This window comes from Anopheles coustani, chromosome 2 (genome assembly GCF_943734705.1).
Source record: "Anopheles coustani chromosome 2, idAnoCousDA_361_x.2, whole genome shotgun sequence".
Lineage (NCBI taxonomy): Eukaryota > Metazoa > Arthropoda > Insecta > Diptera > Culicidae > Anopheles > Anopheles coustani.
In genome coordinates, this window is record NC_071289.1 from 20,228,418 (window position 1) to 20,296,388 (window position 67,971).

Genomic DNA, 67,971 nt, shown 5'->3' on the forward strand with positions numbered 1-67,971 from the left:
CGCGGCGTCAGAAGCACAAAAACTTTTCGCTGCCAGCCCACGTCACCTTTTCGTTCGAGGTGGGTCACTTTACCAGCGTTCGCTAAATCGTTTGAATGTTCTGCCAGAAGCACAGATGCTGCGTATGTCAGTCGTACATACCACGAAAGCAGTTTGATGCTGGAACATACAACCCATCGAAACACATGCCGTACAGCATTCCACTCTCGATATATTCCCCTCGCAGCGACCTGCACTCTTTTTCTCTGCACACGGAACCGCGATGTTCAGCAACGCTCCGCTGAGCGATTGTTTCACTTCCGGAGACTTTAGCGTTGTGATGGACTCTACAGCGAGGGAACGCTGACTGACTTTGCGAAGCTTACCAAATGCATTCATCCGCACACCAGACCTCCTGCCTGCAGTTGCCTTTTCTTCACACTGTACAATCCGAATGCTGATGTTTTGCTGCCACTACCACGGTTCATTCAAACTGTGCAGGCTCAACAGTGCGGATTTGACAGTTTATTTCAGGTAGTCTTTTTTGGTCGTTTGAACATGATCAAACATGATTTAAGCTTGATTTTGCTTAAACATTTTGAACCTACTTGATTTTGCTCAAACATGAATTTGCTCAAATATGATGCTAGTGGCAATTTATTTAGTCATTTTACTACATATTTTATAGCACAACACAAGTAGAAACTTTCATTTCTTTAGAAAAATTCAATGTTTAATCAAAATATAGATACAATCACTAAACATTACAATATTCTTTCTCTCAAAACTAAATTTTAAAGTTTCTGTCCTTGTGAGTTTTGGAATACTGTTATGAAACCAAAGATCCAACTGATAATGAATGTGTGGTTAAATATATTAGGCAAAGAGAAGAATAAGGCAATCAAAACCATGTAGCCGGTAGTACCTCATATGGGACCATGTAAATAAAGTGCTAACAATAGATTATTGAGTGTATTCATTCATTGAAAAAAGTCTTTCCAGGGGAAAAAGGTTACAAGTTAAATTATGTTCGAACTTGATCGAAGCATTCCGATGAGCATGGACCGACCAAAACAAAAATCGTAGCCTTAGTGTTTCGTTGCTTAATTTACGCATGCAAAAGTTACTCAGTGGTAGCGGTGAATATGATTTGATCTATGTTGGCCCTTCAGAATCCTCGACAAAAAGATGTTGTTCGCTCTAGCTTCTATTATATCGATTGCCTTCGCCTCGCCTATGTTCATCTTTGAACTCATCCTTTGCCCGCTGCCGGGCCAAATACTCCTCATCATCCTGTTCTTCAAGCTTTTCATTCGCTTCATCTTCCTTGTCCTGTTCGGCTGCGTTGTCTTGGAAAACCTTGTTCATTAGCGAGTTCTTGTTGACCTCCTTCATCTTTTCGGGATCCGGAAATATACCTTCTGCGACACGCTGCTCGTAAAACTCGGCCACCGTCATAGTAGGCAGGCTTGGATAACCTTTACCGTATACCGCCTTCTGTACCGCATCCCTTGTGATAATTATTGGCTTGAGCGGTATCGGATGGAATTTCTGTTTCGGCAGTGCAGGTTCCGCACCGTCGCCATTGTTATCCTTCCGTTGTTTCATGAATGCCAAAACTTGCCGCTCCTTAGCAATACTCTCGAGCTCTTCCTGTGCAGTTCCTATGGAAGATTTCAGCAGCTTCAGGTAAAACTCGCGCTTTGTTTCATCGTCCACTGTCTCGCCTCGCTGCTCCAAAAGCTTTCGAAGCTGTTCAATCGTATTTTCTAGCTCCTTTTTTTCTTGATATTTACGAATTTTTTCATTCCTCTCATGGCCCAAGCGATTTAGTTCTTGGAGTTGCGCACTTTGTGCTTGGGGAAATAGTGTGGATAGTTCCCGGGTGGAGTCAGATTCGGTATCCGCTTTCTCGTACAAGCGATAGTTTTCACAGCGCGACAGGAAATCTCTAAAAAAAAAAAAAATTACATGACAATACTAAAATTAGCCACTGATACCCTCGGTACATTAGTTTCTTGAAGGCGATTTCGATTAATACTCACTTGAAATAAACCTCGGCCACCTCAACTACTTGCTCTCGGTCAACGTTACACAGCTTTTGAGTCATTTGTCCGAGGTAAAATGGTAGCAGCAAGTAGCGCAAGTTTTCTGTAGGAATTTCCTCGACAGATTCATTGCTACTAAACATCCCCACCAAGCTGACAAGACGAGTAGCATCCTCGAATAATCCGATACATTTCTTCATCTTTACCTGAAAGTAAAGAATCAGTCAATCGGACCACCATCGATATCCTGTAAAACTGAATCCAGTATCGATACCTACTTGAAATTCCGTTGAAGCGCGTGGAGTGTTGTAATCCCCAGGGTCATTCATCATTTGGTAGCCTTCGTCGAAAATTTCTGTTAATTTGCGGTCCAGCGGTATTTCTGCCGGTATCGAACTCATTTTGTTGTTGTTTTATGAGTTTTTCACAAGCACAGATGTTATGCTAGAACGATGGTAGAAAAGAAACTGTGACGTCCGGGTAGACGAGATGCATGAAGATTTTTGGTTCAAGGTTGAGAGATACAAGCTGCTCACACATTCAGCGATATTTGACAGATCTCAGTTTACATGGTAAACATTTCGAACGAAGTTTAGTTGATTTCGCAAATATTCGTCCCAAATTCAATGTTATACGTGCTTTAAACATTGCTATCATAAAAATAAAATTGTGACTAGTAAATCCCCCGCAATGGATGAAACAACATTGACGATACTATTCGAAAACGGTAAGAATAAGCATTTGTGTGTTACTAGAAGAATACTCATTGCTGGCAATAACATTTTCTTATCGTATTACCAAATGGGAAGAAACAAATCAAAACGATATTTTTAACAACGCTGCGAAAGTTCATACAACAACTTTAAATGAAGATGGTAAATGTTGCAATATAGAATTCATGTGGAAAAAATGCAATCTGTGTTTCATCCGTAGATGGCTATCCTGCACTGTGTCCGATGGAGTCGTACCTCACCACCTCACACCAAGCTATTCTGCAACGCTTTTGCCGGTTATGCATGCGAGAATATCCCTTTCTGTTCCCGTTCAAAGCTATGCTGAGCGAGATTTCCATCGCCACAATGCTAGAAAGAATTTTAGGTTCATTCAAAATTAAGCAGACTCCTGACCTACCAAACGCAGTTTGTTCTCGCTGCCTGACGAAACTGGATTTTGCCTACCACGTCCAAAAAGAGTTTGTGCACAACGAACATCGGCTGAGGCATTACATGCAGCACGGAGAGCTTATCGAAAAGTTGTATGAGTTCCAGAAACAATCTACCATCGTGAGGAAAAGCACTTCCGATCAGGCTTTGGCAAAACATGGGGATGGCTTACTGCAAGAGGCGGTGCATATGGATCCCGCTCACGAAGTACCGGGCATGAACGATGCTGCAGCGGAAGCAGCAAAGATCTTCAAAACTATGACCCCCCCTGGTGGTTGGGCTGTAGTTGCTTGTGACTGTGGACAGAAGTCGGAAGCATCTTGCCAGGAGACTCACACAGCTAACGCGAAAGTAAAGCGAAAGCAAAGAAACCGTCAAATTCTTCGTCAAGCGATCGCAGCTGAAAATCCTACTGCAGCAAAAGCGCAGCCCATAAGCCAAACCAAATGTTACATCTGTGGTTGTGAAACGGAAAGTGAAACCGCTTTGAATGATCACACAGCTCAGCACGTGGATATGTTACCTTACAGTTGCCCAAATTGTTACAACGATAGCGCAGAGGAAACGAAAACAATCACGTCATTGGCAATGTTACAGCGACACTTTCGGATGCATACGTATCCTCTCAAGTGTCCACATTGTCCGCAACGGTTCCGAAAATATACTACCGTCTACGCGCACGTTCGCTATCGACACGAAATGTTCGATAATCCGGAGGGATACACTTGCGAAATTTGCGGGATCAGGATAAAGTATCGTCCTACGTTTTTATTTCATATGCAAAACCATCGCAACGAAGAAAAGGGTACGTACAAGTGCCAGTACTGCCATCGCGCCTTCGGTACACGGGCGCGCATGGAACGGCACGTGCGTTCCCACACTGGAGAGCGTCCCTTTGCATGTCGTCTCTGTCCGAAGACATTTGCCTACGCAGGCCAACTCAGTGCGCACATGTCCCGGCATAACAACGAACGTGGTCATCAGTGTGAACAGTGTGGGAAAGGATTCTTTAACAAAGCAATGCTAGGACAACACCTTGCCACCCACGAACCTACCGCTAATCGTAAAGTACCCCATGGGAAAGCGACACGACAACGTCCCTGTTCGTTTCCAGACTGTAAGTATGTTGCCCAAACGTATCAAGCATATTACATTCACCGATTGCGCCACCAAATGGCTCACTCATGTGACGAGTGTGGCCGACGTTTTGCTCGACAATCGGAAGTACGGCGACATCGGCGAATTTACCATACGACTGACCATCCCTTCAAGTGCGAGCCATGCAATAAGATATTTTTGAGCGCTCAGAGCTACCGTGAGCATATGGACGCGCACGCCAATGTACGCCGGTACGAATGCGATGTTTGTGATAAGAAGTTTGTGCGTCGTCGAAATCTCACCACCCATCGGCTTTCACACACAAACCATCGTGCCCATCGATGCGAGCTTTGCGAAAGTACATTCAAGTATAAAAGTGATTTCAATCGACACAAGAAAGACAAACATGGACAGACTGGGCACGATGAATGTACGACTGTGCAGGCCGAAGATGATGAAATCGTAAAGGAGATTGTCCTATTGCCTGAGGATCCGATGATGGAAGGAATATTAGTTGAGGAGGCAGTTCAGCAGGGTATCCTGGTAGAGGAGGACATTGAGCTCGATGGCACGTACGGAGAGATCATCGAAACGGTTGAAGAATCGAATTCGTTCAATATAGAGGAAGTTGTTAAGGAAGAGTACATACTACATTATGCCTAACTTGCTGCGGTTGTATGCATTCATACAACTTTTATTCGATTGCGTAAATGATCATACAATTATCTGTATTCCTTTGAATTGTGAATATAGTTTATGCGTTTTACTTTTGAATAAAAATAACGTTCAGCCGTTGTAAATTTCAAATTTGCAGTTGTAGAAAGTTTGGCAACCTTGCTCTTCGTTTGACGTTTCGTGCAGTTGAAACGTCACTATTGTTCCAAGATTGATATAATGCCTCCATTTGTGCTTGGGTAGAGTTAAATATCAACTAGCGCACACCTAAAAATTCGTATTTTCGCTAGATTGCTAAAAGTTTTCGAGAATATCTTACTTGTGTAGCAAGCATCGGCGATGAATACATCCAAAGAACGTAAAACGATGAAGCTTGAGAAGAGTCCACAGGCAGTGAAGTTGGAATCTCTGGTCGAGATGGCTGATGGCGAAGGTAGGTCAAATGATGCTGTACGATAATGGCGGCAAAAACCCACCTCTGTATCTACTGACCCTTTTCAACCCAACCGCAGTTACGTCGAACAGCTTCTGTCGGATATGTTTGCTGAAGCAACCAAAACTGTTGCCGCTGATGAATCGTATCGATGGAGTAATGATTCCGGAGATGCTCTACAAGCTATGCGGTCGGCAGATAGAGGTGCAGGACAGCTACCCAAAGAGCGTCTGCGAACGTTGCCTGTGTCTGCTAGACAGTGCGTTTAGTTTTTTGAACCTGTTCCACCAGCAGGACGAACAGTTACGTAGCTTCTACTGGAACGGATCCGTTGTGGAGCAACTGAAAACATACCAGCAGAGCGAGGATAATACTGTCGATAAACGCATCGAAGCATTGTTTCAACGCAATGGTAACATTTTTACTGAACCACCAAAGGACGTTTGCACCGCTGCTACCATGACCGACTCCCCCGAGGTAACTAGTGTTGGCGTAAATACCGAGCCGAAAAAGCAATCCGTGGAGGCAGATGAGATGGACTTTATCGAAATTGAGCCGGAGGATGGATATATTGCGTACAGTGATCTTGGCGAAACTGATTCGGAGGAACAGGTGCTTGAAATGAAGATAGATGTACTGAACTCTCGAGATCCTTCGGATGCGGAAGAAAGGGTACGAAAACGGCATGCAAGGATTGCGAATCTTCATTCGGCGCGTCGAACAGAGTTTCCAACGGTTCGTACAATGGAACGACCAAAAGAAAGTGCGGAGGACGATCCGTTTGAAGAAATGGACGAACAAGAGTTGGAGGAAATGGACCAAGGCGACACGGACGATCAGTCACAGAATGACCAGGAGTACGAAGACAGTGAATCGAGACAAGACCCCGAGGAGAGCCTTGAAGTGATCGATCCATTTCGCTGCTACATTTGTGATCACCTGGCAGAAGGTGACGAGCAGCTAGAGGAGCACCTTGAATCGCACACCCTAATGCTGCCTTACGATTGTAAGAAGTGTGCAGCTGAAGGTGCGAATCTTCCCCGTTTCAAGACAGTGTCGTCGTTGCAAAACCACTTTCGTTCGCATCACTTCCATCACCGGTGTGATGTGTGTGGAAAAAGGTTCCAGCGCAAATCGCTACTAATGACGCACCGTGAAAGCCACGAGGAGAATGAATACGAGTGCGATGAATGTGGACGCAAATTTTCACATCGCAAGACCTGGCACAATCATATTCAACGCCACATGGCAATGCGTGCCGAAGTTTTCAAGTGCGAAGTCTGTGAAAAGGTGTTCGGTAACAAATCACGTCTCGTACGACACCTGCAGGTGCATACCGGCGAGAAACCTCACACGTGTCGTTACTGTAACAAAGGCTTTTCCGATCGACACCAGCTGCAGTGCCACACGGAGAAACACATCAAGGACGAGGAATGTCAGTGCGAAGAGTGTGGAAACACGTTTCCGGATCACCGACGACTCGATGAACACAAAGTCAAAGAACATCTGCGAGGAGCGGAGCTGGAAGAGTTTCTCGCCCGAAAGAAGAAGCCACCGCGACGCTCGATCAAACTGCAAAACGACCGTTGCCAATACCCAGGCTGCGATTATACGGCCAAAACGTACGGTGCAATGTATGTCCACAAGCGCACAAAGCATTTGAGCAACATTCAGTGCGAATTGTGCAACAAGGCATTCGCCTTCATGAATCAGCTAAAGGTACACATGAAGCTGCACACAGGCGATAAACCGTTCGAGTGTGAGATTTGCAATCGCAAGTTCCGGCGCTCGTTCAGCTACCGCGAGCATATGGAAATGCACAAGTCGGACACCAGCTACGTTTGCATGATTTGTGAAAAGAGCTTTAAACGACCGCGTTATCTGCAGGCACACATGCTAACCCATACGTCGAATCGCAAATTTACCTGCCAGATCTGCGATTCAAGCTACAAGACGAACGGCGAACTAAAGAAGCACTGCCGAAACAAGCACGATATAGACATCTCAAGACAAAACACATTTCAAGACGGGGAAGAGACTAATGAGGTGTACGTAGTAGAATATGTTTGAAGAGAGCCAGAGGCTTGGTTTGGTCATTGTAAAAGATGAGAGGTGGTGATGTCATAATTACCGATATCTATAATTAGTGGTTCTATAATCTATTACTGATTTCTATCGATTTTGATATGTAAAAGGACATGTACGTCAAATAGCGTACTTTTTGCATAATACACTCATATGCATTGGTTCGATAACATTGTTTAGCAAAAATGCTCTACGATGTTGGTACAGAAGGAGCATTAAGAATACAACATGATAAACCTTAATTAACCTTAACCGAAATTTAGAAAATATGTGCTCTGTATCCGCGTAAAGGAGCATATGTGTTCCGTTTAATACACCATACAAATTACATTGAATATCTACCACTTCACAACTTGCAAACCATTTTGTAGAATCGTTGCACCAGGTTATTAAGATCTAGCAATTGATCATGAGCTACATTTGCTTTGAATTTAAGTTTTTAAATTTTACTATATAAGGCCCAACAAAAATTCGGTAGACGACACAAGCTTCTAGGAAGATTTTTTTGGTTCTTGTATCTTAATGCCCTGGTAATAAATAATTGTGCATACCTTATTCAAAACAAGGTGTTGAGATAGTATACCGCACTTGTGTAGATGAATTGATTTTGATCCTGAAAGCGGAAGCTTCAAACGATTTTCATCTGCGCTTATGCTTAAAATCGCTCATAATAAGTTTTTTGTAATCGAACTTGCTTTTATTTACTTGTGGAACGTCTTCATGCAAACATAATTTTCTTTATGGTATGGTATTATTTAAGTCTAACCTAAAGATAGCCATTTACTTTCGCTGCTTTGCCTAAATTTGTTCGTACATGATTGTAATACGCGACTTACTATAATTTGTAATTTAAATTCAAAAACTTCAATGTGGTGTGAAATGTTTAGCTATTTGTAATAAATCAGTACGTTGAAAAATAAACTTATACCTTTACTGCATGTATGTGGCAATATATTTATGTTTAAAATAAGTTTTAAGTTTCCCCTGTACGAGAGGACTGACTATCCACGTACGACAACAGGGAAACAAGTCTCGTAAGCCCTTAACGGGCAGGCATGACAAAGAGGTCGTTACGCCAAGAAGAAGAAGAAGTTTTAAGTTTGATCGTAAACTTGTTACATAATGCTACAGGTTGAGAACACAAACAAATTGCTTAACATGATTTATCTATATTTCTACAATCTCAAGTATAAGCATTTTTCATAATTGGAACACGTCTCCTTGCCTTTTTCCGTGTTTTCTGGACGCCGAAGATTTGCCTTTACTTGAGTCCACGGGTGCCTTGGCTTGAGATGCAGGGTGCTAAGTTTAAGTCCTTAATAACGTTACGTCTCCATAATCTTGTGCATCAATTTCCGGTTCGCTGCTCCATTTGTGTTGCAAGTCAGCCTTCTCTGCGAAACGTTATACCTGGCCATTGTCATTACGAAAGCTAGCTTAAACTTATGGTTCTACTATGATAACACGATTTTTAATTATAGAATTATGATGTGCTTAAAAAAATGTTTAACTAAACTTCTTCAATTCGTCAGAAAAATGAACAAATAAAATTGCGACAATTTTACAGCTCATCATACAAAGGAAATTTTAAGTTAGTGAGTTTGTACCTATAGAGTAAATATGTTAAGAGCCGTTTGGTCAGAAAGCAAAAGCATATTAATTACCCACTATCACCGTTGTTGAGACATTTTCTTCGTCATAAGAGTCTATTGCTTTAACAACTATTTCTTCAACATTTGTTCCATCAAAGTGTTTGCGTTGGGCATGTTTCTTGAGCTCGCCCTTTGTCTTGTAACTATTGCCACACATTTCGCACGCAAATCTTCTCACTGATGAGTGGGTCTGCATATGCGCCTGCAGATACTGGGGCAGCTTGAAACATTTTTGGCAGATCTCGCACGTGTAAGTGCAGTCCGACCGGTGCGTCAGCAAATGTCTGCGATAAATCTCTACTCGCCGGAAACTTCTATCGCATGTCTCGCACTTGTGCGGCTTTTCGCCCGTGTGCAACGTCATGTGATCCTTCAGCATATTGGCGAAAGCGAACGTCTTGCTGCATACCTCGCACTGGTACAAGGGCATATGCTTCGTACGCTTATGCATATACATTGCAGTGTACGTCGCGGCCGTGTAGTCGCAGCCGGCGTATGGGCAACGTCCGTCTTTGCTGGGGAGTAAAGCGGGTCCACGGATCTTGCGTGAGGTGGTCGTGGGTTTTGTGGTACTATTGCACGACTTTTGATGTGCCTTGAGCGTGGTACTTTGGGTGAATGTACGGTCACATTCGTCGCACTTGAACGGTCGCTCCCCAGTGTGAGTTCTTTGGTGAGCCAATCGGTTGTACGACGTACTGAACGATTTGTCGCAGTACATACATTTATACTTTTTCTCACCCTTATGAGATGCTTCGTGTCGTTGTAGGGAACTTTTTACCCCGAACGAACGATCACATATCGAGCATTTGAATTGGCCGCTCAATTCGTTCCGATGATGGGCAACGTGGGTCCTAAACACGGCTCTATGAAAATATTGTTTTCCGCAATACTCACACGTTAGTCCATTTTCTCCATAACCATGCGAGGCCCACAGGTGAGTTTTAAGTTTTGTTTTAGTGCTAAACCGACGGTAGCATTTGTCGCATTTGTGCGGCATGCGATGCATTCTGAAATGTAGATTTAACTGATTCATTGTATTCAGTACTATTGGTTGATCCCTCTCCGAATGTTCGATTCCTTCACTTTCGTTGCTTTCCACCGTGCATTCTTTGCAGTGGAAAGGCAACATATGGACATGCTCTCGCATGTGAAAATCTCGTTCAATTACTGTATCGTGGTGTTTGTCGCAAACGTAACATGTTGTGAATGGAAAGTTATTTAAAGCTTCTTCCTCCAGTTGTCGTGTTTTACTTTTAAGCGGTTTAGTTTGCTTACTTTTTAGCGCTCGTCGTATTTCAGCCTTAAGCTTTCGTTTCGCTGCCTTTTCTTTTTCGAAAATTTGTAGAAATTGTTCCCAGCTATCACCTTGTGCTCCATTAGGATCAGCATCACCTTGCTTTACACTAGGATCTGGCTTGATTTCCGGTAAATAACTATTAGTACTAGCAACGTCGATATCAACCGTACTTTCCTGTCCACCATCGTCTTCCACAATTTCTTCATATTCATCAACGACCTTAGTGTAGCTTGAATGGTCAATTAAATCGGACAATTCTTCTGAATGGTGACCATCAGCGTAGGGTTCATATTCAATATCCGCTGAATGCATAATTTCGATATCTTCATCCTTGACGGATTGGCAATCGCTGGAACCAGTGTTGTGTTCTTGATATACATCTTCCGAGCTGATCTCTTCTTTAGTAGTTTTGTATTCGGACGGTTCATAAACATCAGCCGAAACCTGAGTAAAGTAGTCAATAATGCTCTGTTCGGCTGCCATTTGTACAAGCATTTCTGACTGTGCGATGAACTCCTGGCGTATGTTAAACGCTTGTTCTAGCTTTATTCTACACTGCAAGCACATGACCGTTGGAAATGAATCGTTGTTTTCTGTCTGTGAAAATATAACAAAAAATAAGCATATACGAATAGGGGGAAAAATGCTCCTTTTTATACCTCAAATGCGGTAAGTTGTATCAGCATATCGAGCACCGTCATGTTCTGTATGTGAGCATCGATTGGTATAGCAGTTCCATCATTGCAGTACTTCAAGCATGCCCTACAGAATTCGTCACGATACTTCCGTATAGATGGGTTTGTTTGATCATCGTCGTGGACACTTTCCTGGGAGGTTCTTGATTCATCTTCAGCATTACTTTCATATTCCAACCTTGGGACAGGGCCAACGATTGTAGGCACAGCTGAAACACAGCATTGATGTTAGGAAAGTGTAGCGATTGAAGCAGGAAAAACTTACCGTTCGAGTGAAGTCTTCTTAATTCTATACGTTTTTCATGTAGTGGTAGTTTAGACAATTGATAATCTTCCGGTTGAAAATGCACTGAACAGATGATGCTTTGCTTGGTAGGAGCCCAGTTTTTGTTTTGTCGGCAAAATTGAACCCACTGGCGACAGATGTTCTTGTCCATGGGAAAGGTATGAAACGTGATGTTGGCATTTTGTTGTTTAACCTTATAGCGAGTATTTTCGCAGAAGGTTACAGCGCAACGCGTAGAAGCCATGCTTAATTCTGGAAGAAATTGGAAACATATAGCCTTAAAGGAACGCGGGCCGTGACTCTGGACGTAGTGTTCTTCTTCATACGTTTTTCTAGCTAGCTTGTGAAACCGCAAGCACACTTATTCACATTACTTTATGTGTGTTGTGTTGAAAAGAACTTTTTTCGCTATAAGAATAGTAGTTTTAGTAACCAATAATCACTTGTATGTAAACTAAACTATTTTACTCCGCTTTTGTGGGAACAACGCTCGTAAAGTAATATAAACATTGCTTGTGTCAAATACACTAACCGAGGTACAGATGTACAAGAAAGTCCTACAGATTTTTTTGATAATAAGAATACTACAGCTACCTTGGTTAGGAGTAACCTTGATAATAATCAAGGTGCATTTATTAGGCACGTTCATTTGTGTTCCAGCATCCAAGCAATCGCCATTTTGACAGTGCTAATCCAAACAAAATTTAAGCAGAAACCATTACCCGGGAATCGCGAACAGCATAAAGTTAAATCTACAAAATGGGATACAAATGTGCTGTGGTTGATTGCAAGAACAATCGCTACTATGTGACTAAACAACGAAAGCAAGTATACTTTCACTCGTTTCCTCCATTAAAAAATGATCTACGCAAGCGATGGATATCTTTCTGCAAAAGGGGTCCGGGATGGGTTGCGTCGAAACATGACGTGATTTGTTCGGCACATTTCACTCCAGAGGATTACCAAATGCAGAAATCACCTTTATTCCAGTTTCCTGAAAAGTCCTGCAATATTAGACTGTATCCTACCGGTAAGTTGATGTACTGTGAATAGTAAACAAGCACAGCGATCTACTTCAAGAGTGTTCTTATTATTGCAGCTGTTCCGAGAATACGTTCTGATGTTGACGAAGGGGATGCCTTCGTAAAAAACCGGTCTAGGAATGCTGAAGAGCCAGACGATATCGCAGATGAGAACGAAGGTAAAATAAATTATATATATCTTCTCACTATGAATTATGCACCCCAGAGATATTTTTGTAATTTTCACCGATCTAAAGAGCTGTTAGAAATCGTGTAAAATACGATAAAGCCCTTTCACCCTCCTAAATCCCATATAATGTTGATATCTTCTTATGCACCCGACCTGCAAGAGTATTTGAAGCAATCAAATTTAATAAGTCACATAAACACAACGTTTAAGTTGAGTCATTTGACGGGCAATTAAAGCCCTCTATATAAAGCCAAAAAATAGCATGGACATCCAATAGATAATTCAAAATTCATTGGATATTGATGGAGTTAAATATTCGATTATTCGTTTAGGTCATGTCGGCCCTTCAGTACTCATTAAAAAGCACAATAAGTGTATCAAATTGATTTCCGTGATGCGATGTGAAATTGCATAAACGAAACTGCAGAGCAATTATCGCATTTAATTTTTTATTTATTAATCATCAATAGTGAAGAGGGTCAAAGATTACAATTGAACTTACAAACTTAGTATATATACAAATTAGCTTGGAGCCTTGCTTTAGAAAGATGTCTAAGGCTTTATCGGTTCACAATCCTTTTTTGTTTTTTCGACTTTAAAAGAAATGGATAAAAAAATTATATTCATATTTGAGTTTACGTTTACGTAATACAAAAACGCGGATCGCGAACTGTCTGGTTCAAAACGATGACAAACAGCATTAAACTCGCGGCACATTACAAGAAACGCAAATTATGAAAGCACTTTTGCTTGCAATGGAGGGACTCGGGCAAAACTGCGAAATTATTAAACATCAAGTGTGAATTTATTTTCCTCCAAAATTGAGCTAGCAACATGTTCTTCCCCAAAAGCAACCTCAGATTTGATTATTATTTCGCGGATAATTTCCTCCGAATGTTTGTGTTGCGTATGCTTTTTGAGTTCGCCTTTTGTCTTGTAGCTGTTACCGCAAATGTCACACGAAAATTTACGCTCTGTTGAATGGGTCAGAATATGTGCCTGTAGATACCGTTGCAACTTGAAGCTCTTCTGGCATATTTTGCAGGCATAGCTCGTGTCCGAGTCGTGCGTTGCCAAGTGCCATCGATAATCTTTGATGAGTCGAAAACTGCGATTGCACAGCTCGCACTGGTACGGTTTTTCACCCGTGTGCAGTGTCATGTGAATTTTCAACTGGTTTGCAAAAGCAAATTGCTTATTGCAAACCTCGCACTGAACCATGGGTTCATGCTTCGAACGCTTGTGCATGTACATTGCACTGTAACTTGTAGCCGTATAGACACAGCCGGGATAAGGACATGTCCCACCATTGTCAGGAAGCAGTTCAGTTCTAGCGGTTTTGGTTTTAGGAGCCTTTGTGATGGAATCAGTTTTTTCTTTTGGTCGCACTTTGAGATGTGTCTGCTGATGATACCGGAGTGCGGATTTTTGCGAGAACAAACGATCACATTCCGAACACTTGTGAAATCCTTCTCCAGTGTGTATTCTATGGTGATTGAGTCGATTGTAGGACGTACTGAACGATTTTTCGCAATACAAGCACTTATACTTTTTCTCACCCTTATGGGATGCTTCGTGTCGTTGCAGAGAACTCTTTACACCAAATGTACGGTCACATATCGAGCATTTGAATTGGCCGCTCAATTCGTTCCGATGATGAGCAACATGTTTTCTAAAAGCAATTTTGTGGAAGTATTGCTTTCCACAATATTCACACGTTAGTCCTCCGCTTTCTGCATAACCGTGTGAGGCCCAAAAATGAGTTTTAAGTTTTGTTTTAGTACTGAAGCGATGATAGCATTTGACGCATTTGTGCGGCATTCGATGCATTCTGAAATGTAGATTCAACTTATGTGTTGTGTTAAGTACTATCGGCTCCGAATTTTCCGTTCCTTCGATTTTCACCGAGCATTCGTTGCATTCATACGGTAACATATGGATATGTTCTCGCATGTGATAATCTCGATCCATTAGAGTATTGTGTTTCCTATCGCATATGTAACACGTTGTAAATGGAAAGCGTTTTCGAGCTTCTTCATCCAATTTTCTTTGTTCAGTACTTAAACCTTTGTTTTGTTTTGCTCTACGAAGGCTCTGTATTTCAGATAAACGCTTTCGTTTCGCGGCCTTTTCTTGCTCACAGAAACGCTGAAAGCTTTCCCAAGAATCGCCATCATCTGGGGTTGTGTGTAGTGGCGGAAACTGCCTTCTTTTGCGTTTGGGCTGTATTTCTTCTCCGTTGCCTTCCTGGGTAGCGGATTCATCTCCAATTGTTTTATTTTCTGAGCCCGATCCTTCTCCCATATCAACACTGCCAGCTCCTAATTGATTTTCAATTTTCGTGTAGCATGAGTGATCGAATGAATCGGTTATTTGCGACTGGTCTTCATCATCCTCGTCACCACAGTCGTACGTCTCTTCATGCTCGACAGAAAGACAGTCGTTAGGATCACTGCGAGTTTCATCATTTATATCCTCTAAGATGCTATAATTTTTAGACTGTTCATCGTCTGTTGATCCATATGATTCAGCTGAAACCTTATCAAAGTAATCAATAAGGTTCTGCTCAGCGGCCATCTGTACGAGCAGTTCTGACTGTGCGATGAACTCTTGGCGAATGTTAAATGCTTGTTGCAGCTTTGTGCTACAAAGCAAGCATATGACTGTTGGAAATGCTTCGTTATCGTCCGTCTAGAAAAATAGAAGAGTATATATTTTAACTTACAATCATAGGAAGCAAATTTGATTTCTTAGACTTACTTCAAACGCGGTAAGTTGAATAAGCATATCGAGCACCGTCATGTTCTGTATTTCAGAATCAACCGGAATTGAACAATTCTGGCAGTGCTTCAAACAAGTTCTACAGAACTGATCGCGATACTTAAACGGCTTTGAGTCAGTTTGGGCATAATGGACGTTTCCTTCGTCCGTTGTCAATTCCTCCTTGTTCATGATTGAAGGAACCGCTAAAAGCAGTACTGGCGTTAGAAACAATTGGAGGTTAAACGAAGGAAAGCTTACCATCCGAATGAAGTCTTCGTAATCCTATTCGTTTTTCATGAAGCGGTTGTTTAGGTAATTGATAATCCTCTGGCTGAAAATGCGACGAGCAGATGACGCTTTGCTTGGTAGGTGTCCATTGTTCGTGTTGTTTGCAAAACTGAATCCACTCGCGGCAGACTGCTTTGTCCACAGGAAACGTATGGAAAGTGATGTTTTCTTTCCGCTGCTTCACGAGATACCGAGTATTGGTACAGAAGGATGCAGCACAACCGTACATAGTTGATTCTTGTGGTATGCGCGGTTATTTTAACAGCATCAACTTACAATACTGAGTCTGTGCAATCCTGACGACGCTACGTAAGCTTGTGCGCGTCAAACGGAACGTACTGCTGTTGATTGATATACCCTTATGCAGAACAACACTACACTTTGTTTTGTTCGCCCTTAATGTAGGACTTTTTGTAGATACGCGGCACTACACTGGTAGTAATGGAAACAAAATTAGTTAGATGCCACTTGTTTATCATGTGTTTTTTACCAAAGGTGTGTAGAAATTGCCAGGTAGCATTGTTGAGGACGTCTTTGGCTTTTCACACCTCAATGCCGTGCATGAACCTTGTGCGGTAATTAATGGTTTTTTAAAGAATAGTATACATTTTATATTTAACAATTGTGTATTTTTATGCCGTATCATCCAGTTTAACGGAAACGACAGATTTTTTTAATGCAGTGATGATACTTGCATGGCTGATGTAATCTAGGCAAGTTTGACGCTGCTAAGGTGGATCAACAGACGCTATCACCAAGATGGCGGACTTAAATGTGCTTGGTATGTACACCTTGCAATGTGAACCTTGGTTATATGAAGCGAAGCGAAGCATCAAACATTGAGAGGACAGTATCAACATAAACAAGAGTTTCTTGGTAAAGCGCCTGATACAATTATCCTTGCGAAGTTTAAAGTCCTCAAAACTTCTTCAAAAGCATGCCGATATCATGTGCAGCTTCGTTTTGTCCCTCTAGTGTAGCAAAAGCGAAAAAAAGCGGAGTGGATATATTTTTCCATCATTTTCCACCTGATGATGATGTGTGCCGTAAATGGGTTGCATTTTGTAATAACGATAGTGATTGGGAACCAAAAAAACACTCTGCACTCTGTTCGTTACATTTCAAAATGGAAGATTATCAACTTTACAACTCTTTATTTGTGAAGGGAAGCAAAAATCCGCGAAGATTGAAATTTGCAGGTAAGCGTTGAAGTCTGTGCAACATCGATATGATTGTATTTTGTGTAGGTTTAGTATTATGCAAGTTTGAAAAATTATTAAAGGCTTACCAACGACTTTTGCTTTATTCTACAGCAGTACCATCTATCAAGGAAGAAACTGATATATCTCGACCAGAGGCTGACCGTCATGAATCCTTCGCCGATGTAAATCATCCACAAGCAATCAATGCATCGCTTCCAAACTACCGCGAACAGTTCTGTCGAACATGTTTGAAGCACTGCCCAGACGATTCTTCAATTCCGGTTGCTTCTCAAATACAGAACATGGTAGTGCTCGATATGCTTGTACACCTCACGGGGTTCGAAGTAAGCAACACAAACCCATTGCTAACGTTTCTGCTACAGTATTCAAAAACCAAATTTTATTTTGACAATTTTCACAGACAGACGATAGTGATGAATTCCCAAGCGTTATATGTTTGGAATGTAAAAATAATTTAGTTCAGGCGTTCAACATACGCCAGGAGTTCATTGTCAAAGCAGAATTTTTGGTTCAACTTGTAGCCGAGGAAAAACTTGCTGATTACTTTCATACTATTGAAGATAAGGCTCAAAAATCGATGAAACCCAGAACTTCAAAGAGATTCATATTTACTGACATAAATCAAGCATACAGAAATCTCTCAATCGAACCCCTATTTCCGATCAATAATCCGGCATCGCGATGTAGTCCTGGAATATTGGACGAAAATAATGGGGAAACAATCAAACATGAGCTCGAGCAGCACGAGTCAGATATATCCGATATAAATGATCATTCATGCTACGCCAAGGTCGTCGATGGAAACGAAGATCCTGCTACAAATAGCGACTTGGAACAGCAAACTGGTCCAGATGAACGTACAGTAAAAATTGAGGACACTTGTACTCGCAGCAACACACCGGACATTCAGTCAGATGAAAATCTAGAACAAAGTGACGCTTGGAATGAATTCATGGTCAACTATGAAAAGGAAAAATCTATGAAACGAAAGCTTAAGTCTGAACAGCGACGAGCGCTTAAGTCTCAGCGAGGTAGACAAGTTAACGTTAAACTGCAACAGTTGGAAGAAGAAGCTCGCCTACTATTTCCACTTACCACATGTTACGTTTGCGACAAGCAGCACGATTCCATGATGGAATGCGATTTTCACATGCGAGAACATATTCCGATGCTCCCATACCAATGCAATGAATGTATGGTGGAAAATAACGAAACTGAGGCTACAGAGACTGGCGAAAGTTTTCAACCGCTGGAATTGAAAACTGTGAATAAGTTAAATTTTCATTTAAGAATGCATCGATTACCACACAAATGCGACAAATGCTATCGGCGGTTCGGCACCATTACAAGGCTCAAAGGCCACGTGAGCAATGCACATGCTTGCGAAGAGACTGGATTCACTTGCGAATATTGCGGAAAGCATTATACCCATAGAGTCTATTTTAGGTCTCATGTGGACAGTCATCGGAACGAACTAAGTGGTCAGTATAAATGCTCGATTTGCGACCGATCGTTTGGAGCAAAAAATTCTCTTCAAAGACATCTAGCATCCCACACTGGCGAGAAAAAGTATAAGTGTATGTACTGTGATAAATCGTTCAGCACATCGTATAATCGGCTCAATCACCATAGAATTCACACTGGAGAACGACCTCATAAGTGCCTTGAGTGTGGTCGAGCATTTGCTCAAAGTACCGCACTCTTAAAGCATACGTGCACACCTGGTCAGGTGAGACCTTCGAAATTACGAAATGATTCGGGCCCCCCCCTGCTTCCCAGCAAGGATGGTCGTTGTCCATACCCAGGGTGTGACTATACGGCTACCACATACGGTGCAATGTATGTGCACAAGCGCACGAAACATACCACTTTGTATCAATGCAAAATATGCAACAAGTCGTATGCTTTCGCGAATCAATTGAACGCACACTTGAGGCTGCACACGGGCGAAAAACCGTATCAATGCAATTTATGCGAACGAAGCTTTCGGGATTTGCAAATTTATCGGCGACATTTAAAAACGCACACCACCGATACCAGCTTTGCCTGCGAGATCTGCCAGAAGAGCTTCAAACTGCCGCAATATCTGCAGGCACATATGCAGACCCATTCATCGGAGCGCAAGTTTTCGTGCGAAATTTGTGGAAATTGCTACAAAACAAAAGGTGAACTAAAGAAACACATTCAACGCAAACATGGTGACGAGAATAATGATAGCAGAAATGAAGATGGCATAATCATTAAAGTAGAATTTTGCGAGGAAGTACCTACATCTAACGCGTAGATATAGCAAGTCCATAGATATAGCTAATTATTATATAGCCATAGATCGTATAGTCCATAGATATAGCTAATTATTTAAAGTTATTGTAATTTTTCATGCTTGTTTTTGTAGTTTCATATAAACTTGTAGTAGGTTTACACTCGTTTGACCTTCGACGGTATGCTTAATTGTACAGAAAAATAAGACATGCTATTATACTTCCAGGCTTAATCTTAAGATATCAAATTATGTCGAGGAAAAAGTCAATAAAGAACAAAATTATATGTTAGGAATGGCCTCGTTTCTTTACAGTTAATACATCGGTTTGAAATTATTAGTTTTTTACTTTCAAATTGCCATTGGCATATCAGTGTGAAGTGGTCGATTGCCATGTGAATTCTAACTGGGCCAACAAGCATAATAGAAAAATTAGATATTTGAACAAATATCTGTATACGAAGTGGGCAGCTTTTGCGAACGAGACGGCCAGCTGGAAACCATCGAAGAGATCTTGCCGACAAGAACTTAAATGATGGGCACTGGAACGAAGTTTTCTGTAATTTATATTACAACATGTTGAAGCTATAATGAAATTTGTTTCTGACAACCGTGCCTGAAAAAATAGATAAGCTCGATGTAAGCAGCATTCCGTTAGACATTTCCTATCGGTTTTGCTCAAAATTTCTCAGCGCGAAGAAAAAAAAACTCCTTATTTTTATATGAACCGAGGGCGACTGAAACAATTGTCCTAATTTTAAAATTTGGAGATTTTCAAGCACTCGAGCAATTCTTCGAGCACAATTGTTGTTCCGAACTCCTGATTTTGTATCAGCTCGCCTAGGCTCATACAAAAATGAGGGGTTTTTTCTTCACGCTGAGCAGTTTTAAGCAAAACGAAAGGAAATATCTTGCGAGATGTTCCTCACTACTGGAAATAACAACAACTTTTGAAAATAACAATATCCGACGAATTGAATACGTAGACAAAACAGAGAACGATTGTTAAAAATTTCCTTTATTTTTCCACCTGGATTTATCACCTTGGTTAGTATTGCACAGGTTTCTTGAAATATGTAGCGAAAAGTAAGGTTAACTTGGCCGCATAGGCGCAGTCCCTCACAGAAAATCAGAATAATCACAGAAAATCATGCCATATGGCCTTAGTAGGTAGCCCTTAACTAAATAGAGGCGTATGTCTGCAAGTTAGCTTGCGAAGGACCAGGAAGCTGGATTCAAAAGCCGTACTGGAGTAAATCCTCGCAAATCCTCCATTTCGTGCAAATCGGTTGAGATTTCAGTTTTTTAGTTTCAAAATGCCATTGGCATATCAGTGTGAAGTGGTCGATTGCCATGTGAATCGCAACTGGGCCAGCAAGCATAATAGAAAAATCCCGTATACAAACTCCGCTAACTGAGTGGTTCCATTAGACAGTACAATTGAGCGAAGCGAGCACGTAAGCGAGATGAAATTTCTACCTTGAGCTTAGATAGCAATAACGAAGGTGAACGAGCGAAGCGAGCGTGAAAGTGAGATGCACAATTTCGACAATTTCTACCTTGAGCTTAGATAGCAATAGCACCGTTGAACGAGCGAAGCGAGCGCCAAAGTGAGATGCACAATTTCGACGTTCCGGTTTTCCCACGCACTGTACGGTTTCCCCACTTGCTGTTATTTTGCTAAGGATACTATGGATGCAGCATGGTAGGGGAAATTTTTCTTGCGCTGGACGAGTTTTTGGTAGTCGATGGTTACTTTGCCGAAATGAAAACGGCAAAGCGTGAACGTGCTACACAGTTTCATTCAAAGTTTGCAGTATGAAGGAAATGAAACGTTTTCGAGATTTTAGGGACAATTTTTTCGAACATTGCATGTATTCTTGGAAAAAGTGGTGCTGCAACGTAATGGAAATAACCAATGCAGAATAAAATTAAGCAGTAAACTACATTCATAAGGTTAGGCCCTGTAAACGGGCCCTGTAACCGGGATCTGTCAACGGGCCGACTTACCGGGCCCTGTGAACTGAGTCCTGTAACCGGGCCGTGTAACCGGGCCCTGTAAATTGGCCGTGTTACCGGGCCCTTTAACTGGGAACATTCAACGTGTCCTGTAAACGGGCCCTGTAAACGGGCACTGTAACTGGGACCCGTGCAATGGGTACTGTAACTGGCCCGTGTAACCGGGCCGTTTTACCTAGTTAGATTTCACAAATTTCCCGTGAACAAATATCTGAATACGAAGTGGGCAGCTTTTGCGAACGAGACTGCCAGCTGGAAACAATCGAAGAGATCTGCAATATGCTTGATGCACTTCAGAGAGCAGGATTACATGGGGACTTCTGATGCAAATAAAGAAACCTGTGGAAGGCTGCGTGCCTGTGGTGAGTATAATAGTGTAATAATTCGAATCAAGAAGTAGCTAAGAATGTTTGATGCAAAGCATCTAGAGACTGAGTAAGGTAACCGAATCAAGAGCATTTTGACGTCTATGATACAAACTATCGTACAGTGAGTTTTGGCAGTAGCTAGCAAACCACCGCCTAGAGACAAAGCAAAATTTAGAAAAATGGCATACGCTTGTGCAGTTGCAGCGTGCCAAAATAATCGTTATAATGTGAAAAAGCATTTGACCAACATTTCCTTCCATTCGTTTCCGTCAGAAAATGACGAAATCCGGAACAATTGGGTCACTTTCTGCGACAGGGGTGCAAGTTGGGTGCCTTCAAAAAACGATGTTATTTGTTCGGCCCATTTTACTGCAGCAGATTATCAGCTGGATAAATCTCCTTTGATCAATCATCCTAAAGGATCAAAAAGATTATATCTATCAGGTAAGATACCGGATACATACGATCAATGTTGTTTATTTGATTGTTGTCCAAGGACGCCATCTAAAAAATTGTCACCTCGTTCAGTATGTACACACGTTGGTATGATAGCGTCGTTTTACCCGCGAGTGAAGTACGGCAAAGATAAGTGGAATGGACTATCTTCTTCACCGATTACATTTTAAATTCAATTTAACATTATAAATGTTATTATCCTTGCTAACGAAGGATAGCATTAAGGTGTTCAATATCGGGCAGTTTCTTTTTCTTTAAAGTTTTATAAATGTTTGCTTTCTTTTGCAGCGATACCATCGATCCAGCACAATATTTCAGTAACACAACAAGAAGCAGACTACCAAGAAACCTTTTCCGATGCATGCCATCAAGAAGCGATGAATCCAATGCTTTTGAAGTACCGTGATCAATTCTGCAGAACGTGTTTAAAGTACTGCAAAGACAATTCTGCAATGACGGATTCGATCAACTCTAAAATAAATAACATCACTGTTCTCGATATGCTTGTACATCTCACGGCGTTCGAAGTAAGTAAAACATGTGCATTACTTACATTTAGTCTACAGCGTAGTGACACTATTTTTCAATTTTATTATTTTCACAGACAGATGATAATGATGCATTCCCAAGCGTCATTTGTTTGGAATGTAAAACAAAATTAATAAAGGCGTTTAACATACGCCAAGCGTTCATCGCCAAAGCAGAATATTTGGTCCAAATGGTTGCCGAAGAAAAACTTGTGGACTACTTTAATACTGCTATAACTAAGGCTCAAACATTTAATAAGCCCAAATCACCAAAGCGATTCATTTTTACTGACATAAATCAAGCACATAAAAATCTTTCAATCGAACCTCCAGTTGCGATCCAAGGTCCGACCTCACAAAGCAACCCCGGAACATTGGACGAGAAAAATGTGGAAACAATCAAACAGTACATCGCACAGCAAGATAAATCCGATCTCAATGATCATTCATGTTACACCAAGATTGCCGAAAACGAAGATCCTGATAAAAACGATGATGTCGATCAGCAAATTGGTCCCGATGAAAGTAAAGCGGAAACGGAGGATATTTGTACACGCAGCAACACACCAGAAAGTCAATCTAATGAAAATCAGGAACAAAACGACGCTTGGCATAAATTTATGGCCGACTGTGAAAAGGAAAAATCTATTAAACGAAAGCTAAAGGCTGAACAGCGACGAGCGCTCAATTCCCAGCAAGGTAAACGGATCAACAAAGAAATACGACAGTTGGAAGAAGAAGCTCTCCGATTATTTCCACTTACCACATGTTACGTATGCGACAAACAACACAATTCAATAATGGAATGCGATTTTCACATGCGGGAACATATCCCTATGCTCCCTTACCAATGTAATGAATGTATGGTGGAAAACAACCAAAGCGATGCAACAGCGACTGGCGAAAAATTTCGCCCGTTGGTATTGAAAACAACGAATCTGTTAAACCTACATTTCAGGATGCATCGATTGCCGCACAAATGTGACAAATGTTATCGACAGTTTGAAACGATATCAAGGATGAAACGTCACCAGAACAACACTCATAATTGTGGTGAAAATGGGTTCACTTGCGAATATTGCGGAAAGCAATATTTCCATAAAATATTCTTCAGGAAACATGTGCGCACTCATCGATACGTTTTAGATGGTTTTTTCAAATGCTCGTTCTGCGATCGTACGTTTGGTGTGAAAAGTTCCCTCCAACGGCATGAAGCATCCCACACTGGCGAGAAAAAGTATAAGTGTATGTACTGCGAAAAATCTTTCAGCACGTCGTATAATCGGCTCAATCACCATAGAATTCACACTGGAGAACGACCTCATAAGTGCCTTGAGTGTGGTCGAGCATTTGCTCAAAGTACCGCACTCTTAAAGCATACGTGCACACCTGGTCAGGTGAGACCTTCGAAATTACGAAATGATTCGGGGCCCCCGCTGCTTCCCAGCAAGGATGGTCGTTGTCCATACCCAGGGTGTGACTATACGGCTACCACATACGGTGCAATGTATGTGCACAAGCGCACGAAACATACCACTTTGTATCAATGCAAGATATGCAACAAGTCGTATGGTTTCGCGAATCAATTGAACGCACACTTGAGGCTGCACACGGGCGAAAAACCGTATCAATGCAATTTATGCGAACGAAGCTTTCGGGATTTGCAAATTTATCGGCGACATTTAAAAACGCACACCACCGATACCAGCTTTGCCTGCGAGATCTGCCAGAAGAGCTTCAAACTGCCGCAATATCTGCAGGCACATATGCAGACCCATTCATCGGAGCGCAAGTTTTCGTGCGAAATTTGTGGAAATTGCTACAAAACAAAAGGTGAACTAAAGAAACACATTCAACGCAAACATGGTGACGAGAATAATGATAGCAGAAATGAAGATGACATAATCATTAAAGTAGAATTTTGCGAGGAAGTACCTACATCTAACGTGTAGATATAGCAAGTCCATAGATATAGCTAATTATTTTAAAGTTATTGTAATTTTTCATGCTTGTTTTTGTAGTTTCATATAAACTTGTAGTAGGTTTACACTCGTTTGACCTTCGACGGTATGCTTAATTGTACAGAAAAATAAGACATGCTATCATACTTCCAGGCTTAATCTTAAGATAGCAAATTGAGTTCCAGCAATGCATCAGAGCGGATCGTTAGCAGTGCCCGGGGTTAGCGAAACTAAGGTTATCTTACAGCACGACCGCGTGGTAACGGCGAGCTGGAGCTCAAGTCAGATAAATTCTAGCCGCCGCACATCTCGTACTGTTTGAGTAATCAAGAGGATTACGAGTTTCGTGCGATCTGACAAACGGAAGGAAATATTCCTTTCGTGACGGCGGGTGAACAGCCACAATTTGACTGCGCACTAGCGTGGTTGGTTAGCAGTGCTCCTGGCCGCATGGTGGCAGTCAAAATGTGACGCCTACAGTAAATCAGATTAATCACAGAAAATCAGGACATATGGCCTTAGTAGCCGATCCTTAACCATTAGAGGTCTATGTCTCCAGGTTAGCTTGCGAAGGCCCAGGAAGCTGGATTCAACAGCCGGCTGGAGTAAATCCTCGCTGAAGAAGAAGAATAAGAAGAAGATTGCAAATTATGTCGAGGAAAAAAGTCAATAAAGAGCGAAATTATATGTTAGGAATGGCATCGTCTCTTTACAGTGAATACTTGCCGACAAGTACTTTAATTATGGCCACGAAAAAAACGAAGGCTCTGTTTATATTACAACACGTTGAAGCTATATTGAAATTGACTTCTGACAACCGTTCCTGAAAAAAAGGAACACGATCTAAGCAGCATTCCACTAGACATTTCCTAATGGTTTCCCCTCAAAACTTCTCAGCGCGAACAACGTCTCATTTTTGTATGGGCCGAGGCTGACTGAAACAATTGTCCTAATTTTAAAATTAGGAGATTTTTCGAGCAATTCTTCGAGCTCAATTGCTTTTCTGAACTCCTAATTTTGTTTCAGATCGCCTGGGCCCATACAAAAATGAGGAGTTATTTTCTTCGCGCTGAACAGTTTTGAGCGAAACCGATAGGAAATATCTTGCCGGATGTTCCTGACTACTGGAAGTAACAGCGTTTGAAAATTAAAATATCCGACGAATTGAATACGTAAACAAAACAGAGAATGATTGTCAAAAATTTCCTTTATTTTTCCACCTGGATAGTAATCACCTTGGTTAGCAGTGCAGGGGTTTCCTGAAATATGTTAGCGAAAAGTAAGGTTAACTTGGCCGCATGGTCGCAAAGTCATTGTAATCATAAAAAATCAGGCCATATGGCCTTAGTAGCCGGTCCTTCACTAAATTTGTGCAAATCGGTTGAGATTTCAGTTTTTTAGTTTCAAAATGCCATTGGCATATCAGTGTGAAGTGGTCGATTGCCATGTGAATCGTAAGTGGGCCAGTGAGCATAATAGAAAAATTAGATTTCACAAATTTCCCGAGAACAAATATCTGAATACGAAGTGGGCAGCTTTTGCGAACGAGACTGCCAGCTGGAAACCTTCGAAAAGATCTGCAATATGCTCGATGCACTTTAGAGAGCAAGATTACATAGGGACCTCTGATGCAAATAAAGGACCCTGTGGAAGGCTGCGTGCCTGTGGTGAGTATAATAGTGTAATAATTCGAATCAAGAAGTAGCTAAGAATGTTTGATGCAAAGCAGGGATCTTTTGGGTGCCTTCAAAAAATGATGTTATTTGTTCGGCCCATTTTACTGCAGCAGATAATCAGCTGGATAAATCTCCTTTGATCTACCATCAATATATCGGATATATGCGAACAATGTTGTTTATTTGATTGTTGTCCAAGGACGCCATCTAAAAAAATATCACCTCGTTCAGCATGTACACACGTTGGTATGATAGCGTCGTTTTGCCCGCGAGTGAAGTACGGAAAGATAAGTGGAATGGACTATCTTCTTCACCGATTACCTTTTAAATTCAATTTAACATTATAAATGTTATTATTCTTGCTAACGAAGGATAGCATTAAGGTGTTCAAATATCGGGCAGTTTCTTTTTCTTTAAAGTTTTATACATGTTTGCTTTCTTTTGCAGCGATACCATCGATCAAGCACAATATTTCAGTAACACAACAAGAAGCAGCCTGCCGTCCAAATATATATAAAAAAAAAAAAAAACAAGAAGCAGCCCACCAAGAAACCTTTTCCGATGCATGCCATCAAGAAGCGATGAATCCAATGCTTTTGAAGTACCGTGATCAATTCTGCAGAACGTGTTTAAAGTACTGCAAAGACAATTCTGCAATGACGGATTCGATCAACTCTAAAATAAATAACTTCACTGTTCTCGATATGCTTGTACATCTCACGGCGTTCGAAGTAAGTAACAAATGTGCATTACTTACATTTAGTCTGCAGCTTAGTGACACTATTTTTCAATTTTATTATTTTCACAGACAGATGATAATAATGCGTTCCCAAGCGTCATTTGTTTGGAATGTAAAACAAAACTAGTAGAGGCGTTTAACATACGCCAGGCGTTCATCGTCAAAATAGAATTTTTGGTCCAAATGGTTGCCGAAGAAAAACTTGTGGACTACTATAATACTGCCATAACCAAGGCTCAAACATTTAATAAGCCCAAACCACCAAAGCAATACATTTTTACTGACATAAATCAAGCACATAAAAATCTTTCAATCGAACCTCCAGTTGCGATCCAAGGTCCGACCTCACAAAGCAACCCCGGAACATTGGACGAGAAAAATGTGGAAACAATCAAACAGTACATCGCACAGCAAGATAAATCCGATCTCAACGATCATTCATGTTACACCAAGATTGCCGAAAACGTAGATCCTGATAAAAACGATGAGGTCGATCAGCAAATTGGTCCCGATGAAAGTAAAGCGGAAACGGAGGATATTTGTACACGCAGCAACACACCAGAAAGTCGGTCGAATGAAAATCAAGACCAAATAGACGTTTGGGATGAATTTATGGACGACTGTGAAAAGGAAAAATCTATGAAACGAAAATCAAAGCAAGGAAAACGGATCAAAAAACTAGTACCACAGTTGGAAGAAGAGGCTCTCCGATTATTTCCACTTACCACATGTTACGTATGCGACAAACAACACGATTCAAAAATGGAATGCCATTTTCACATGCGGAAACATAGACCGATGCTCCCATACCAATGTAATTATTGTATGGTGGAAAACAACCAAAGCGATGCAACAGCGACTGGCGAAAAATTTCGCCCATTGGTATTCAGAACAACGAATCTGTTAAACCTACATTTCAGGATGCATCGATTGCCGCACAAATGCGACAAATGTTATCGACAGTTTGAAACGAAATCAAGGATGAAACGTCACCAGAACAACACTCATAATTATAAAAATGGGTTCACTTGCGAATATTGCGGAAAGCAATATTTCGATAAAATCTTCTTCAGGAAACATGTGCGCTCTCATCGATACCGTTTAGATGGTAAATTCAAATGTTCGGTCTGTGATTATTCGTTTGGTGCGAAAAGTGCCCTCCAACAGCATGAAGCATCTCACAACGGCGAGAAAAAGTATAAGTGTATGTATTGCGATAAATCGTTCTGCACGTCGTATTTTCGGCGCAATCACCATAGAATTCACATCGGAGAACAACCGTATAAGTGCCCAAAGTGTGGTAAAGGGTATGCCAAAAAATCGTCACTTTTAAAGCATAAATGTACACATGGCGTTGTGGCTTCAGACTTACTGTTGAAAGTGAAGCCTTCAAACTTACCGTTACCGCCCGAACTTCCGAACAAAGATGCACGTTGTCCATACCCGGATTGTGACTATACGGCTACCACACGCGATGCAATGTATAATCATAAACGCAGGAAGCATAGCATTTTGTTCCAATGCGATGTGTGCAACAAGTCGTATCGTTCCTCGAATGAATTGGAAACGCACTTGAGGGTGCACACGGGCGAAAAACCATATCGATGCAATTTATGCGGCAGAAGCTTTCATTCCCAACAAGTTTATTCGAAGCATTTGAAAACGCATACAACTGAAAAAACCTTTATTTGCGAGATCCCCGGATGCCACAAGAAGTTCAAATTTACGGAATATCTGCGGTCGCATCTACTGACCCATTCATCGGAGCGGAAGTTTTCGTGCGAAATCTGTGCAATAAGCTACAAAAGGAAAAAAGAACTAGATAGACACACTAAACGCAAGCACGCAGGAGACGAAAATAATGTTAGTATAAATGAAGATGACCTAATCATGAAAGTAGAATTTTGCGAGGAAGCTCCTACATCAGACAGATAGATATCTATTATATATAAGTTATGAATTTGTTCTTGGAGAATTTATAAAAAATATATTTTTATGTTATAACCGCTAAGCTCAGAGGTTAGTAACGAACTGAACACCTATTCTTAAAACTATCCCTAGCTTCCAAACCGTGGTCCGGTCACGTGCGGAGGTTCGCAGCGTCTGCATGTCTGCCCGGTGTCTTTCGATGGTCCGCGCGTGGTCTGCGTTGCCATTGGTTTCCACGCTGGACAGTGGTCGCTGGCTGCCGTAGTTCGTAAATTTTAACGATTTCCTCAAAAGTATTGATGCAATCGCTTCCAAATTTGGTATTTAACTAGAACAAATCGATATTAACACTATAAAATGGATAGGGCGGCTATTTTCAAGGTGTTCAGATCAGCGTCGCTTTGTCCTAGGTTACTTGAACGAAGGAATACTTTCCAAGCAAGTGGTGTGAGGCAAGTACTGCTTAGCTTCAGTAACCTTGGTGTCCGCCATTTTTCTAATTTGACAGATTCACTATGGTAAGTTTACGTTGGCATGCAAACAACCAATGATGGTAAACAAACGCAACCAATTGGCCAAAATAGTTCAACTTTTCATGAAAACCTGTTCAACGATTTAAGTGCGATAAATACATGAATTAACTTTTATCCGTGACGGCAGAGTTATAACATTTTGACTTTATTCAGTGTTCTTCGTTAGTAAAAATGCCCCGCAAGTGTTCAGCGTCATTCTGTAAAGTTAATTCAGACTATACGAAAAAACGCGGATTGGACGTAATTTTCCACCATTTCCCGCTGGAAAGTGATGTATGCTACAAATGGATTGAGTTTTGCCAACGTGATAACAATTGGAAGCCAACGAAAAATTCTGCACTGTGTTCTCTACATTTCAAACGGGAAGATTATCAACTAGCTTACGCTCCTTTGGTGAAGAGCAATTGCAATTTCAGAAGATTGACCTTTACAGGTAAATACACTTTTAGCTGGTTAATTTGATATTTCATGTAGAAAATTACAGAATGGTTAGATTCAGCTTATTGTCGTACAAATTCATGTAGATAATTCTCTTCTTTCAGCGTTTCCAACAATCATTAACAGAGATGAAATGGACGAATGTATGGAGAGTATCTGCGATACATCATACCAAATTGATCCTATGCTTCGAAAGTATCGTGATCAATTTTGCCGAACTTGCTTGAAACACTGCCCAGATGGTTCGGGTATTCCGGTGGATACGCAGATACAGAACACGACATTGCTCGATATGCTTATACAACTTACCCAGTTTGAGGTGAAATTAAAAAATTTATTACTTGAAGGAATTTGACTCTACAAAAAAATTCTTTTAATTTTATCTTATGTTGTAGGCTGAACATAATGATGCATTCCCCGTCATATTATGTTTGGAGTGTAAGAGCAGGTTGCAAGAAGCTTTTCATATACGTCGGGAGTTCATCGCACAGTCAGAATTGCTCGTTCAACTAGTTGCCGAAGAGAAAATTATGGAGTACTTCAATATAGATTTTGTTAAGCCGGATGAAACTGTTGAATCCAATGCGGATGAATATGTCAGTTTTATTGATACAAAGGAAGGATCAAGGCGATTCCCCACCAATTTATTGATAGCTGACGGTGAGTCCTATATTGGCCAACAACCAGACGATACCACTGTTCTGGAGTCTCATAATCATGTTGTTGAGGGCCTCTCGTCAGAAATATCCGATTTGAAAGATCATTCATGCTATAACAAGGCTTGGAACCAATATCATGATCTAGACATTGAACATGATGTCAAGCAGGATTTTTTTTTAGAAGACAGCATAGTCAAAAAGGAGCCCACCTATACCTATCGTAGTAGTGCTGCTGAAATCCTGTCGGAGGATAATGATGAACAAAGTAAAGATTGGGAAAGCTATCTTCAGCATTACGAGCAAGAAAAACTAGCTAAAAAAAAGCTGAAAGCTGAAATCCGACGGGCAACGAAAAGTAAACGAGAAAAGCCGGCAAAATCTAAAACACAAATGCTAGAGGAAGAAGCTTGGAAAAGCTTCCCTTTAACAACATGTTACATATGCGACATGAACCACGATACGTTGACGGAGCGAGATTTGCACATGCAAGCACACATTCCGATGCTGCCATACCAATGTGATGAATGTACACATGGAAAACAGGAAGCTGACATGAATAGCAGAACAGAGAATTTAGAAATGGTAGAACCGGTGATACTGAAAACTTTAAATAGATTAAACTTTCACCTGAGAATGCATCGATTGCCACACAAATGTGGAAATTGTTACAAGAGGTTTGGGACCGTAGCTAGATTTAAAAAGCATGTAGCGACCGAACATGAATGTGATCCAAACGGATTGACTTGCGAATACTGCGGCAAGCTGTATTCGCATGTGAATGCCTTCAGAAAGCATGTTTCTACACATCGAAATGAGCTTAGCGGGTTGTTCAAGTGCTCATTCTGCAATCGTACGTTTGGTGTGAAAAGTTCCTTACAGCGGCATGAAGCATCCCACAAGGGCGAGAAAAAATATAAATGTATGTATTGCGATAAATCGTTCAGCACATCGTACAACCGCTTGAATCATCATAGAATTCACACCGGAGAACGACCGCATAAGTGCTTAGAATGTGGTCGGACATTCTCTCAAAGTACGTCCTTGAAACTGCATCAGCAAAAGCACTTGCCTCTCAAAGCGAGAACCTCTAAACCTTTCCCTGTTCAACGTGCCGGCAATGGGGGATGTTGCCCATACCCAGGGTGTGACTATACGGCCGTATCGTACACCGCGATGTTCACGCATAAGCGCACAAAACATCTCCCACCTTCGTTTCATTGCGGGGTGTGCAGTAAGTCATTTGCCTTTGAAAAAAATCTACATGAACATATGAGATTGCATACGGGTGAAAAACCACACACGTGTAAGCTGTGCGATCAGAGCTATCGGCGGTATAGCTCGTATCAAAGACATTTGAAAACGCACTGTACGAACGGCAGCTACACTTGTGAGATTTGCCAGAAAAGCTTCAAACTACCACAGTATCTGAAGCAACACTTGCTAACCCATTCATCGGAACGGAAGTATTGCTGCGATATCTGCGGCACCAGCTACAAGTCAAAGGGAGATCTGAAGAAGCATACTCAGCAAAAACATAGTAAACATAGTACAGACATGATTGTATCGCCAGAAGAAGTGTGAGCAGAAGAAAAATGTGTAATAACGGTGCAAAATGGAGGGCAAACCTAACATGCTTTCAATTAAACAATAAATTTACAGAAAAGTGGACTTTGATTTCGGTGATGGTTTTGAGAACATACATTTATTCAATCAACAACTGTTCTACGTGCACTACGAATTAGGACAATGAATCAAGGTTAATTTAACCGAGCTTTGAGTCAGGAACGCACTGCTTTGTTCCAGTAACCTCGATTGTGTTTTGACTACTCATAAAAAAAAAAATAAATAAATAAACAACTGTTGGGTTGTTGTTTATTGTTAAAAAAAGGAATCTTTGGAAGAATTTGGACAATCTTTTAAATGTAGGAAAGCAATTTATTGTTCGTAAAGAAAGCCAGTACGGACCTCTACGTGAAAGAAGTAGTGCAAACTCTATAAGGTAAATAATCGTTTGTAGCAGACGCTGCTTTACGATGGAAGGATGCTGAACGAACTCATTCCATTTGTTTCAGGGAACGCTATGGAGAGGAATTTGTGTTCAGTATCGTCCTGCCGTATTTCGCGCAAAAAGGCGCAGAAACAAACGGCCGTTATCATATTTCACTCATTTCCCCTCGACGAGCCTGTGTGCAGTGAATGGGCAAAGTTTTGCGATCGTAGTGCAGAGTGGAAGCCGAATAAGAACAGCCGTATCTGTTCAAATCATTTTGCACCAGAAAGCTATCAGATGCATTTTACACCCGTGCAGGAATTACCGATACACCTCAGAAAACTTCGTGCGGATGGTAAGCTTGGCTGCATTTTATATAAACATGTAGCTCGATCTACTCAATTCCCATGAATATTATCATGCTTTTTAGATCCGAATATGATTTTATTTTGAATTTTTTTTAATGCCATTTATCTGTAGCGGTTCCATCTATCAAAAAGGGCGTTAATTCGAAACAAATTCAAGAAACGTCTGTTGGCGAAAGCAATTCATTCTACTCGGTTGTTCTGAAGTATCGTGATCAATTTTGTAGAACTTGTTTGAAACCCTGCCAAGATAATTCCGCAATTCCCATCGAGTCGAAAATACAGAACATAACCCTTCTCGATATGTTTGTACATCTAACGGCGTTCGAAGTAAGTCACACAAACGCATTGCTTACGTTTATTCCACAGTGCAGTGGAACTAATATCCTTTTTCTTTATTTCACAGACAGAAGATAATAATGCATTCCCAAGCGTTATATGTTTGGAGTGTAAAATATGTTTAGTGCAGGCGTTTAATATTCGCCAGGAATTTTTAGCAAAAGCAGAATTTTTGGTGCAACTGGTGGCCGAGAATAAATTGACTGAGTACTATCAAAGTGCTATAACAAAGGCTCAAACATCGATTAAGCCTATAGCACCTACGCGATTCATATTTGCTGATACAGATGAGACATGCGGATATCCTTCAACCAAACCGCTAGTTCCGATTCATAGTCCGACCTCGAACAATTTCATCACAAAATCGATCAAACTCAAAGCACCAAAACAATTCATATTTACTGACATAAATCAGGCATACAGAAATCTTTCGGCCAACCAGCTGGTGTCGAACGATAATGCAACCTTACAGTGTAGTGCAGGAACATTGAACGAAAATAATGCGGAAACAAACAAAAATGACGTCGAGCAGCACGAGGCAGATAAATCCGATCTAAATGATCATTCATGCTACACCAAGGTCGGCGATGGAATTGAAAATTCTGTTGAAAAGAATGATGATGAACAGCAAAATTGTTTGGTCGAAAGTAAAGCAGAAAAAGAAGACGCTTGTAATCGCAGCAGCACACTGGAAATATCATCGGACGAAAATCGAGAACAACGCGAGGCCTGGCATAAATTTATGGTCGAGTATGAAAAAGAAAAATCTATGAAACGAAAACTTAAGGCTGAACAGCGACGAGCACTTAAAGCTCAGCAAGGAAGAAAGGTTATCAAAAAAACAAACCGGTTGGAAGAAGAAGCTCGCAGAATGTTTCCATTTACCACGTGTTACGTTTGCGACAAGCAGCACGATTCAATGATGGAATGCAATTTTCACATGCGAGAACATATCCCAATGCTCCCTTACGAATGTTATGAATGTATGGTGGAAAACAACAAAGCTGAGGCTACAGAGGCTGACGAAAAGTATCAACCATTGGAATTGAAAACTTTAAATAAGTTGAATTTGCATTTTAGGATGCACCGATTGCCACACAAGTGCGACAAATGCTATCGGCGGTTTAGTACTACTACAAAACTTAACGCCCACGTGAGCAATGTGCATGCTTTCGTAGACACTGGATTCACTTGCGAATATTGTGGAAAGCAATATTTTGATAGAACCACTTTCCGGACCCATGTCGCCAATCACCGAAACGAACTAAGTGGTCAGTATAAATGCTTGATTTGTGACCGTACGTTTGGGGCAAAGAGTTCTCTCAAACGACATGAAGTTTCTCACAAGGGCGAGAAACAATATAAATGTATATACTGCGATAATTCGTACAGTAGATCAGATAGTCTGCTCATTCACCATAGAAGTCATACTGGGGATAGACCGCATAAGTGCCTAGAGTGTGATCGAGCATTTCCTCAAAGAAACGCACTGTTGAAGCATGTTTGTACGCCTGGCCACGTGAAGCCTCCGAAATACCGAAGCAGGTTGAAGTTCGCCCTGCTTCCCAGCAAGGATGGGCATTGTCCGTATCCGGGTTGCGACTATACGGCTAGCACCTACGGCGCAATGTATGTGCACAGGCGCGCGAAGCATAGACCTGTGTATCAATGTGAGGTGTGTAAAAAGTCGTTTGCTTTCGCGAATCAATTGAACGAACACTCAAGGCTGCACACGGGCGAAAAACCATATCAATGCAACATATGCGACAGAAGCTTTCGGACCTCGCAAATTCATCGTAACCATTTGAAGACGCACACCACGGACAGCAACTTTTCCTGCGAGATCTGCCAGAAGAGCTTCAGACTACCGGCGAGTCTGAGGCAACACATGCTAACCCATTCATCAGAGCGGAAGTTTTCTTGTGAAAGCTGTGGAAATAGCTACAAAACAAAAGGCGAACTAACGAAACATATTCAGCGCAAACATAGCGACGAAAATAATGAAATTAAAAATGAAGATGAAAACTTGCAATGAGGGTTAGGATTGTGGTGAAAACCAGTTTCCTTTTGATAAATGAAATAAATAATCCATTTTTTGTTCAAGCTTTTTTGGCGATGATAAGTCATCTGAAAATTTAATTTCGTTGAAATTTGGTTACAACTGTTCTATGAGTACAACGTATTTCCATTATAAATCAAGGTTGGTTTTAGTAAGCGTTGATTTTCAATCAACTATTGCTTTTCGACAAATCGACAAATTAAAACAAAAACAATTGTTATCTTATTGTTGGTAAATAAACCATATCAATGGTAACAGTGTAAGACAATTTGTCTTAGCTTCGCGAGCAGACAATTGTTCATAATAAGGTAATAGAGTAAGTACGGACTACAAACGCTGTAAGCGTAATGTAATTATATATTTCAGAAAACAGAATGCCTACAAATCGTTGTGTTGTATCTTCCTGCCGTATATCGCGCAACATGGTGAGAAAGCAAAATGCCGCTATCATATTTCACACATTTCCGCTCGATGCGGCTTCTTCTTCTTCTTGGCGTAAAGACCTCTTGGTCATGCCTGCCCGTTAAGGGCTTACGAGACTTGTTTCCCTGTTGTAGTACGTGGATAGTCAGTCCTCTCGTACAGGGGAGGGTCCGGTCTCGGTTGGGATTCGAACCCACGCCGTCGAGGTGTTGAGCCCCGGCGCTCATAACGCAAATAACGCGTAACGGTATTTGAATTGAATTGACATGTTAAATAAATCTTGACAATTCATGACAGATTCGAGATGAAGCCAGTCGGAGCTAGCGCTTTGTTTTGATGCTGCTCGGTTGGTAAGCGGTCAATAGATTTTATTCAGCATACTCTTTTTACACATTTCTCCCAGTTATAATTGTCTAGATTTTACAATGTCAAAGTGTGCAGTGCAGAACTGTAAAATCACCCGGTACCGTGCTAGCAAGACAAATGTGGATATTATAATCCATTCATTCCCCCAACAACAAGCTTTGTACCAAAAGTGGGTGAAGTTTTGTCGACAGGACAAAAATTGGGAGCCGTCCAAACATATTGGGATATGCTCTAACCATTTCCGAAATGAAGATTATCAAGTCTCCTCACTAGTAGAAAACAAAAAGCGATGGAGAATACTTTTTCCAAATGGTAAGTCAATTTCAATGGCTAGTCCATGTCCCCAACATCGTTAATTGGGATGGAAGTAATAGTTGTTGGGATTAGCTTGCGATACGTTTGACTAATAAGATGGTTTCTCTTAACTTTATTTTAGCAATTCCATCAATTTTTAAAAGCCTGCCTTTTTCGCAATGTGTAAAAAAAGAGCAGAATACAGGTGAAAGTCATGCCACAATCGTAAAGAGAGAAGCGAATATTGCAGGTATGGACTAACAATGCAAATACTTCACAAGCGACGAGAATAAGATACTTCAAACAACACTAGAATGTCTTGCGAACAGCCGGAACTGAAAACTGATTAGAGTTATTTAATCAAAACTGAACCACCCAAATCAGAGAACCATTTCAAATCAGTATGGTGTTTATCTAAGAAAGTCATATTTAATAGACTTTTATTTCATCTTGCAAACTGCAAGTTTTTTGAAATTGATGCTAAATGGTTCAAGTTGTTATTCTTCTAAGCTTCTAAAAATAGATTACTCACCAAATCTCCAAAAAGTATCATGCTTATGTCGTTTTCATTTTAGATGCTGTGGCGGTCCCATCTATCAAAAAGTGCGTTAATACGAAACAACTTCAAGAAGCGACTGTTGGCGAAAGCAATCCATTCGACTCGGTTGTTCTGAAGTATCGTGATCAATTTTGTAGAACTTGTTTGAAACCCTGCCAAGACAATTCCGCAATTTCGATCGAGTCGAAAATACAGAACACGACCCTTCTCGATATGTTTGTACATCTAACGGCCTTCGAAGTAAGTAACACAAACGCATCGCTTACATTTATTGTACAGTGAAGTGGAACTAATATCCTTTTTCTTTATTTCACAGACAGAATATAATAATGCATTCCCAAGCGTTATATGTTTGGAGTGTAAAATATGTTTAGTGCAGGCGTTTAATGTTCGCCAGGAATTCATAGCAAAAGCAGAATTTTTGGTGCAACTGGTGGCCGAGAATAAATTGGCTGAGTACTATCATAGTGCTGTAACTAAGGCTCAAACATCGATTAAGCCTATAGCACCTACGCGATTCATATTTGCTGATACAGATGAGACATGCGGATATCCTTCAACCAAAACGCTAGTTCCGATTCATAGTCCGACCTCGAACAATTTCATCACAAAATCGATCAAACTCAAAGCACCAAAACAATTCATATTTACTGACATAAATCAGGCATACAGAAATCTTTCGGCCAACCAGCTGGTGTCGAACGATAATGCAACCTTACAGCGTAGTGCAGGAACATTGAACGAACATAATACGGAAACAAACAAAAATGACGTCGAGCAGCACGAGTCGGATACATCCGATCCAAAAAATCATTCATGCTACACCAAGGTCGAAAATCCTGTTGAAAATAATGACGATAAACAGCAAAATTGTTTTGCTGAAAGTGAAGCAGAAATAGAAGACGCTTGTAATCGCAGCAGTACACCGGAAACTATGGTCGAGTATGAAAAAGAAAAACCAATGGAACGAAAACTTAAGGCTGAACAGCGACAAGCACTTAAAGCTCAGCAAGGAAGAAAGGTCATCAAAAAAACAAACCGGTTGGAAGAAGAAGCTCGCAGAATGTTTCCATTTACCACGTGTTACGTTTGCGACAAGCAGCACGATTCAATGATGGAATGCAATTTTCACATGCGAGAACATATCCCGATGCTCCCTTACGAATGTTATGAATGTATGGTGGAAAGCAACAAAACTGAGGCTACAGAGGCTGACGAAAAGTATCAACCATTGGAATTGAAAACTTTAAATAAGTTGAATTTGCATTTTAGGATGCACCGATTGCCACACAAGTGCGACAAATGCTATCGGCGGTTTATTACTACTACAAAACTTAACGCCCACGTGAGCAATGTGCATGCTTTCGTAGACACTGGATTCACTTGCGAATATTGTGGAAAGCAATATTTTGATAGAACCACTTTCCGGACCCATGTCGCCAATCACCGAAACGAACTAAGTGGTCAGTATAAATGCTTGATTTGTGACCGCACGTTTGGGACAAAGGATTGTCTCAAACGACATGAAGTAACTCACACGGGCGAGAAAAGATATAAATGTATGTACTGCGATAATTCGTACAGCAGGTCATATAATCTGCTCATTCACCATAGAAGTCATACTGGGGAAAGACCGCATAAGTGCCTAGAGTGTGGTCGAGCATTTTCTCAAAGAAACGCACTATTGAGGCACATATGTACCCCTGGCCACGTGAAGCCTCCGAAATACCGAAGCAGGTTGAAGGTCGCCCTGCTTCCCAGCAAGGATGGGCATTGTCCGTATCCGGGTTGTGACTATACGGCTAGTACCTACAGCGCAATGTATGTGCACAGGCGAGCGAAGCATAGACCTGTGTATCAATGTGAGGTGTGTAAAAAGTCGTTTGCTTTCGCGAATCAATTGAACGAACACTCAAGGCTGCACACGGGTGAGAAACCGTATCCATGCAGTATATGCGACCGAAGCTATCGGACCGCGCATATTCTTCGTAACCATTTGAAAACGCACTCCACGGACAGCAACTTTGCCTGCGAGATCTGCCAAAAGAGTTTCAGTCTACCGGCGAGACTGAGGCAACACATGCTTACCCATTCATCGGAACGGAAGTTTTCTTGTGAAAGCTGTGGAAATAGCTACAAAACAAAAGGCGAACTAACGAAACATATTCAGCGCAAACATAGCGACGAAAATAATGAAATTAAAAATGAAGATGAAAACTTGCAATGAGGGTTAGGATTGTGGTGAAAACCAGTTTGCTTTTGATAAATAAAATAAACAATCCATTTATCAATCAACGTAACATTTTTTGGCGATCATAAACCATTGGAAAATTTTGATTTTATTGAAATTTTGTTACAACAACTGTTCTACGATTATATATATATGGCTTCAAGAGAAAAGGTGACCTAAAGAAACACAAAAAGAACAAACATTTTGAAGTAGAAATGGTGATGAAAAACGGCGGACGAAATAAAAACGAAAAACGACATTTTAAGTTAACATTTAAATGTTTACTGGTATTTAATTTGAACTAAAATGTTATATAAATCTTGGCAATTCATGACAGATTCGAGAAGTAGGTTGTTGTCAGTCGGAGCCAGCGCTACGATAATTCGCTTAGCGCTTTGTTTTGATGCTGCTTGGTTGATAAATCGAGCGCGTTGTTATTTTATTCAACATACTCTTTTTACACGTTTCTCCCAGTTATAATTGTCTAGATTTTACGATGTCAAAGTGTGCAGTGCAGAACTGTAAAAGGAGCCGCTACCGTGCTGGCAAGACAAATGTGGAAGTTATTATTCATTCATTCCCCCAACAACAAGCTTTGTACCAACAGTGGGTGAGGTTTTGTCGCCAGGACGAAAACTGGAAGCCGTCCGCATATTTTGGAATATGCTCAAACCATTTCCGAAATGAGGATTATCAATTCTCCTCACTAGTAGAAAACAAAAAGCGATCGAGAATGCTTTTTCCAAATGGTAAGTATGGTGCGGCACATTTTATGGTAATTATTTTGAATGGGCTAGTTCATGCCCAGCATCGTTAAATGGGATGGTAGGAACATATTTGACTATTAAGATGTTTTCTTTCAACTTTCTTTTAGCTATTCCATCAATTTTTCAAAGCCCGCCTTATCCGGAATGTGTTAAGAGAGAGCCGAATACAGAAGAAAGCCATGCCACAATCGTAAAGAGAGAAGCGAATAGTGCAGGTATGGACTAACAATGCAAACACTTCGCACAAGCGAAACATTTCAACAGCCGGAACTGAAAGCTGATCAGAGTTATTTAATCAAAACTGAACCATCCAAATCAGAGAATCATTTTAAATCAGTATGGCGTTTATTTAACAAATTCAATACTTAATAGACTTATAATAATAGAGTAAAGATAAGGTTTCTTTCAGCTTGCCCACTGGCAATTTCTCGAATTTCAGCTTATTTGTCAATTTATGCTAAATGGTTCAATTTGTTGTTTCGTTTCAGATGCCGACGATTCTGTACAGATAGATTCCTTTTTGGAGCTCTTGAAGTACCGTGATCATTTTTGTAGAATTTGCCTAAATTGTTACGAATCTGAGTCGTTGATTTCAATCTACTCTCAGGTGCAGAACAACACAATCCTCGATATGCTCATACAACTAACTGCGTTCGAAGTAAGTTACGCGTTTAACATTCAAATCATTATTATTCAGTAATCGCATTTATTTTGCCAGACTGAAAACTATGATGAACTCCCGACGGTTATATGTGTGGAGTGTAAACATAAATTAGAACAAGCGTGTGATATTCGGCAACAGTTTATCGCACAATCGGAGCTTCTTGTTCGACTGGTAGCTGAAGAGAAAATAATGGACTACTTTCGTGAGGGTACGGTTGAATTCCTACCGAATGAGTCTTATGATACTGCTTCGAACGGCGAGCCATGCCATGAAGATGCTGAGGTTGATCATGAGGATGACGAGGAACATCGGTTGGAAAATGTCGATTCAAATGATCATTCGGTCTTCAAGTCGGACACTCAAGGTAAGGAAGCTGATAGGAGTGTAAAACTGGAAGATGGTGCAGAAGAAATTTTGGCAGAAGTAGAGAAGCCCTACGAAAAAAGCATAACGTCGGAATTTCAACCCCATGCTACGAGAACGTTAGATAAAAAGCGGAAGAAAAGAATATCTTGGAAACACCTTTCTCTAAGCGGTGAAGAGGCACGAAAACGTAAAGCAGAAATCTTACGTGAAAGGGCAAGAGCATACAGCCTAGCGTGTAATCGAAAAAGATACCGACTAGAGGCGGAAGCACAGAATTCCTTTCCATTAACAACGTGTTACGTATGTGACAAGAAGCACGATACCCTAATGGAACGAGATTTTCACCTGCGGGATCATATTCCGATGTTGCCGTACCATTGCGAGGAATGCAACGAAGGCAATGCAGCAGCAGATAACTCGGGGAAGGATAAGCCGGCTGTATTGAAAACCACCAATCAGCTGAACGCCCATTTTCGGATGCATAGTATGCCATACAAGTGCGACAAGTGCTATCGGCGATTTTGTACCGATCTGAAGTTGAAAACACACTACTGGTCCAGCCATGGGATTGCCGAAAAGGGATTGACTTGTGAGTACTGCGGTAAGCAATACTTCCAGCGAACGATGTTCAATCGGCACGTGGCCTATCATCGCAACGAACTAAGCGGTCAGTTCAAGTGCTCGATGTGCGATCGTGCGTTGGGGTCCAATAGTTCACTCCGACGGCACGAAGCATCCCACAAGGGTGAGAAAAAATATAAATGTTTGTACTGTGAAAAATTATTCAGCACATCGTACAATCGTTTAACCCACCAAAGAGTTGTGCATACCGGCGAACGGCCCCACAAGTGCGACGAATGTGGTCGTTCGTTTGTGGACAATTCCCGACTCAAGCTGCATCAGGAGACGCATCATGTGGAGGGACGTTCTTCGAAAGAAAGAATTCGAAAATCGGCCCTTCTTCCCGAAGACAAGCAGAGTTGCTCTTATCCAGGCTGCAACTATACGGCCGAAACGTACCGAACTATGTACATGCACAAGCGCACCAAGCATATGACGATGCACAAATGCGAGGTGTGCAAAAAAGAGTTCCCGTTCGTAGCTAATCTGCGGGAGCACATGACGGTGCACACAGGAGAGAAACCGTACCGCTGCGAGGTGTGCGACCGAAGCTTTCGGCACAGTGCCATGTATCGCCGACATTTGCTGACGCACAGTGACACGGGGAGCAGTTACAGCTGTGCACTGTGTAAGAAGAGCTTCAAAATGGCACGATATCTGCAGGCGCACATGCTGACCCACTCATCGGAGCGAAATTTCATATGCGGAATCTGTGGCAATACCTATAAGACGAAGGGCGAGCTGAAGAAACACACACAAAACAAGCATGCCAACGAATTCAACGGAGATTATGTGATTCTGTCTGGAGATTCTACCGTGGAGCAAAATCAATGGATTAAAACATACGTAATGGACTAGATAATTCTATAAAGGGCACGGTAAACGAAGCGTACCCGCTAGTGCAATCGCCAAGGGGCTGCCTCTGGGAGCTTTTGCGCCCAATTTTTTCCCTTACACCGAATTAGTGGGGTAATGGAGAAGTGTGTAAAAAAACGAAAAACTAAAAGATAATCAACAAATATACAAAACATCAACGTTGTCTCTAAACATCATAAATTCTTCAAATTTTTTTGAAGTTGTAGCGTTTTGGAAACGACTGGTGAAATTCTTGCAAAGGCATCAGAAAAATTTTACATAAATATTTGCTGATCTTATTTACAGCGTTTTACGATAGAACTCATAGCTTTTGCCATTGATCTCAACATTTTCGGTTTCGATGTCAACTCTTTAGCGGACTTACTCACACACACAGCCATATTCTCAACACCTTGTGTGTGGATGTCAACTCATGCCGCTTCATTCTGATAAACGTCAAACTCGTGTGCGTTTGTTTTGGTTTGTAAACAACCTCGGTGAAACAGTTCAATGCGGAGCTGCAACAGTATCGATAGAAGGAAGAAGTAGTTTGTATGAATTTTACATTTTATAAACATGTACACAAATGTAGATTTGTGTTTAGGGTGGCCGCATTGAACTGTTTCACCGAGGTTGTTTACAAACCAAAACAAACGCACACGAGTTTGACGTTTATCAGAATGAAGCGGCATGAGTTGACATCCACACACAAGGTGTTGAGAATATGGCTGTGTGTGTGAGTAAGTCCGCTAAAGAGTTGACATCGAAACCGAAAATGTTGAGATCAATGGCAAAAGCTATGAGTTCTATCGTAAAACGCTGTAAGATACAAAAATTCAATTGTTTAAAAAAATAAAGAAGGGTAATTAAAAAATAAAGAAGGGTAACAAAGAAAGATAATTATTTTATCAAAGGATAAATTTTAGTGTACAGCGTTGTTTCAATAACATTTATTTAGCCTTTTTATTGATTTCTACACGTTTAACCTATACTCACAATTATTTTAACACACTTTTTAGTTGTATACTCTCTTTTGTATTCACAAGGAACAGCATCTTATAAGCCGTAGAAAAAATAGCTGAATAAAGCAATGTGTATACAAAATTCCTGTTTGTTTTTTTATGATTTTCTCGAATGATAAGTTCCCTTCCCGTTGAAGTTCCCTTTTTCGATTTATTTTTCTATTTTCCAAATGATACACAAAGATGGCCGAATTGACAAAAGGGGGAAGTAGGCGTACTCGATTCAGTGAATGTTAAAGGTCGTGACCCGAAAGCGGCAAGAGCGAGAAAGGAGATATGAATGATAATTTTTCTTTTCCCAAGTTTAACAAGCGCCTAAATGATGCCATCGAACTTCAGAACAAACATGCCGATCCCAGCTTTGAAATTAAGTATGACTTTTTGATTTCAAGCTTTTAATTTGTTGCCTTTCTTATTGCTACAAAATGGTTTTGCTTTGAGAAAATTTGGAAAATATATGAACATAAGCTGTGGAGTTAAATATGAACACTCATGGACAGTAATTTTTCCATTCCTCCTCCCTCCTCTCATACTAGACAACACTTATGTTATGTTTAATCAAAAATTTTATATAGTCAAGTCAGCTAGTAAACCTCAACCACAATGTGGAAAGAATATTCGAATCCATTTTTTTTGTAATTCTAACACCCACAAAAGATGTATAACTGTAAAAATGGAAACTGTTAATACTACATGAAAAGTTATTACAGCTCAATTCTTCTGTTAAAACATAATTTTTGCATCGTCTTAGTTTTCAACAAATCCTAAGGAATGTTAATTTTGAACAATAAATAACTCAAAACAGCTCCAATGAGTGAATAATCTAAGTAAATGGAATGTGCTAGAGTAACGTATTCCTCGACGTTATGATCGTTGAGTAGTGGGGATATGGAAGAGAATGATGGTGAAGGGAGATGGACACATCGTGCTAGCCTATGTTGTTATGCGAACATGTCGTGCTAAAAAGAGAGAAAAACAACGATCACCACTGCACGATCGACTCATGCTTCCATCGTAAGCCCACTTACCTACGAGATCAATGTTGGGCTTTTAAGTAGCCAGTCGTGGCCTGCGCTTTGCTTGAGCTAGACCAACTTCCAGTAGCTTAAAAACTTCGGGTCCAAAACTTCTCCATCAAAAATGCAATTGGTAAGCAAATGGTAAGAACCTTCAGCTTTCTGCTTCTGCTAGTTACGGCTTCCTCTCTCCCTCCACGGCTCTAAGGTCCCAGGGGATGACCTTCCGCCACCACACTTGTCGGAATTGTACGCTGAAGGATGCTACTACTATATGTGCATTCGACGCACTGTCATCGAGCTGAACTTGCGAATCCAGATCCCACTGAAATTCCGTTGGGCATACTCCATTTGGTGTATGATTTCTAGGGTAGATGAATTGTACCGAATACTTCATCGCGAGCTTGTTAACTATCCGAACCGCCCCTCCTGGCTTACCCGTGCTTTGAATGCTGAGCCCAAATGGAAAGAGTACGGACAGTTTATGGAAGATTTTCTTTGGCCATACGAACTGGCGCTCCATCTGTACGGTGAAGGTCTATATGAGTATAATAATTGGTCAGAATGATAACATATGTAAAAGCAATAAATCTCATTTTTAAAACCAGCAGGAAGAAAGAAATATTTATAATCGATGACAAGACCGTGTTTCCATTCAAATTTTTCACATCCAAACCACCGTCACTTTGCTGTTCGAAAAGTTGAAACCGTGTACTCCTAATAAACAACAGTACCTCCGATTGTAACGGAACGAGAAAAATCTTACAAGCACGCAAGGGTGTCATGGCGAGAAAATTTTACGACTTTCACATCCGGGTTGGTTTGCGGCATCGGAATTTTCCCGACAATGCATATGCTTGTGACCCTCTGCATAATGTTTTCCATCTCCCTTCCATACACAAGCATGACACCATATGTCATGAATTCTCCAACGTTTGCATCTTGCACCAACTTGAACCGAGGCGATCTTTCACGCAACATCGAAGCGGTGATAGTGCTTGGTGATGGAATGCTTCTGTGAAAAGTGGTAAGAATAGAGTTGAGCTAGCATTAAGTCAAATGTTTCGTGTGTATTTTCATATCCATGTTCGTAAATGACAATTAGTCGAGCTTTCACGGAGCACTCGAGAGAGTGAGCGGATGCGAGACGACCATAAATCATTAATTTTTATGGCGCACCTACCGATCATGGAGTTAATCGTTCGGGAATGCATATTCGACGTGGACGATTGCTATCCGTGCTTGTTCGTTCTTCTTCGATGTCTGAAGCGAGCCAAACAAACGGGCTATCTTCGATCGTCTTTCCAGCGAACGCGAAGTTGAACGTGATCGTAAAATACCCTTTGTGGAAGTTGTGAAAGGGACGGCTGGTATTGCTGGAGCATTTTTCGACGTGAACAACGTTCAGCATTGTTTTTGGTAGTTTTTTTCTTAAGTTTTCCGTCTGCCCTTCAACTAGGTCATTTTACAGATGTCACGTATTCTCGAACGATTGCTTCATCACTGACACCGGTTTCCCTGGTGTGGAAGAACATATGAAGGCGTTAAATGTGCTGGTGTGGCACGATTATGGAGACACAAATCGCGAATTTTAGACGTAAACAGTCGCGTTAATAACATAAACCATAAAGCTGAAGGGGGTTCCAACTATTAGCTTATTCAATGCACTAACCCCCCCCCCCCCCCTCCCTCTACCCCTTCCCCCTTCCAGACAAACACACTCCTAGCAGCTATTCATACTCTTCTAGACATTTAATAATGGCCGTTAAATTATACCGTGACGAATCAATTTGCGTAGTAGGCGTGGCAAGTAATAAAACGATCTACCCTGAGTCTCAACAGTGAAGTTTTTATTTGGTGTACCTTATAAAAAAAAACTATAAAAATAGTGCGAATACATTCAAAAAGCAGTTTTCTTACCCCTTTTCTTGTTTTTTTACGATGACACAAAAACCAGCTCCAAGCCAAAAAAAAAGAAAACGTTTAAAGCTGAGAATGAGACCCCCCTTTTTTTAAAAACAGTGGTTCTCAAACTTAAGTTGTTGTATCCCTTCTTTTAAAATATTCCAGTTTTGGCACGGAGTTTGCTTATGCAAGTGGAGATAGCTCCCTTTGTTTAATGTTGGGATATTATAAAAGTGTAACAAAATGCTCTTGCTCCTGAAATTAAATATCAACACTCGCTGTGTTGTTTTCAAATGAAAATTTAACAAGCCACATTTTGTATGCTTATTTTTTCATAACTTCGATAAATTATTCATAATCCATATCCATAAGTAATCATTGAATCGCTAACGAATGCTTATGGATCAAAAATGCCTGAGGAACATACATATGTATACTTTATGAGACAAGAAATGGGGCGTAATAAATTAAGATGAAAATAGTACCATTTTTGACAAAATCATTTGCAAATCATCATATAGTTCTATAGATTTTTGCTAGCAATTACATTCTTCAAGTAATTCTTGCTTAATGTTAATCCAATCTTCTAAAAATATTCAAATCAGTTAAGAAAATTAAATATTAGATATGTCGTGTTTGGTGTTTGAAAATAAAACATTTGTGCAATTCATTTTGGTTTATTTGAAAACTACACGTGGCCAATGGACGGCTAAAACCCTTTTAAGAACCACTGGTTTTCTTGAAATACGGAGAAGCAGCGAGGCACTTGAAGGAAGGTTCCACTCGTCAGCAAAAGGCCCGAGACGCGACATCTGAGCACACTCACACAACCGTACAATTGGACGAGGGATACCATCGAAGGGTAACATACTTAACCAGAGTTCCTCGGAAAAGCAGCCATTGATTGAGCAACCGTGGTAGACGAAGCTACTAATATGCCGTCTTATGAGGTGAGTGTAGAGTGAGAATGTTTATCTTTTCTTTCTTAACATGTTGCTCGATTTCTGCTTCACAGGATTACTATCAGTATCATTTGCAGGTCGCGATTTGCCATCTTGTTAGCAGCATGCGACGAGCATACCTTCCTATTTTTGTGACGCTTGACGCGCTTAGGACTAGGGGAGGCCTTCCTCTGGTCAACAATTTTCCCTACATCTTAAGGGCCAGCATACATACAATCGACCAGCAGTATGCGGGAATTCAAAATTACTGGAGCATTGTTGACTTACCTTTTGGAATGGTAATGGCCATGCAGGAATGGCCTACACTTCGAACCTATTTACTACAAATACTCGAGCATTATGAGAATGCTTTGAATTGGATGGCCACGAATAATTTCTGATCAATAAAAATCAGTAACGAATTAGAAAAAGGAATTTGGAGTGTCTTTTTTCTTGGTTAGCCATCCGATATATCGACGACTAAATGTTAAAATCGGCCATGAACTCAGGGCCTTCGAGTTTTACACGTGAGTTAAAATGAGAAAATTTTACGATTCTCACTTCCAGATTGGTTGGTGGTAAAGGGATTGTCCCCATAAACCATGCATTTCCACTCGCGCCCCGCGAACATTTATTTACTTTCTGTCCTTGGGATTTGTCGATCATGATGTAAGAGTTGTCACAGATTCCACCATAATTCATTCCACCATGTATTTCAGCTTTTTTTATTGTTTGTAAATTTCCGCTTCGAGCGAGGTTAGTAACAAAGAGAAGAGAAAGCAATCGCAGCTGACTCGAAGAAAACATAACTGAACTCGGCGCTGTTGGAAGAAGACAGAATACAATGCGTTAGAAAGGCTCAAGAAGGATGTTCAGGGAGAGAAGAACGGAAGGAGGGGGCGGGATAAAGGGGAGAATGGAAAAACGATTGACTCACATGTTCGAGTACTCACACCACTATACGATCGGATGCGGCTTGCTACGACTTTGCGGTGCTAAAGAGCGGTAAGATGACTAAATAACAGCCATTCGTTGCTGAAACATCGCTTCGTTAAGTGTGCCTGCAAAATCTCTCAATTCAAGTAATTTTTTGTTCCCAAAGATGGACCTAGATTTTGATATGGTAAGAGTATACAGTTTGATGGATAATATTGCTGTCTAGACTAAATATAATGTTCTCCTTCGTTTGTGACAGGAACCTGAAAGCTTGCCATCGCAGTTAGAAAAAGCACTTGACGCGCTCCACAACATACAAGTTGTGGTCGCCCAAATGAATGGGGTTATTCTAATAGACCTCAACCAACCGTTAGCCTTTTGGCTAAGGATGAACATAGGCATAGTAAACTGTATGTTTGGTGAACTAAAAATTATTAGTCCACGATTTCGTGATCCCCCGCAGTGGTTGAGGGGCATTCTTCAGTACGAGCGGAAATGGAGAACACTGAGGGCGATTGTTGAAGATTTTCTGGTCCTCTACGAGCTGCTGGAGGAGGTTTACGCTGACGGAAACTAACTGCTTTGTTTGTACAATAAATGCTATTATATTATTGCTAACCATTCAACAATGATATTTTGAAAAACGAAAGAAAATCAATGTAAGTGAAATGCATCTGCGTCGTGGCACGAAATCTTTATTACTTTTCCATTCGTCTCAGACGGCTCTTACGATCGGCGGATTTGTGTCGGCGAACAATGGTGAGTATTGTTTTCAGTAGATTTTATTTTCTGACATTTTACATCTGCCTTTCAACTTGTTTTGTTGTTAAGCATTCTCCAACGATTGCATCAACACCGATCGACAAACGGTTTCTCTGGTGTGAAGATAAATCTTAGCAATGATTGTGTTGGTAGGCCAAGTCAGTGTCTAAGTCGATTAAACTTCGCCTTGCAGACGTAAACAGTAACAACAAGCGCATAAATCGTAAACTAAATAGTGTTCAACTTATTCGATGTTTATATTGCTCTTGAATGTGTGTTCTTGACTACTTAAAGATGCTGATTGATTGAAGGAATAGACGATTAAAATTGGTGGTACCAATAACTTTCGGGGATAGCATTTTTTGAAATTTTCTCCCAAATAATAACTTTGATGATAACTTTCTTATCATCAGAACATTTGTGTGTAGCATCAGAAGTTTCGATTTGATACAAGACGAGCGTCTTTTTTGCGTTCCCATCCAAGGCCATGGCGAATCAAATTACGCAGTAGGCGTGGTAAAGAACCCCAAAGCAAAGGCATGGAATGCGAAGAATAGCATCCGGTTAAAACATATCGTTTGAGGTTAAAAATAAACCACACGCAACATACGACCGGATGTTGTATCCGCTGAGCAAACATAAAAAAAACCATTTGCAGTTTCTTTTCGTATATTAGATAAAATATCCCCACTCTCCAGAAGCCATTAACACAGAAGAACATTTAAAGTTTAGTAAAACAAAGAAAACATTACTTCCCCATATGTATAAACCAGTCAATTCCTAAGTCATTCAAAGCTGATTTGAAGGGTGCAATGATCTTGTATAGTTTTTCATCTTCTCCATACCCGTACCATCAACTGTTTCGTTTGCTCTTCAACTCATCATGCACAGCATGCCCCCCAAGTGTAGCACCATGAAAAAATAACTTCAAAAGCTTAAAGTGAGTCACTGCGAAACAAATACACGATCTTTACATCCGAGACGATTAGCACTAACGGAATTGCCCCAACAATCTATGTGTTTGTGCTCCACTGCTACGATGTGTGTGTATGGTTTCTAAATGTTTTCCAACTCCTTTCCAAACACAACCATGACACGAGCTCTCCAATGTGTGCATCTGCTCCGACTTGCATCTTGCACCGATGTGCACCGAGGCGATCTTTTGCTTTTTTTTCGCGAAAGAGCACCAAAACGGCAGTTGTGCTTGATGATGGAACTTTACGTGGAACGATGCGAGGATCAAGCGGGAGCGCGATGACCATAAATCATCAATTTTTATGGCGCGCCGACCGATCGTTGAGTTATTCGTTCGATTTTGCACTGTCTTCGACGTGTGGGATTATTATCCGGTCTTATTCCATCTTCTTTGCGCCCTTTCCGTTGATTTTTATAGAGAATGCTTGAGACGAGTTAGGAAGACGAACTCGCCTTTCCAGAAAACGCGAAGTTTGATGTGATCGTGAAATATGTGTGAGATAAGGGTCAAGGTATACACAAATAAAGAAAATAATAATACAAATTTGTTTTTGATGGAATCTGCTGCTTTGACACGTTTTCGCTAATATGACTTTGTCAGGACTAAAATAATTTCTATATGTTGGGCCTGGGAACTGTTTAGCCCAGGGCTCGTCAAAGTTCGGCCCGAGGGCCGAATCCTGCCCCTAAGAAAATGGTAGTGCAACATTTTTACTGTTGATTGTTCTAAATGTTTTCACAGTTTAATGAATCTTGTCTAGAATCCAGGAACAAAGCATGTTTATTCAGATGGCATTGCCACACGGTAAATCTTGCTCAATCTTAGTTGAATATTGAATATTTAATATGTATTGATATTGAAAATAAATTTACTAAACAGTAAAACATCAAATAGCACTCTAAAATTTTGAACATGTAAGACTTTGAGGTAACTTTCTAATTACGCGGCATGATCCATTATTTGCCTTTCTATATTATGGATCTGAAACGTTCATATTTCGGATACATTAACGACGCCTCTATCAATCTATACATCATTCGACAAATACGATGATCTTAGCAATTGTATTAAAGTATATGTATAATTTATTGTTTAAGTTAGACAATATTTTGATTACATTTACTGAAAATCATGATAATATATTCCCTCGCCGTCGATTTCCAACATGTTGTGATAATTTGTTAAAATTATTTCCATCAAATTCTTTGGTATGATCCAATACTGTTCTGTGGCTAAGGCCACTTGTAGACACTGCGGGATGTCACGATAGCACTCAGCTTCATAGCGAAGTTTGACATACATATCATCTATGGCCTTCACGCTAGATCTTAAAAAATCTTCCAAAACATGGTTTAGAGGAATGTAGTTCTGTTGCATTAGCTCGTTCAGTGTCTGCCTCAGAAAAAAAATGGCACTGATTCCTGTCGCCAGTAATTGCTCCACGTACGGCGATGCAGCCTGATTCGGTGGTTGGTTTTCCTATCAAGGCAGAAAGTTAAGATTAAGTTTGGTAGAACAAACCTTGCCTTTCAGTCTTCAAACTTACCGAAAACGAATTCATCTTCGATGGGATAAACTGGCCTGTGAAGTGTTTCCTACGACGTTCCAAAGATGACTAGTTTCAGGGACGGTACTGGTGGTGTATATCAAGCTCAGTTGGAAGCACGTGTCGATCGTGCATGATGGTGTGCGTACTCGGTCAGGCTTCTCCAAATGTTCCACAGGCGAGACAGATTGATTCATGCACTCTACCGTGTTCTGTAAAAGCCCGCAATGTGGAAACGGGAGGGTAGGCCATAGAAAAAATCTTGTCAGATTTTGCTCGTTGTGTGGAATACGACTATTAAAAGTTAAAAATAAACCACACACAACAGACGGCCGGATGTTGTATCCGCTTTGCAAGAAATAAAAAGCGTTGCAAGCGTTTTCACAATGACTCATAGCCCACTGTCCTCCAGGAAACGTTCCACACAGAAAAACAGTTAAAGTTTACAAAACCAGAGCAAAAAACACCCCCCCCCCCCCCCCAACCCTCCCACCACCTTAACACATTTGCTAAAATCAGTGGTTCTCAAAACGTTGTTGGTTAACATCCACTTTTAAGTATTTTTTTATATATTCCTAACGACATTAACATACACCTTGCTTTGTTTGTATAAGTATTTTTTTCAATTTTTGCATTACTCATCCTTTATTCGAGAGCTTTTTGAATGAAACTTGTCGTAATGAATAACGCTTTTGCTATATATCTGCCGACATGCGTGTTATTAGGCCAAGTGTCCTGTTCACTCTGTCTATCTGAATGAATACGCCATGACGTAACATTTGGGGGAAAGAGCTCTGAATTTATCAAGGGATCTCTAAAAGGCAGGAAACAGGATGGAAAATCTTAAAATCGTCGGTATATAGCAGGAGCTCATCATCAGGAAGAGCACTTACGCCGTCGTTGATGAAAATGGAAAACAGGAGGAGACGCTTCCCTGAGGAACCCCGGAAGGGTCCACAAAGGAGGAGTGAAAAGTAATTCTCAACTTATACCTTATAGCAGCGACCTGAGAGGAAGGTCAAATGCAGACTTGAAATCTGTATTGATCACAACCACCTACCAATCAGAGATATTAGAAGGGACGTCATCAGGTGCTGGGTTTAAATTAAATGTCGTCTAATCGAATGATACAATTCTTCTGTAAGATTCGATGGGCGTACGAAATAGGGTTCATTTCATTATTTCCATCCTTAAACAGCTGTTAGATGTCAGTGTATTTTGATTGGTAATTCAAATCGCTTTAAGAATAACTGGTTAACTTCAACTTCGGAGAAGTGTCCCGACATTTGAAGCAAGATTAAAGTGTGTCACAACAAAAACGAATGTCGCAACGGAATTCCATTCGTTTGTGCTCCACATCTACGATGTGTGTGTGTGTGTGTGTGTGTGTGTGTGTGGTTTCCTCATGTTTCCAACTCCCTTGCAAACACAACCATGACGCGAGCTCCTCAACGTTTGCATCTGCTCCGACTTGCATCTTGCACCGATGTGCACCGAGGCGATCTTTTGCTTTTTTTTCGCGAAAGATCACCAAAGCGGCAGTTGTGCTTGATGATAGAACGCTTCGTCAGATGGGTTAAGAAAAATATTAAGCTAGCATTGAATTGAATTTTACGTACGTTAATACCCGTGTTCGTAAACCAGAATTAGCAGAGGTTTCACGGAGCACTTCTTGGAGCAAGCGAGCGAGAAGATCATAAATCATCAAATTTTTATGGCGCGCCTGCCGATCGTTGAATTGCACGTTCGATTTTGCATCTTCGACGTGAAGGATCCGTGCTTATTCTTTCGTCTATAGTAGATTTCGCTTCGAACGATGTTCGTCACTTATTGCAACGATATTAAAGACGAGATAGACATACGGTGTTCCACCGATCGTCTTTCCATCGCGAAGTTCAATGCGATCGTAAAATAACCTCTTGGGCATAGAGTCGCAGTTTTCTCGAAAAGAGGATTTTATCGGGAACCAGCATGTATTTCATACCATTTGCATAATCTTCCGTGTTCGTTCGAGGAGCAAGCATACATGATTCGAAAATGATGTTAACGAAATAAATTTCATTGCTCTATGGAATGCAATTTCTTTTACTAACTAGCATTCGTCTTATCAATAGATAGCATATACCATCGACAGCTTCCCAACCTATCTAATATAACTAGTTTATTACATTTATTTTGTGCAGGACAACATAGACAAATTAACAAACAATATTACTCTTTTCTATTTTTTTTTTACATAATTTCCTCGTTCAGAAGGCTAATTGAGAGGAAATTGAGTCCTTGGACTTGTATTCAAGTTTACATAAACGGAATTCTCGATACATTATATATTGGTATATTACTGCATGGTTTCGTAAGATCACTAAAGAAACAGAATGTTTGGAACAAAAACAAAACAAAACAACATATATGTATTTAACAATGCGGCCAAATAATTTAACACGAAGATGATGATGATGATCTTATTGATGGCTGCCCTCATTTTCCCTCACAGGATATATGCGAGAAATATGATTTGATATATGATCCACAAACAATCACAGTGACAATCAAATCCAGACGCTTATAAATATATTTAGTTAGTATACTAACAAAACCTCACAAAGTTAAAAAAATAGGATACATTTTATTTGAGAAAATAATGAGAAGTTGCTTTTTCAGACTCAAGTATCAGGTAGTCAGACAGCTTAAAAATAACAACATATTTGTTTGACTATTTGATAGTACTAGCGTATCAAACATCTTTTCATGCGAAAATTTGAAACAAAACAAAATGATTGATTTTTCAAATTCATGAAAAAAATAGTTAGAGAAATCCACTGTAAAGGTTTGTTTCAACTGTGTACCAACTGTGTACAACTGTAACATATCACATGCTTTTTTTATCTTGTGCAAAAATGACAGAAAAGGCGGCGTGCTACTGCGGGCGTTTGAAAGAATATCTTAAATAAGCTGATTGAAATGAACAGCGAGTATTAAACAAAATAAGTGGACATGCTTCTGAACGATGATCTCGTCTTTTTCCATGAATTGATTCGCCAAGAACCTCCCTCTGCGAGGGAGTCCATTTTACGAGCGCTTCAAACTGCGTTCACTATAAAAACGAACAAAATCCCTCTCTGTTTGTCTCAAACGTTAGCGCACAAACATACCGCGAATATCGCTCAAAGCGGAATCAACGGACGAAGAACGAAAAGTAGAAACTTCAATCACGTGCATTGAAGAAGGAGGATCGAGCTTCGTTCGGTTCAAGGATCGAGAAGTCGGTTCATGCCATAAACATTGATGATTTACGATCGTCTCGCTTCCGATTACTCCATCAAAAGGAATGTGCAACCGAAGCAAATTTTAGATAACGAAGGGATTAAATCGGAATAGAAAATTCAACTTGGAGCTTACTTAAATTTTGCTGCAATAACTTTACCCGTTTTATTCCAAAAAGTCCAGATTATTTTCGCAAACTTAATTGGCCATTGTGGAAAATAAATTTAGTAAATAGTAAAACATCAAATAGCATTTAGACATACTTCACATGCAAGGCTTTGAGGTATGTTTCTCAATATTCGTTATGATCAATTATAAGCCCCTTTTTATGTTTCGGATTTGAAACGTTCATATTTCGGATACGTTAACGTCGTCTCTATCAATCTATACACCATTCTACAAAAACTATCAACTTCTATGATATTAGTTTATTATTCAATGTTGGACAATATTTTGATTACATTTACTGGAAATTAAAGTAAAATATTCCCTCGCCGCAGCATCCCAGTATGTTCAGATAATGCATTAATAAGCCTTCCATGAAATTCTTCAGAATCGCCCAATCCTGTTGTGTTGCCAAGGCCATTTGTAGCCACTGCGGGATGTCACGATAGCACTCAGCTTCATAGAGAAGTTTGATGTACATTTCATTGATATTGTTCACACTGGACCGCAATAAATCTGCCAAAACACGGTTTAGGGGAATATAGTTCTTTTGCATTAGCTCGTTGAGAGTCTGCTTGATAATAAAAACTGCACTGATTCCTGTCGCCAGTAATTGCTGCACGTGCGGCGATGCAGCCTGATTCGGTGGTTGGTTTTCCTATCAAGGCAGAAAGTTAAGATTAAGTTTGGTAGAACAAACCTTGCCTTTCAGTCTTCGAACTTACCGAAAACGAATTCATCTTCGATGGGACCACGAAGGGGATAAACTGGCCTGCGAACTGTTTCCTACGACGTTCCAACGATGACTAGCTTCAGTGACGGTACTGGTGGTGTACGTCAAGCTCAGTTGGGAGTACGAGTCGATCGTGCGTGCGTGATAGTGTGCGTACTCGATCAGCTTTTCCAAGTGTTCCACAGGCGAGACAGAAAGATTTATTCATGCACTCTACCGTGTTCTGTAAAAGCCCGCAATGTGGAAACGGGAGGCAATGCAATAGGAGAAATCTTGTCAGATTTTGCTCGTTGTGTGAAATACGACCATTAAAAGTTAAAAATAAACCACACACAACAGACGACCGGATGTTGTATCCGCTATGCAAGAAATAAACAAACGTTGCAAGCGTTTTTTTGCAATTACTCATAACCTACTGTCCTCCAGAAACGTTCCGCGCAGAAGACATTTGCTAAAGCCAGTGGTTCTCAAAACGATGTTGGTTAATATTTTAAAGTATTTTTTTGTGTATTTCTCGGCACACATAAATACACCTTGTTTTATTTATTTTGGTATTTTATTCAATTTTACAACACTCATGCTTCATTCGAGACCCTTTTGAATGAAATTTGAAGTTATGAATAATGCTTCTGTTATATTTCTATCGACATGCGTGTTATTGGGCTATATGTCCTGTTCGCTTTGTTGATCTGAATTAATATGCTCACTGGTGAGGAGTCGATCCTTTACACTCGATCAAGGTACCCTCACAAATGGAGTGCCATAAAAGAGTAATCGAAACGGATCGGATCCAGCAGGCAGCCAAACGACACGACTTAATATAGCCCCAGACCGTTCGCCTTGCACTAAGCTGCGAAGAAAGGACGCACTTGCACGGATCGCTTTAAGAATGACTGGTTAACTTCAACTTCGGAGAAGTGTCGCGACATTTGAAAGAAGATGAATATGAAAGAAGAAGATGTGCGTGTGTATGTGTGTGTGTGTGTGGTTTCCACATGTTTTACAACTCCCTTGCAACAACAACCATGACACGAGCTCCCCAGCGTGTGCATCTGCTCCGACTTGCATTTTGGACCGATGTGCACCGAGGCGATCTTTTATTTTTATTGTGCTTGATGATGGAATTTTACGTCTAACGATGTTCGTAAATGGCAATTAATAGAGGTTTCACGGAGCACTACGTGGAGTAAGCGGTAGCGCGATGATCATAAATCATCATTTTTTATGACGCGCCGACCGATCGTTGAGTTATTCGTTCGATTTTGCATCTTCGACGTGGAGGATTATTATCAGATGTTCGTCACTGATTCCAGTGATATTAGAGACGTGCCAGACAGACAGGGTTCCATCTATCGTTTTCAGCGAACACGAGTTTGCTGAAATCGTAAAATAACCTCTTGGGCTTAGGGTCGTCGGCTCCATAAAAAAGGATTGCGAGGCGGATAGGAGGAGAGTACCAGTTAGTATTAACCAGGGGTCACCAAAGGCTGACCAGCAACACGTTTTCAGAAGTGATGCGTCCATCAAACGATATCTTCAGTTGAAACAAAACTCAACTTTACTCCGCATACTAAGACTCATTTTTACATTAAAAAAAATTTAAACAAGCTTAAAATAAGAAGCAACTAAACGATCAAACTAACATCATAAAATGGTATGAAATCTCCGATTTCTCTCATCCATGGACATGAGAACATGAAACTCGTCTCGAGCAATATAAAAAATTAAAAGGGATTGCCGACCCCTGGAATACTTGTTAACGCCTTTTCTACGTGCCTACGATGCTTGCAGCAAATAGCTGTATGGTAACGGCATAGACATACGGAAGGAGAAGGGTTGATAGGCAAACGGGTTGAAAGATGAAGGTTGTGAGGCATAGATCAAGCAAATAGCTAACGAATACGGTGGGTGATAGCTTTTAATGGACAACTTTGCAGCATATGTGTTCGTGAACATTCATTGAATTACGCTGGTTATTACGAACTTCAATTCAAACAGCAATTCATTTACTCCCTATAATGGCCTTGGTGTTCCGTAAATGAACAATTAATAAATCTATCAATCCTTTACAAATACCTTCTTCCACTTGGCACTTTTAACTTGTCATCGATTAAATTCAATCAATACAGAAAGCAAGTTATGTCCATTAAGCTTATATTAGTTTAATTTATTATATATTATTATAAAATTTGTTCACGTCGCTCCCGAAAACTTCCACTGTTATGTCATAGGAGGCGAGAAGCTCCTCGAAATAGGAGCACATATCTTGCCACTTCGGCTCATGCTCCATAACGGAACGAACTAGTTCAGACGTTTCTAATCCCATCGACTCGAAGTCTTCAGTAAATGGACGTAAAGAAGTATACATTTCGTGCACTTTCGCTATGTTGTCCCTTATGCTGGATGCCAGTTGTCGGTTGAATGTGATCGAATCGAAGCGTTTAAATTCATTCAGTAAAAAACAGAAATAATCAAACGTACGTTTGCCTTCTTCCAACTTCGGTAAGATCTTCTTTATATTTGAGGGTCGATATTCCTGTGGGGAATTTGAGGTTACGGTTGAGAATCAGGTTAATTGCAATGCAAAATTAGGATTTCTTACTCCGTGCTTACCATATTGTTATTCATCGCGCATCGACAAGTCGCGTCGAGTAAGAAGGAAAATTCAACTGAATCGTTTCACGCTCCCTATGTAACTGCCTTCCCACGAAGTGGTGGATTCATACGATCCCGACGAGATTCGATCGTTCATTGGTATGCGTGCTCGATCAAGCCTTCTCTCTTTGCCGTACTATATCTTTGGCGTTGAGTGTAAACATACTGCTGCACCACTGTTCATGTTCGTTCGATGTTCGAAGAGAAGCTTCAATGTGTTATTATTTTTGCAAGTTGCAAAAACATCTGCAAGACTTGTACTTTTCGACGAAGGGAAATCGGTTATTTGGAAAAGTGATAAAAAATGTTTGTACAGATACTTCCATAGAGAAAATAACTTCCAGTCGTCATATGTTCCATTTTAGACGATTTTAAATGATGACAGATAGTGAGTGAGAGTGAGAGAGAAAGCGAGAGGAAGGAGAAAGAAAGAGAGAAATAATCAAGTCTGTGCTTGTTCGTTGGTGAGATCACCACGCCTACTGAGAATTGATGGGACTTGATGACCTCATTTCGACGTCCGATGATTGTAAGAGTGAGTTAAGCATTGGTTTACATATCAAATAATTGTGTTTAATTTATTATTAACGAAAAACCTTTACTTTCGTTTTATATTTTTTCCATGAATTTTGCTATCATGGTGTAGGTATTCTTTGCGTTAACATATGGTGGTCAACCATGTTAATACCTCATACTACTCCACAGGATTGAGATGAGACAAAAAATCTTTTCTGAAAAAGGACAAAAATGTGTATGATTTTCTAAGGGAGTACGGTTTGAATAGTTGTTTTGTGTCTGTGTATTAATGTCAGAAAAACAGTATACTGCTACTGGAACGAAACTTTATCTAAACTTAGCTGTCTGCAACAAACATCGAGCAATAAATAAAATAAGTAGATTGATTGCTTATAAACGATGATCTCATCTTCGTCGCGGTGGCATCGAGCACCTCCCTCTTCGGGAGCGTCCATTTTACGATCGCTTCAAACTGCGTGCGCTATCAAGGCGGTCGACAAAAACCTTCTGTTTGTCTTAAACGTTAGCGCACAAACATCGCTGAAAGCAAAATCAAGCTGAAATAAGCAAGAATAAAATCCGTTGAAAATGAGGGTGAGGGGGGTGATGCCAAATGTTTATGATTCGGATGTGTGGATAATGGTGGCCCCCCTCTATCAATCTATACACCATTCGTTAACAAAAATTAACTAGATCTCTCTAGCGATAAACACATATTTGTTACGATACTTCATTGATTAATTTTGGACGATATTGTTTACATATTTATTGAAAAGGATCAGTGTATACTCCTTACCCATCTCCCATCCTCCCATCTAACAAGCGATCTCTCGTAGACCATGAGAATATTTTCTATTAAATCCCTCCAAAAATGCCAATTCCCCTCTTCGCGTAATATATGCCTTGCCCGCAGCCAGTACCTGTGAGTTGAATCAACTTCATGCCTTATTTTCGAAAACATGAAATTTAGTATCCGTATATTAAGCCGCATAGTATTAAAAAAATTACGGGATAGTGGAATACAGTTTCCCTGCTGTAGCTGGATTATTGTGCTCTGGATATCTAAAATTGCATGGCGGGCATCCTCTATCACCTCCATAATGTACGCATCCAGTTGCGGGTTTCTCTGTCATAGTAAAAAGTGAAGCTTAGATTCTTCTTGAACAAAGTTTCCGTTTGATGCTCGATTCTTACCGAAGACATCTTGGATGGGTCCTCGAAGTTGTAAAACTAGCCTGTAAACTGCTCTCTACGACGATTTAACGACAACTGGCTCATGGCACGGTTCAGGGCGAGCAAGTCAACTTCAGATTGCGTTGACGGTGTAGTGGTGATCATCCTCGATCCAGCAGCGAGAGACGAGAGAAGATCATTTGTTCTATTGCTCCAACTGATTCTGTTCTCTTCAAATTTTAACGAATTTCACTCAGCTACAGGAAGAAATGTACAGGGCGGCCTCGGTTTTCGTCACCAAATCAAGACTGCTGGAACTGCTTAAGAGTAACCTTGCACCAAATGGGACTTTGACGGTGACGTAATCCGGGAGTATCACCCAAAAGTTTATGCCAAATTTCCATGTTTTCTACGATTATAATTCTTACAAAAAACTTTACCGACACAGAACAAACGTTGCTTATGTACATTCACCTCATCTGAATTCTCAGTGGTAAATAGTGTTATTGTGTTTTACCATCAAATCAATGGTTACCAATCGTTGTGTACGCCGTTTTACTTCCTTGATTTGCCGTGTAGGTTTACAATAACACATTCAATGCTTTAATTGAAATACATTTCTAATTGACCAAAGTAGTCTGAAGCGAGAAACCTGCACCATTCGTTTATTAGTCCATGCTCAAATCTTCCGTCCAACCAGTTTCGAACGTTTTGTCAAACGAGGTCGACGGCCCGCTAGGCTTCGTGCTACAAAGTCCTACGCGCGGAACAAATGTACGTTCTACTTTTTAGTATGGGGGTAAAACAAAAGTAGGACGTTTTCGAGCAATCGTTCTACTTTTTCGAGCAATACCATACAAAACTGCTCGATATTTGTTTCACTTTAGGACGTTTTTAGGAAGATTGCTCGAAATCGTCAAGCGGGGAAAACTGGAGCCAACCTATACTGTCATTCAATTGAACTGACAATTTTCTAAAAATAACTGTTATTGGTAAAAACGTATGAATTGAGCTTTTTCAACACTTATCCGGAGGACGGCTGTTTACTATATTGGCAATTGGTTGAGTAAAAGTCTCTGGTAGTATTGTATGGCTATAGCATTAATACGTTCGGTAAATCAAGAGTATAATTCGGTAATATGTAAACAAACAATTCCCAAATTTCCCAATCAAGCATAATTAAAGTGTCATCAAAAAACATCCTCTTTTATGGTCATGAAGATTGGTGAAAGCGGGGATCATCGGATATGATAGGTTGTGTAGTAGGATTTAATTATAATAGGCGAAAGTAGTCGGTTCGGTAAAGCTAAAGATAAACTTTTCGGACGTTTCCATATTATTTTGGTTTGCTCGTATATGGTAATGGTACACCGTGTTTGATCAATATTGTGAATTTTTATTTAAAGGAAAAGAAATGCTTTTTAATAATTTTTTTTTGATGGTTGTAATAAAATGTTCAAACAGATCTGCATTTTTGTTTAGTGACCGTGGTACGGGAGTTGCGTTCCGGATCGATGTAGCATGTAGTTCCACATGCATTTACTATAAGATTTATGAACGCTGTTGTAAGTTCATATCGAATAATTTATTAGTATAATTAAAATTAATCATGCTTTGTTATATCATTTTAAACTAACATATAATTTGTTTATTAATCGTTTTGTTTATAACCCGTTCCCTCGAAACGACTCAAATCAGAACAGTTCCTTTATAAATGTAACATACCCAACACCACGTCACTGCGCATTCGACGACTTTTCCTTTTAGCGTGAGGTTACATTATACCAGCAGTGTTTCCGCAAACAATCCAACTTTTGCAGCATTTGTGTACGCAAGTTAAAGCATTGAGTACCGCTGTAGTTATCGTAAACATGATTCATCATGCTCGTATGCTCGTAAAAGTGAAGTGATTTCGACATACACAGAGTTATCGGTGTTTACTTGCGCTACTGCATCTTCGAAAGTTTTAGCTTCTCTGCTCTTCGCTTATTGTTTTCTTCGTAGCTGCGTCGTTGTGTTCATCGTTCGGATGACATTCGGTGAATGCGATTGCGATGTCAGATCTGGGTACGCCGTTCCTTTTACGCGAATGAGTGCGAGTCCGAAGAATGCATACGGAACTCTCGGTTTGTTCTCGCAGCTGCGTATGTCGTTTTTACGAGTGTTGTGAATAAAATCAGCGCGGTTTTTAAAAATTATTATGCAGCTTGGAACCCATTTGGAATAAGCAACTGCATTCAAACTCACTTTGCTGCAGCGCCGTTTCTAGAGTGGCAAAACGTATGCGAACCTACCGTACAGTTTTGCACAAAGTGTGCTGTCTTCACATAGCGCAGACTGCGTGAAGGTAAAACAACCAAAAAAGTGCAAACACCCGAAGCGACGTACCGAATTCGAGGTTTTGCTCCGTCTGGTATGGTTTGTTATAATTTCCGTGTTTCTCGATAGTGCGTATATCGTGCGTTTTCCCTGTTTTGGTGGCGTAAGTGTAGTGAAGGTCAGGAACATACAAATTGTTTACAAACAAATCCTACGGTCGCTTCGATAAAGCCTGCGGTAGGCTAGTGCGGCTGCTAGTGCGTTTTCCGATAACCTTGTAGATTGAACTGGACTGAGGGAAAAGCTTTTTCCCTGTTACTGCCGACGATGAGGTGATCTGAAGACAATTGAATTGAATTTGATGGTAAGTAATGCCTACCTTGATTTGCAGTGTCCCTTCACTCTTATCTTAAAATGTCTCTCGGCGAAATCTATCGGTTATGCTCGAGAATCAGAGAATCAGAGGCGCTCTGTGTTGTTTTTGCAAAGTGTTGTGACGCTGCCCTCCGCACGACAGCATGACCTTTCCGAGCGTTTTCGTCTCGTTATATTTACTCATTGTAGCCATTCGACCGTGATGGGGTTCACTGAAGTGCCGATGCTAAATCGATTTCCTTTCTCACCCAGTAAATGCTGCATTTTTCCAACCGACAGGTAGCATCAGCTGTCACAGGTTATTCCTAAACACACTGGCAATAAACCGAGCAAAATGCAACCCAATTCCGGTCCGGCAGGAAAGTTGGCTGCCGCGATTTGCTTTAATCCATGTAGTGATTATTTCGTTCGAGTTCGTTGCTTTAAACGATTATCTGATCACACAATGAGTCACTTGCAGCAGAGTATATTGCACCTTGGAATGACGAACAGGACATTTCAAAGGTGCCTTATTTGCTGTTTCCATTAATAAGTTAAGCATCCAATTCATGTTATTCTAGTGCATCTCATTCATGTCTGTCCATCTCAAGCAGATCAAAAAACTTTGATCAATCGATAAGCTAGAAAAATATGCTTATTCTCTCTCGCTCCGGTGTCTTATAAAAAGAAAACAATCATCAACGATCAGTCGTTCGCTTGGAACCTTCGCTGCACACCCGTGACTCTGTACTAGCTTTATCTCGCCCTTTTGGGTCATTTCTAGGGAGTCCGGGTTGGGTGATGGAAGAAGGTAGCAAACCACATTTTCGCAGACGCGCAGTTTGAACAACACGGCATCACTGGTTTCTCTCGGTTGCGGGAATCGTCTTGGTTGGGGATACATATATTCTTAAGGTGTTTGTGCTACGATGGATGGGGTCGGGTCGGGGGAGCCAATCGCTACCCCAAACACCGTCCCTACCATTGCGAGATGTCCTAAAACTGACCGACGCTCGTTCCAACGCGCTGGCGCTTTTTTCTTCTGTTGCTCGCTCTTGAACGAGTAGGAAGAGTCGGACACACGTTCGGGCGCATTTGTCACGGTGCACAGTGGTTCAGGTATAGACGTGAGACGGGTTTCAAGATTTTTCACAACATTTTCGTTTGATAAACTAACATGAAGGTCGCTGTAGCAAAGACAAACTAAAAACTTTTCATCATGATCGTTCTCTTTTCTCCGTTCTCCTTTTATTATGAAATAAAAAATGGATGCTTTCTTATTGATTAAGATAGTTTAGAATGAACGAAGGCCTTCTCAACATGCCCTAACACAATTAAACACAAAATCTCAAGACGAACTGAAAAGCGTGTCGCTAACATAACTTTAACACGTTTACTGCGTGTAGGTTTTTCAATTTCACGAATGCGTTTTATAAGAGATTTTTCATTACTAGATTTTTCTTGATGAGAAAACATGGTAAAAAATAACAGGTCAAAACATTAATCGCTTAGGCATAAGCAGGTAAATTGTATTGTTTTTTTATACATGAAGCATGGATTTGTGTCAATTGTCCAGCGCTTGTGCCACTGTGCGGTACAAGCAGCCGATCGATCGTTTGGTGGACACGGAAGGGAGCTGGCGCGGAGGAAGGGGCGTAAGGAGGAATGAAGCTGAAAGACGACACGGTGCGACGTACGGCGAAAGATGGAAAGGAAAAAAAATAAATCATTCATTTTCCACCACCAAACTACTCCCCGCACCACCCCTCGTGTGCCACTCGAAAGACCGCGAGGCGAGTCATCTCGCGGCCCCTTCTTCGCCCGGCACCCGGTACCCCCTTGCGCTGACTATGACTTTTAAGAGCTAACGTTCGCTCTCTCACCCGCGTCCTCTCGCCAGCAGCTCGCGGTTCTTGGCAAAACTCACTACTTTTCTTTCTTTTGACGTTCTTGTTTTGGTTTAAACGCGTTTTTTGTCTTTTCTTCCGACCCGGTCGGTTCTCAGTGCGCATTCAAAAATTATCCACTCGGTAAAATCGGTTCGGTAAAAGGCGTCCTCTGGTACACCACCAACCCCTGCACTCCCTAACGTCCCGCACCCTTCGCGGCCTTTCTAGGCTTCCCAGTTCGGTCCTAGCGCTCGTTTTCGTTGTTCGAAAACCGTTGCCCACCAACCGCTCCGTCTCCCGTACACCGCCCGCGTTCCATCCCTTGCCCCTGGCACCGGCTGTGTAACATGTACGACGCTTACCGCGCCCCGGGCCTACTGCTTCCTTCTGCCTCCCACAATCAAGTAAGAGGGAGGTATAACAACGGAAGAAGACTAAAAAAAGTGTCGATGGAAAAGAGGCGAAAGAGGGGGAAGGGTGAAGGAGATGGAAGTAGATCAGCCCTTCGCCCTCCTGGCACGTTGGGTTTTTAATCGGTTTGCGTCCGGCGATTTACTTTTTCTTGCCCGATTGTTGGCGCTGGCTTTGCCTTGTTGTTTTGCTTTTAAATACATGCTAAACAATCACCGCTCGAAAGCGCGTTGCCACGGCACGGCTTCTGGGCAGGGAAAGTTGGAAGGACGTAACCGAGCGGACGCTAAGGGTGCAAATAAGAAAATCATAAAAATCCTAACAAACAAAGAAACATTGCAAAGTACGAAATAAAATAAAATCGCATTCAAAAGGAGCGAAACGGAAAAATGGTGGGAGGGAGGTGGAAATGGGTGTGCGGAATCGAAAAAAATGTTCCACTTCCGAACCCCGTACGAAAGGGTTCCTTAACCACACCGGGGAAGGTGGAAGATGGCGGTGCTGAAGGGCAGAAAGTAGGAAACGGCAATCTTAAGCCAACCCTTATCGAAAGGGTGACGGTATTAAGAATTGTGAAAAAGAAAAGAAAAAACCAAAGGGTGGCCAGAAACGATTTCTATTGGATTGAGTTCTACTGTGTGTATGTGTGTATGTGTGTGGATGCAAATTAACTGAAGGGACATTTTGGCTCCATTTTTGTTCGGAAGTTCTGGTTGGAAATTAGCTTGGAGATGTGATCCTTTTGTTGACAGAACATTGATGTGTTATTGTAAACAATATGACAACCCATTTGTTTTTTTCAATGAAATATTCACTCCGTATCAGTGGCATTTCGCTGTAAATACTAACAGTTTAGGTTTATTTATTTATTTTATTTATTTGCAGATCATGTGCAGATATAAAAGTAAAGCCATACATAAGTCATTTTTAACTTTAGAGCTTTAGGAGAACTTTCACTCAGCTCACTTAACCTTGGGCTCCAAGACAAAGTCCCTGTTAACAACATGATATACGACACGGTCCCTCTCATATTTAATCCCAACAAGATCCTCTAGCATGAACATTGAATTCACCTTCGATACTCACAAATAATTTTACAATTTCTACTCCTATGGGTTCTCGTATTGTGAAAGTAACATTTCCCTAGGCTCACCGAGTGTTGGTTGGTGATTCACATATCGTCCTTGGTTGCCAAGCGTCAAGCGTCTTACCAATTGACGAAGCACCGGAAATGTTACACGATTTCAGCGTAGTAGGCGTAGAGGGAACAGCTCGAAGAAGCACGGAAAGGAAGCAACGATTCTGCAAAGGGCGAAAGCTATCGACAAGAGATGCTTCTGCTGCAGCTTCTGCGTCGGATGCCAGATGCCGAACGGACGGATCGATACACGGCACGATAAAGGGACGTTTCAGTTCCATGGCCCAGGACGGTCCCGTGGGGAGGGCGGTTCGGTTCGGTATTTGTCAATTTTCCAGCGAGCTTTTCCCGGCCAAAAAAGCGCGCCCGTCGGGTGCTGGTGGAACGGTGGAACAACACTCTTCACCTGCAACGTGCTCACCATGTTTGCGCGAGCCCGGCGAAACATTCATAACGAAGCCGTCCCCCCTGGGTCTTGGGAAGCGGCGGTAAGGGGGCAGTTGGTGAGGAGGGGCACGTGGTCATTATTGCGCCAGTCTGCCACCACATTGTGCCTTCGCAGCCCACAGCCGGAGCCTGCTGTGCTGCCCTTTTTCCCGGGGTCGAAGCCGTGATGGCAACGAAGTAGAACCTTCCTTTCACCTTCCTCAACCGCCAATCTTCTTCCCGGGGGCCGGGCTACCCCTGGACTCCTGTTCCATTACCCGCTGGGGCTGGCTTTTGTCTTTTACCTCGCATACCGTTCGGACCAAACTACCTCCAACCTCCTCCTCACCCATCGTCGGTAGTGTTTCTTCGCCACGAAAATGTTTTCCATTTTCCTACCTTCTCGGCTCGTGTCGCTCTAACGGGTGGATGGACGGATGGAAATATATTTTCCCTGCCCAAATCTTCGAGCGGAACTCTAAACCATCACGAGGTTCCACCCGGCGGTGGGGAAACGATGGGTGCTGATCGAAGGGGCAGTGTGTGTGTGTCTGTGTGTGAGTAGGTCGTTTTGTTGTCTTCACTGTAGTTTTTTTTTCCCTCAACGAAGGAGCGCACTACAGTGAGAGGAAAATTTATTCCACCTCCCAACCGGACGGATGTGATAAGATAATTAAAGTGTCACGCTAGATGATGAGCTGATGCCAACAGAAAAAGTGCAAAGATTAATTAAGAATGAATGTCGTATGGAATCTACGATAGGAGGTTGTTTTTCATAATAATGTTATGTTGCTGATCGAGCGTGAATCTGTTTCCATTTTAATTTTCGCTTCAGTTTTAAAGTTATCAAAAAAATTCATATTCAATAGTGATGCTGATTAAAAACAATGGAACAACATAGCAATAGAACAAAATTTAAACGTTTAAAAACGATTTCCGCAAATTTGGGAGATCCAATTAAAGCCAAACAAATCCATTCACCGAACGAAACGATTTGCATATTTTCAAGTGATTTATGCTTTCAAGCTATAATGATTTTATGCAACTATGGTGAATTTTTTATATTTTTTTTATTCATAGAACAGGGAATTTCGTTTTATTTTTTAAATATTAAAGTCAAGTATTACATCAAAACATTATATTTATATCCTAAATTTTTTTTAATTTTTTTTTTTTATTTAAAATAATAATGCCTTACATTAGAGGCACGCCTTAACTCATGCCAGCCACTGTAAACATCTCTTTCGACACTCGAGCCGGCGCTTGTTGGTTCCACTGGGTGGGGCCTGGGGCCGCCGGCAAGGGGGAAGTTGGCGTTAAGGTGGTTTATTCGAGCATTGGCACATGATGCGGTCCGCGGGCCCGGTTAATGGGTTGATGTTCGGAGCTGACGGCTGCTGATGATGAGCCCGCTCTCGATTCGGCGAAGCACACCGAGACGTCGTTCGCATTGGCCCACAA

General features: G+C 40.9%; 12 protein-coding genes across 14 annotated transcripts; 9 read left to right on the forward strand and 3 right to left on the reverse strand.

Moving 5' to 3' along the window:
* Window positions 1-937: 937 nt before the first annotated feature.
* On the reverse strand, window positions 938-2,467 carry LOC131263283 (immunoglobulin-binding protein 1). Its single transcript, XM_058265458.1, has 3 exons — window positions 2,306-2,467; window positions 2,025-2,233; window positions 938-1,930 (listed from the first exon to the last, which is right to left on the reverse strand). Exons 1-3 carry the CDS (start codon window positions 2,426-2,428, stop codon window positions 1,180-1,182), a joined length of 1,083 nt encoding a protein of 360 aa, XP_058121441.1. The 5' UTR covers window positions 2,429-2,467; the 3' UTR covers window positions 938-1,179.
* A 53-nt stretch (window positions 2,468-2,520) lies between these two features.
* LOC131264057 (zinc finger protein 267-like) lies at window positions 2,521-5,089 on the forward strand. Its single transcript, XM_058266346.1, has 3 exons — window positions 2,521-2,540; window positions 2,760-2,902; window positions 2,961-5,089. Exons 1-3 carry the CDS (start codon window positions 2,521-2,523, stop codon window positions 4,949-4,951), a joined length of 2,154 nt encoding a protein of 717 aa, XP_058122329.1. The 3' UTR covers window positions 4,952-5,089.
* An 89-nt stretch (window positions 5,090-5,178) lies between these two features.
* Window positions 5,179-8,061, forward strand: LOC131263788 (zinc finger protein 26-like). The gene is made up of 2 exons (XM_058266045.1): window positions 5,179-5,396; window positions 5,476-8,061. Exons 1-2 carry the CDS (start codon window positions 5,303-5,305, stop codon window positions 7,464-7,466), a joined length of 2,085 nt encoding a protein of 694 aa, XP_058122028.1. The 5' UTR covers window positions 5,179-5,302; the 3' UTR covers window positions 7,467-8,061.
* Window positions 8,062-8,130: 69 nt separating this feature from the next.
* On the reverse strand, window positions 8,131-16,095 carry LOC131264058 (uncharacterized). Its single transcript, XM_058266347.1, has 7 exons — window positions 15,648-16,095; window positions 15,387-15,592; window positions 13,419-15,317; window positions 12,009-12,024; window positions 11,394-11,666; window positions 11,093-11,337; window positions 8,131-11,030 (listed from the first exon to the last, which is right to left on the reverse strand). The coding sequence occupies exons 1-7, from the start codon at window positions 15,904-15,906 to the stop codon at window positions 9,138-9,140; spliced, it is 4,791 nt and encodes a 1,596-aa protein (XP_058122330.1). The 5' UTR covers window positions 15,907-16,095; the 3' UTR covers window positions 8,131-9,137.
* A 529-nt stretch (window positions 16,096-16,624) lies between these two features.
* LOC131263787 (zinc finger protein 879-like) lies at window positions 16,625-19,456 on the forward strand. Of its 2 annotated transcripts, none has more exons than XM_058266043.1 (3): window positions 16,625-16,876; window positions 16,991-17,223; window positions 17,301-19,456. In XM_058266043.1, exons 1-3 carry the CDS (start codon window positions 16,804-16,806, stop codon window positions 19,182-19,184), a joined length of 2,190 nt encoding a protein of 729 aa, XP_058122026.1. In that variant the 5' UTR covers window positions 16,625-16,803; the 3' UTR covers window positions 19,185-19,456. The 2 variants fall into 2 exon arrangements, with proteins under 2 accessions (XP_058122026.1, XP_058122027.1); XM_058266044.1 differs by having other exon boundaries at window positions 16,994-17,223.
* Window positions 19,457-20,334: 878 nt separating this feature from the next.
* On the forward strand, window positions 20,335-25,181 carry LOC131263785 (zinc finger protein 436-like). 2 transcript variants are annotated; one of them, XM_058266040.1, is made up of 4 exons: window positions 20,335-20,556; window positions 21,363-21,541; window positions 22,292-22,530; window positions 22,608-25,181. In XM_058266040.1, exons 1-4 carry the CDS (start codon window positions 20,477-20,479, stop codon window positions 24,480-24,482), a joined length of 2,373 nt encoding a protein of 790 aa, XP_058122023.1. In that variant the 5' UTR covers window positions 20,335-20,476; the 3' UTR covers window positions 24,483-25,181. The 2 variants fall into 2 exon arrangements, with proteins under 2 accessions (XP_058122023.1, XP_058122022.1); XM_058266039.1 differs by lacking the exons at window positions 20,335-20,556; window positions 21,363-21,541 and adding an exon at window positions 21,707-21,991.
* Window positions 25,182-25,740: 559 nt separating this feature from the next.
* Window positions 25,741-28,942, forward strand: LOC131263783 (zinc finger protein 665-like). Its single transcript, XM_058266038.1, has 3 exons — window positions 25,741-26,158; window positions 26,615-26,898; window positions 26,976-28,942. The coding sequence occupies exons 1-3, from the start codon at window positions 25,900-25,902 to the stop codon at window positions 28,839-28,841; spliced, it is 2,409 nt and encodes an 802-aa protein (XP_058122021.1). The 5' UTR covers window positions 25,741-25,899; the 3' UTR covers window positions 28,842-28,942.
* Window positions 28,943-29,381: 439 nt separating this feature from the next.
* LOC131263786 (zinc finger protein 774-like) lies at window positions 29,382-32,270 on the forward strand. The gene is made up of 3 exons (XM_058266041.1): window positions 29,382-29,801; window positions 29,911-30,125; window positions 30,202-32,270. Exons 1-3 carry the CDS (start codon window positions 29,540-29,542, stop codon window positions 32,044-32,046), a joined length of 2,322 nt encoding a protein of 773 aa, XP_058122024.1. The 5' UTR covers window positions 29,382-29,539; the 3' UTR covers window positions 32,047-32,270.
* An 82-nt stretch (window positions 32,271-32,352) lies between these two features.
* On the forward strand, window positions 32,353-35,263 carry LOC131263782 (zinc finger protein 700-like). Its single transcript, XM_058266037.1, has 4 exons — window positions 32,353-32,464; window positions 32,538-32,810; window positions 32,936-33,150; window positions 33,227-35,263. The coding sequence occupies exons 2-4, from the start codon at window positions 32,546-32,548 to the stop codon at window positions 35,192-35,194; spliced, it is 2,448 nt and encodes an 815-aa protein (XP_058122020.1). The 5' UTR covers window positions 32,353-32,464; window positions 32,538-32,545; the 3' UTR covers window positions 35,195-35,263.
* Window positions 35,264-35,592: 329 nt separating this feature from the next.
* LOC131264059 (zinc finger protein 568-like) lies at window positions 35,593-42,660 on the forward strand. Its single transcript, XM_058266348.1, has 7 exons — window positions 35,593-35,643; window positions 36,998-37,049; window positions 37,179-37,210; window positions 39,518-39,839; window positions 39,965-40,072; window positions 40,346-40,515; window positions 40,576-42,660. The coding sequence occupies exons 1-7, from the start codon at window positions 35,593-35,595 to the stop codon at window positions 42,364-42,366; spliced, it is 2,526 nt and encodes an 841-aa protein (XP_058122331.1). The 3' UTR covers window positions 42,367-42,660.
* Window positions 37,124-39,342, forward strand: LOC131262416 (zinc finger protein 709-like). Its single transcript, XM_058264409.1, has one exon. It carries the CDS (start codon window positions 37,795-37,797, stop codon window positions 39,085-39,087), a length of 1,293 nt encoding a protein of 430 aa, XP_058120392.1. The 5' UTR covers window positions 37,124-37,794; the 3' UTR covers window positions 39,088-39,342.
* Window positions 42,661-51,040: 8,380 nt separating the features above from the next.
* On the reverse strand, window positions 51,041-51,510 carry LOC131264060 (uncharacterized). The gene is made up of 2 exons (XM_058266349.1): window positions 51,468-51,510; window positions 51,041-51,400 (listed from the first exon to the last, which is right to left on the reverse strand). The coding sequence occupies exons 1-2, from the start codon at window positions 51,480-51,482 to the stop codon at window positions 51,041-51,043; spliced, it is 375 nt and encodes a 124-aa protein (XP_058122332.1). The 5' UTR covers window positions 51,483-51,510.
* Between the last annotated feature and the right edge of the window lie 16,461 nt (window positions 51,511-67,971).

Excerpts from the sequence above, each read along its gene's own strand:
- LOC131264057 (XM_058266346.1), top strand. The coding sequence starts at position 2,521 with ATGAAGATTTTTGGTTCAAG. Across the intron at positions 2,541-2,759 it reads ATGAAGATTTTTGGTTCAAG|AATAAGCATTTGTGTGTTAC; the intron begins GTTGAGAGATAC and ends GAAAACGGTAAG. Across the intron at positions 2,903-2,960 it reads AACAACTTTAAATGAAGATG|ATGGCTATCCTGCACTGTGT; the intron begins GTAAATGTTGCA and ends TTTCATCCGTAG.
- LOC131263283 (XM_058265458.1), bottom strand. The coding sequence starts at position 2,428 with ATGAGTTCGATACCGGCAGAAATACCGCTGGACCGCAAATTAACAGAA. Across the intron at positions 2,234-2,305 it reads GCGCTTCAACGGAATTTCAA|GTAAAGATGAAGAAATGTAT; the intron begins GTAGGTATCGAT and ends CTTTACTTTCAG. Across the intron at positions 1,931-2,024 it reads GTGGCCGAGGTTTATTTCAA|AGATTTCCTGTCGCGCTGTG; the intron begins GTGAGTATTAAT and ends TTTTTTTTTTAG.
- LOC131263788 (XM_058266045.1), top strand. The coding sequence starts at position 5,303 with ATGAATACATCCAAAGAACGTAAAACGATGAAGCTTGAGAAGAGTCCA. Across the intron at positions 5,397-5,475 it reads CGAGATGGCTGATGGCGAAG|TTACGTCGAACAGCTTCTGT; the intron begins GTAGGTCAAATG and ends ACCCAACCGCAG.
- LOC131263782 (XM_058266037.1), top strand. The coding sequence starts at position 32,546 with ATGGAGAGGAATTTGTGTTCAGTATCGTCCTGCCGTATTTCGCGCAAA. Across the intron at positions 32,811-32,935 it reads CAGAAAACTTCGTGCGGATG|CGGTTCCATCTATCAAAAAG; the intron begins GTAAGCTTGGCT and ends ATTTATCTGTAG. Across the intron at positions 33,151-33,226 it reads TACATCTAACGGCGTTCGAA|ACAGAAGATAATAATGCATT; the intron begins GTAAGTCACACA and ends TTTATTTCACAG.
- LOC131264059 (XM_058266348.1), top strand. The coding sequence starts at position 35,593 with ATGCCTACAAATCGTTGTGTTGTATCTTCCTGCCGTATATCGCGCAAC. Across the intron at positions 37,050-37,178 it reads CAATTTCGATCGAGTCGAAA|AGAATATAATAATGCATTCC; the intron begins ATACAGAACACG and ends TATTTCACAGAC. Across the intron at positions 40,516-40,575 it reads TACAACTAACTGCGTTCGAA|ACTGAAAACTATGATGAACT; the intron begins GTAAGTTACGCG and ends TTATTTTGCCAG.
- LOC131263787 (XM_058266043.1), top strand. The coding sequence starts at position 16,804 with ATGGAAGATTATCAACTTTACAACTCTTTATTTGTGAAGGGAAGCAAA. Across the intron at positions 16,877-16,990 it reads GCGAAGATTGAAATTTGCAG|CAGTACCATCTATCAAGGAA; the intron begins GTAAGCGTTGAA and ends TTTATTCTACAG. Across the intron at positions 17,224-17,300 it reads TACACCTCACGGGGTTCGAA|ACAGACGATAGTGATGAATT; the intron begins GTAAGCAACACA and ends CAATTTTCACAG.
- LOC131263786 (XM_058266041.1), top strand. The coding sequence starts at position 29,540 with ATGCCCCGCAAGTGTTCAGCGTCATTCTGTAAAGTTAATTCAGACTAT. Across the intron at positions 29,802-29,910 it reads CAGAAGATTGACCTTTACAG|CGTTTCCAACAATCATTAAC; the intron begins GTAAATACACTT and ends CTCTTCTTTCAG. Across the intron at positions 30,126-30,201 it reads TACAACTTACCCAGTTTGAG|GCTGAACATAATGATGCATT; the intron begins GTGAAATTAAAA and ends CTTATGTTGTAG.
- LOC131263783 (XM_058266038.1), top strand. The coding sequence starts at position 25,900 with ATGCCATTGGCATATCAGTGTGAAGTGGTCGATTGCCATGTGAATCGT. Across the intron at positions 26,159-26,614 it reads TGGAAGGCTGCGTGCCTGTG|CGATACCATCGATCAAGCAC; the intron begins GTGAGTATAATA and ends TTTCTTTTGCAG. Across the intron at positions 26,899-26,975 it reads TACATCTCACGGCGTTCGAA|ACAGATGATAATAATGCGTT; the intron begins GTAAGTAACAAA and ends TTATTTTCACAG.
- LOC131262416 (XM_058264409.1), top strand. The coding sequence starts at position 37,795 with ATGGTCGAGTATGAAAAAGAAAAACCAATGGAACGAAAACTTAAGGCT.
- LOC131263785 (XM_058266039.1), top strand. The coding sequence starts at position 21,727 with ATGGCATACGCTTGTGCAGTTGCAGCGTGCCAAAATAATCGTTATAAT. Across the intron at positions 21,992-22,291 it reads AAAAAGATTATATCTATCAG|CGATACCATCGATCCAGCAC; the intron begins GTAAGATACCGG and ends TTTCTTTTGCAG. Across the intron at positions 22,531-22,607 it reads TACATCTCACGGCGTTCGAA|ACAGATGATAATGATGCATT; the intron begins GTAAGTAAAACA and ends TTATTTTCACAG.
- LOC131264058 (XM_058266347.1), bottom strand. The coding sequence starts at position 15,906 with ATGTACGGTTGTGCTGCATCCTTCTGTACCAATACTCGGTATCTCGTG. Across the intron at positions 11,338-11,393 it reads AAGAAGACTTCACTCGAACG|CTGTGCCTACAATCGTTGGC; the intron begins GTAAGTTTTTCC and ends GCTGTGTTTCAG. Across the intron at positions 11,031-11,092 it reads TACAACTTACCGCATTTGAG|ACAGAAAACAACGATTCATT; the intron begins GTATAAAAAGGA and ends ATATTTTCACAG.